Source organism: Arachis ipaensis, chromosome B6, assembly GCF_059453495.1.
Source record: "Arachis ipaensis isolate K30076 ecotype BB chromosome B6, ASM5945349v1, whole genome shotgun sequence".
NCBI classification, from domain to species: domain Eukaryota; kingdom Viridiplantae; phylum Streptophyta; class Magnoliopsida; order Fabales; family Fabaceae; genus Arachis; species Arachis ipaensis.
Genome location: NC_142441.1, coordinates 140,770,754 through 140,829,369, shown reverse-complemented (window position 1 = coordinate 140,829,369; position 58,616 = coordinate 140,770,754). Strand labels below are relative to the sequence as shown.

The 58,616-nt window shown below is 36.5% G+C and overlaps 2 long non-coding RNA genes and 1 pseudogene across 2 annotated transcripts; 1 reads left to right on the top strand and 2 right to left on the bottom strand.

Annotated features, from left to right (window-relative positions):
- The first annotated feature begins 23,127 nt into the window (after window positions 1-23,127).
- On the top strand, window positions 23,128-23,754 carry LOC148562969 (uncharacterized; annotated as a pseudogene).
- A 10,893-nt stretch (window positions 23,755-34,647) lies between these two features.
- Window positions 34,648-35,547, bottom strand: LOC148562968 (uncharacterized). The gene is made up of 3 exons (XR_015885883.1): window positions 35,414-35,547; window positions 35,034-35,205; window positions 34,648-34,765 (listed from the first exon to the last, which is right to left on the bottom strand). It is a non-coding gene; the product is annotated as an uncharacterized LOC148562968 (long non-coding RNA).
- Window positions 35,548-35,817: 270 nt separating this feature from the next.
- On the bottom strand, window positions 35,818-37,100 carry LOC107605290 (uncharacterized). The gene is made up of 3 exons (XR_015885799.1): window positions 37,015-37,100; window positions 36,136-36,185; window positions 35,818-35,998 (listed from the first exon to the last, which is right to left on the bottom strand). It is a non-coding gene; the product is annotated as an uncharacterized LOC107605290 (long non-coding RNA).
- Window positions 37,101-58,616: the final 21,516 nt, after the last annotated feature.

Genomic DNA, 58,616 nt, shown 5'->3' with positions numbered 1-58,616 from the left:
CTTAGTTTTCCCATACCCTCTTAAACTTAAACTATCACAGACCATTAATGGGTAAAATTTGATCTTTTCTAAGGAACACTCAAATATTTCTTTTCACACTAAAAAAATATTAGAAGCGATGAATTTCTAGGTGAAGATGATATTTTTAATGAAACAAGAGATCTCTTTGAGCTTCATAAACTGGAAGAAGCAAGAGTCATGAACTTCAAAACATTTAAATTTACATGCTCGAGTCATGTCTTTGCTTCTAGGCTCTGGTTAATTGATACAATGAAATGTAGACATAGACATAGATATAGATACATAGACATTAGAGATAGATGTAAATATTGTCTCTATATGGCAAAATTAATGAACAAAATATACAAATATTCAAAAAGATTATATTTTTTTTATTCAACCGTTAGCTCCACCACCAACAGCACTGTCACCGTTGCCAAAATTACTACCATTGATTTTTTTAAGAATCAATTCCATCAATTCTCATTCTATCTACTTGTTTCGTCACGGCTCAACTCTAGATTCTAGCAATCAACATGGTCATCAACTCATCTTCATTAAACTATAATTTCAACAACCGTCTAATCCTTAGATCACTATATAAACCACATGCAATCATGCAAACAATTATATATCGCCTTAAATATTGTAATTATTAGAATCGAATTGGTAATTAAATCGATCAAATTATTGGATAATTAGATTATTAGTTCAACATGTGAGTCACAATTGAACTGTTGACTCAGTCATCATTATGTAATTATATAAAATCTTTTTTTTTATTCTTCTCATAATACGTGTCTTTTTTAGTTTTATTTTTGTATCAAATTAATTGTTGTTTTTAAATTTTAATAATTCATCAATTAGTTTGTATTCTTATTATATTTTTCAAGTATTTAGTGAAAAGAGAATTAATAAAAGGGATATTCGTTTTCTTTTAAATTTTTATGTATTAATTTAATTTTGGTCATGTAATGTAATTTAAAGAAATATTTATACAAAATGCAGTTTAGCTTGATGGTTGGTGATGCGCTGTTTCCATGATGATGATGTGGGTTTGAACCCCATTGCCTACCATTTTGCAACATATAACATAATAAAACAGGCCCTGAACGCGCTGACTCATGTGACCCGCGATTCAATTGGTCCAGGTCTGATCAGTATTACTGAATTTGACCGATTATAATCGGCTAAAGGTTCGATTTACCAATTTTTTTAGCGGATAGGCTGGAGGTAGGGCTGGCAATGGGTAGGGTAGGATAGGGTTTGGACCCTACCCTAACCCTACCCGCGGGTTGAGAATCTCTCAACCCTAACCCTGCCCGCATCCTAAAATTCGAAACCCTATCCTACTCGCAAAAATATCAAATTTTTTCAAAGTAAATATAAAATTCAATCATTTCGAATTTTATACATATTAATAACATAAAAAATAAAAAACTAATGCTCTAAATTACTAAATTAACTAACTAGTTTTAGTGGTTGTTCATTTATTGTAAGTCATTACATAAAGGAGGTTGTGGGTTCAACTTTCACTTCCTTCACTATATACCTAATTTTTATAAAGTATGTATTACATATGAGGTGCGGGTAGGGTAGGATAGGGTACACCCTAAACCCGTACCCTACCCTACCCGCAGACATACCCGGACCGTACCCTACCCTACCCGAACGAGTTGGACCGGGTTGGGTACCCGCGAGTAGGGTATGAATTGCCAGCCCTAGCTGGAGGTCTGGTTTATTGGTTTTTGATAAAATCGGCTGGTCTGATCCAAGTTTAATGACACTGCTAAACATTACATGCATTTATTTATAATTAATTAATATAGAGAATCCGACTTGTCTATGAGGCAAATATGAACTTTGTTGATAGAGATGGTGGTGGGCTGGTGGCTCGGTGGTGTAGTAGCAACGGCAATAGCAACAATTCCTCTTCATTTTCTTCCTTATGATGGTCACTGAGAAGTGGTGGTGTTGGTGAAATCGGAGAGTTTCTCTCATTCCTTTGTATATTTATAGCCAAATGTGAGTGGAAGGTTTGACATGTATTACCAAGTGCCCTTCACTTATCTTACACTGTTTTTTTTTTACTATTTCACACGTTTTTTGGTAAAAAAAAATTAACATTTCATTTTGATCTATTAGCTATAACCTGACTCAATTATATATATATAAACTGAAATATGAGCAAAATAAAATAAACATGTGCCTAGTTAAAAGGAACAAACTTCCTTTTCTAACGAAATTCATCCGCACAGAGTCAAATACCACTCAAAAGCAGTTACCACAAAATCAGGCCGATATACTTAACGGTTAGCTGGATACGAATAACCATCTATAGTACAATAACTTTAAATAAGAAAATCTAAATAAAAAAAATGTACGCTATTCACTCTGAACATTTGGCGAGTTATACATTGGGACCGGCTATCTACACAGGAACATTTGGCGTCCACCGTGGGGTTCGATTTACTTAACACCACTTTCATTTTTTCTGTCCGATTATTTACCCTCTTTTGTAGGACGTAACTTATGGCAGACGAACCAAGCAATCTCCCTCCTTCCCCTCTCAAGTTGAACTATTGGCCATCAACGAATCCCTGCGAGTAGAGAATAAAAAAATGGCCGATCTATTATGTCAGAAGCAAAACAACCAAAGTAAGGGGAGGAGAGCACAAGAACACTGAGAACAAAGATGACCAAGACGAACACTCGTCGGAAGCCAAGCCTATAATAACAACCTCCACGGAGCCAACGGTGAAGAGGACCAACCCTTTTTCAAAAGACATCATGAGCTTTCAGATGCCCAAAAACTTTACCTTACCAATGACACTAAAACCTTATGAATGAATTGACGATCCCAACATACATGTCACCAAATTTTACATAATGATATTCATGAACGATGCATCCGATCCAATACTCTGCTGCACATTCCCTACCTTTTTAGATGGTGCTACCTTGATCTGGTTTTTAATTTGCCTGCAGGTCTATATCAAGTTTTGACGAGCTGGACGATCTCTTCGTCAACAATTTTGCCGCATCAAAGATCTATGTGCATGACTCAGACTACCTCAACACTATAAAGCAAGGAAATATGAAAGCCTTAAAGACTACATGACGAGGTTCGCCAAGGCAACTATGGAGGTACCCAACCTCAACCCTGAAGTCCACTTGCATGCCCTGAAAAGTGGACCCCGCCCTGGAAAATTCCAGGAAATCATAATTGTAATGAAACTGAAGACATTGGCCGAGTTTTGGGAAAAGGCAACAAGTCAGATCGAAATAGAAGAGCTCCAACAAATCTAGAAAGCAAAGAGGCCTAACCCTAACAGAGAGAAGGAAAAGCGAAACAAGTACCCGAACAATAAAATATATCAAAAGCCCTTCAAACTAATGCTAAAATTTGATATGTACACCCCTTTCAACACCAAGAAAGAAGAAATTATCAAAGGCATCTTACATTTAAAGTTGATCAAACCCCCAAACAAAGCAGGGACATACCAAGATCAGCGATAGTGGACAAGTCCAAATATTGCACCTTTAATAAAAGATATGGACATAACATAGACGACTGCGTTATAGCAAAGGACCTCCTCGAAAAGCTAGCTCGCCAAGGCCTGTTAAACAAATACATTGACAGCCGAGGACACTGACAAAATGCAAAAGACCTCGTCTAACACTCCAAATCGAATGACAATCAAGAGACAAATGAAAAAAGGAAGATAAAAACTCTAACCCACCTTGCAGAATTATTAACTGTATTTCTGGTGGTTTCGCAGGTGGGAGATGTAGCAACTCGGCCAGAAAAAGGTCCTATAGGACCATGATGTCAATCACCAACTCTGCACCGACCTATACTACCCACATGGATGTCCAGACGTCACATTTAGTCTTTCATATTGCAAAATAATAGACAAGAACCTGGACGACCCCGTGGTTATCTCACTTCAAGTCGACGAGCCATTGGTAAAAAAAAGTCCTTATAGACCCAGGCAGCAGCGCCGACGTATTGTTTTATTCTATATACCAAAAAATGAAGCTAAGTGGCAAAGCTCTGTAACCATCTACAGGGGAACTGGTAGGTTTTTCAGGTGAGCGCGTTCCAATCCGAGGTTATACATGGTTACAAACAACACTAGGCAATTATCCTGATTGTAAAACTCTAGACATTCAATACTTGGTCGTGGACTACAAAAGCCCATACAATATCAGTCTAGGTAGACCTTTTTTAAATGCTTTTCATGCTATTGTTTCCACTGTACACTTGTGTGTCAAGGTTTTTTTCACAGGATAACAAAGTCATCACCATCCATGCCGACCAGAAGGAGGCCAGACAATATTATAACGCCAACCTAAAAGAAAACCCTTTGAGACAGGTCGATTAGCAGTATGTACAAGCAGTCTATAACTCGGAGAGTCTGCCTGCCTTGACAGACTTGGATCCTCGGACAAACCAGCAAGACCGCCCTATGCCTACAAACACCTTAACAAAAATAAAATTAACAACTGATGAAGACAAACACACCTATATTGGAGATGCTTTACAAGGGCAAGCAAAGGAACACCTTATCAAACTACTGCAGCAAAACATCAACCTGTTTGCCTGGACTCCGGCAGACATGCCAAGCATTGACCCAAATGTCATTTGCCACAAACTTACCATCAATCCGACCTATAGCCCAGAAAAAGCATCACCTTGGTACCGACAAGAAGGAAGCCTCCTTAGAAGAAACCCAGAAACTACTCAATGCTGGATTCATAATGGAACTCAGATTCACAAGCTGGTTAGCAAATGTAGTCATGGTTAAAAAACACAATGGTAAGTGGAGGATGTGCGTGAACTACACTGATCTCAACAAGGTATGCCCAAAAGACGCATATCCTCTACATTGTATTGACAAATTAGTTGATAGCTCATCTAGTTTTTATTATTTAAGTTTTATGGATGTATATTCTGGCTATAACCAAATACTTATGTATATGGTTGACCAAGATAAAATAGCTTTCATTATTGACCATGGTAATTTTTATTATAAGATTATGCCATTTGGGTTTAAAAATGCAGGTGCAACTTATCAAAGGGTAATGGACAAAATCTTTGCTAACCAAATCAAACAAAATATAGAGGTATATGTAGAGGATATGGTAGCAAAGACCGAATCCACTAATGATCATATCAACGATCTAAAGAAAATATTTCAACAACTCCGAATATACAACATGAAACTAAACCCAGAAAAGTGTGCTATTGGAGTTCACAGCGGCAAATTCCTTAGTTTCATGCTAACCTGCCGAGGTATAGAGGCTAATCTAGAAAAATGCTAAGTTATATTGGAAATGAGGAGCCCCAAATCAATTAAGGAAGTCCAACAACTCACTGACCGATTGGCAGCACTGTCACGATTCCTACCTAGGATTGCACACTGTTCACACCATTTCTTCAAAACATTAAGAAAACAAAAAGAATTCATCTGGTCAGACGAATGCGAACAGGCGTTCACTGAGCTAAAGGACATACTATCCTCACCACTTATACTCCAAAAACCAGAGCATGGTAAACCTCTCTACCTATATTTATTTGTTACTAATCATACTATTAGTTCTGTTTTGGTAACAGAAACAGATAAGAGTAACCACCAATATACTTCGTCAGCAAATTTCTGCATAACGCCGAATTAAGGTACTCAAAGCTAGAAAAACTAAGCCTGGCTCTTGTCACAACAGCAAGACATCTACGACACTATTTTCAAAGCCACACTATCATATTCCGGATAGAATACCCCCTTAGACAAATCCTAACACGACCTAAACTCGCCAGAAGACTAATCAAATGGTCTATAGAGCTCTCAGAGTACGATATCCAATACTAAGCACGAGGAGCCATCAAGTCTCAAGCACTGTCCAATTTCATGGCTGAACTTATACTCGATGAATCCCTTTCACATGACGAGATATGAACATTATACGTCGATAGGGGGCTTCAAACATGCAAGGCTTTAGAGCTGGGATATTACTCAAAAATGGCAAAGGAATGACTATAGAACAATCTCTATAATTCAGTTTTCACGCCAGTAATAACCAAGCAGAATATGAAGCACTTATAGTCTAAAATTAGCTAATACCCTTGGAATAACACACCTCAATGTCAAATGTGATTTTCTATTGGTCGTTGATAAACCACTATTTATGATTTACCTTGTACTCAATTGAGTGGATTTTATCAATCTTTCATACACTTGTTCATACTAATTGCATGGTTTTACTTTTTCCTTCCGGATTTTGTGCTATGATTGAAAACATGCTTCTTTGGCCTTAAATTTCCTATGTTTAATCCTCTCTTATTACTATTCGATGCCATGATATGTGTGTTAAGTGATTTCAGAGTTTATAGGGCAGGAATGACTTAGAGGATGGAAAGAAAGCATGCAAAAGTGGAAGGAATACAAGAAACTGAAGGAACTGCTAAAGTTGTCCAGCCTGACCTCCTGGTACTAAATTGACCATAACTTGAGCTACAGAGGTCCAAATAATGCGGTTCTAGTTGTGTTGGAAAGCTAACATCCCGAGCTTCGCAACAATATATAATTTGCCATAGCTGCTCCAAATCTAGGCGACGCACACGCATGAATCACGCGAACGCATGACCTGGCAAAAACCCAATCCGCGCGAACGCGTGGACGACGCTTCCGCGTCACTTTGCTGCGACCTGTACGTATCAGAAATCACTGGGGGTAATTTCTGGGCTGTTTTTGACCCAGTTTTCGGCCTAGAAAATACAGATTAGAGGCTATAAAGTGGGGGAACGCATCCATTCATCAAGCAACAACAGATCATACATTCATAATACATAATTTTAGGTTTTAGATGTAGTTTTAGAGAGAGAAAGGCTCTCTCCTCTCTCTTAGGATTTAGGATTAGGATTAGGATTTAGGATTTCTATTATGATTAGGCTACTTCTCTTCAATCACAGGTTCAATGTCCTTTTAATTTATGTTTCTCTTCTACCTTTATTTATTCTAATGCTTTTACTTGTATCTGATTTATGTTGCCAAATTGGCTTATGAACTTTTCATGTTAGATTTGAATATTCTATTTAATATAATTTGAGGTATTTCAGATTTATGATTGTTTTATTCTATTTATAATGCTTTCAATTTAATTTAAGATTTATTCCCTTTTTGCTTTGGTTAAGTAATTGGTGAAACTTGAGTTATCAAACTCAGCAGTTGATTGGAAATTGGGATTGCTGATTGATTCGGATCCCTCTAAAGCTAGTCTCTCCATAGGAGTTGACTAGGACTTGAGGATTCAAGTTAATTAGTCCACTTGACTTTCCTCTATTCAGTAAGGGTTAACTAAGTGGGGACAAAATCCAATTCTCATCACACCTGATAAGGATAACTAGGATAGGATTTCCAGTTCTCATACCTTGCCAAGAGTTTTTCTAATTATTAATTTATATTTCTTGTCATTTAAATTACTTGTTCCTTATTTTAAAAATCCAAAACAAAATATACTTTTTCCATAACCAATAATAAATCATACCTCCCTGCAATTCCTTGAGAAGACGACCCGAGGTTTAAATACTTCGGTTACAAATTTTATTGGGTTTTGTTACTTGTGACAACCAAATTTTTGTACGAAAGGATTCTCTGTTGGTTTAGAAACTATACTTACGACGCGATTATTCTCATAAAATTCTAAATTGGCAAAAATCCTAATCGTTAGTCGTGCAACAAGTAACAGGTAATTTCCAGGTAAGAGATACATTATTAAAAAAATATAACTCTATTGTCAACAATCTTATCACTTGTTTTCTAAAATTTGAAATATCCCACATACCTCGAAAGCAAAACTACCGTACTGATATTCTATCCAAACTAGCCACTGTTAGAAGCCTAACTCATCAGCCGAGCTTATCATAACTAACATTGGATGAGTCCAGTGTCCTATTAACAAGTGTGTTGAGTATTTCACAGGAAGAATATTGACAAAAACTATTTATATAATATCTACAAACAGGAATGATACGAGAGAATATCCAAGACAAAAGATAATTCAAAAGGATATCCAACTTCTTTACAATGGTGGGAGCCGAGTTATACAAACGAGGTTTCACAAGACCTTTATTAAAATGCCTAAACAAAGAAGACGCCAACCTTGCCATGGACGAAGTCCATGAAGGTGTATGTGGCACACACGTAAGAGGAAGGAGCTTGGTTTCCAAAATACTAAGAGCTGGGTACTGTTGGCCTACACTACAAAGAGATTGTATGAACAAGGTCAAACACTGCGACCATTGCCAGCATCACGCACCAATCATTCACAACCTGGCCGAGCAATTACACACATCAGAGGTAAGCTGGCTCTACAGTAAGTGGGGGCTAGATATCCTCAGCCCTTTTCCACAAGCACCAGGTCAGGTTAAATTCGTAATTGTTGCTATATATTACTTTACAAAATGGATAGAAGCTATACCTTTAGCAAAAATCAATTCTGAAAATGATATCTTTTATGTGGAACATCATATGTAGATTTGGTATACCTCAGTCTATTACCACAGATAACGGCAGACAATTTATAGACCACAAATTCACAACTTTTTTACAAAACTTTAGAATCATTTATCAATTTTCATTTGTAGAACACCCTCAAACTAATGGTCTAGCTAAAGCTGCCAATAAATTCATATTGTAGGCACTTAGGAAAAAGCTGGACAAGTCTAAAGGACAATGGGTCGAGCTCATTCCAGAAATTATGTGGAGCTATAACACAACAGAACAATCATCAACTAAAGAGACTCCCTTCAGACTCATCTATGGTTGTGATGCCATGATACTAGTTAAAGTATCACACCAATCCAGCCGAACACAAGGAATCACCGACAATGCAAACGCTGAGCTAAGAGTGACCGAGCTCGACCTAGTAGACGAATTCCGAGATAAAGCACTAATTCAACAACGCGCAACCTAACTTGCTATAGCTCAAAAGTACAATAAGAAAATTAAGCCAAGGTCATTCCATGAAGGAAACCTCATGCTAAGAAAAACAGAAGAAGCACAAAGACCACAAGGTCACGGGAAACTAAGCACCAATTAGAAAGGACCTTTCCGTATATCCAAGGTAATTGGAAAAGGAGCATACAAACTGCAAACTTTAGAAGGCATCGATCTCCCAAGTACATGGAATATATCGTCTTTAAAATTCTACTATTATTAGGTCTATAAGTCGGGCCAGGTGATGTACTCTTTTTCCTACTACCAGATTTTATCCCTAAGTTGGGTTTTGCTGGAGAGATTTTAATGAGGCACACCCCTCGCACCTTCAAATCATAAAGGTCTTATCATCATTCAATAACATAATTCTTTACTCACTACAATTCCATGTACAATTACAATTCATAACACAGCTCTATCCGCCGAGCAACAACAATAAACATCTACTATTTATGTACATCAATCTGATACCTGCGGACATAAACAAACCATGTATATCACATTCTAAATTTTTGCAATGTAACTCTAGACAGCAATATACTATCATACCTGTATAGCAACGTCATACACACATTCATACATAAATGTCTTATAACTATAATCATTCACGCCAATATGTCACAAAACATACAAAACTCAGAAGCAAAAAGATGCTTTTACCAAATACTAGTCAAATTTACAAAAACCAACAATAAAGCAGTACTTGGCTGAGTTGCACTTAACTCATCAGTTCTCCAACATATAAATACACGCAAATTAAAAGCAAACCTAATTTACTACTAATTCAATTTTTTCACAAACTGATTTCATGGTGCACCAGGATTCTCGCCTTCTCCTTATTGATCTTGGTCTTCATCCTCTATCAATTCTCCACCAACTATGACCTAGCACGGGTCCATTGCAGTCAAGTCCATGTTCGGAGACTGGAATTTCACTTGCTCTACAACTCTTTTGAATCTAGCAACAAACATCTCTAGACCATGATATTTTTTCCTATTCTCCAATTCCTTCTTTTCAACACCCAATACCACTAACCTAGCATCCAGATTCACCTTCTTTTTTCCCAATTTCTTCACTGTTTCCTCAACTGAACCTACCTTCTCCTCCAATACCTTAACTTTCTCTAATACTTCTCGAAGCTTGTTACCTTTCTCTACATTATCTTGAATCACCTGCTCCATGCTGGCTTTGTAAAAAACATCCCTTGCATGCTTCAACTCCTGAGTATGACCAATAAACATCAACCGCGATCCCATAACCTACAAAACAAACACAAAAACATATAATAAACACAAAAATTGACAAAAATACAAGTGTCTATAAATATTTCTATCTTAACCTGCAAATATTGCGCAACGCCAACATCACCAACATCATGGATGTAACCATCCTACCCCACGAGGTCTGTGATTCCTCATTCTTTACAACGTTAGCTGACGCGTATAGGTTTAAATATATATATATATATATATATATAACGAATTAGAATTAAAACGCGTAGCGCTAAAACTTTTTTTTAGTGCTCCCAAATGACGAGTTTTGTTAATTAGATAATTACGCTATAGTTAATTTATTTCTTTTAAAATTAACTACCTCTTAATAATTCTTAAGTAACGAATTAGTAGAGAAATTACCCTAGATGCATTACCAACTACTAACCCAGTTTTTTCTTCCTCCCTTTCAAAGTCACGATTTTCTTTTCTTTCTCCCGATTCAACCAAACCAAGCTTCTCCTAATTAAACCAAACTCAAGGGAACTCTGATTAAACCCATCTTCTCTTCTTCTCTCACCACCGAACGCTACTCCAGGAGGAACCATGGTCACCGCTTCATACAATGAATGCTGTGAAGTGCTGTTGCAAGGGGAGGAAGCCACGAAGTATTGACTCACCAGCTCATCCTTCTCCATCTTCTATACATATATATAGCAGAGCCAAGCCTTTCAATTCCTCCAGAAACCACACGAAGAGGAGAAAGGAAGCAAAAGTGGCGCTGGATCAAGGAAGGGAAGGAGGAGGACGTCAACAGCGTATATCACCATCAAGGAGAAAGAAGAAGATCATCGAAGGAACGGAAACCTAAAGCCAAAGAAGAAACCTACCCTTTCTTCTTTTTGATTCCCTTGGGATTTTTCTCATTAGGTAAGAATCAGTAACTGTGCCTTGTTGTTCTTCCTAATTCAAAGATTTTATCCTTTGTTAAGCTTCAATTTCTATAAATGAGGACCAACCCAATCCAATTCATCCTATCACAAAAGTAAGCCTCCTTCTCTTGCTCCATGTGCAGCTCAACCATTTGGCCTTGTGAACTGACAAAATTCTCTAATTTCGTTTGTTAGGGTTTTCTGAATTAAGGTAGCTAAGGACAGACCTTGGTTTGTGAATTCTCGAAGAAAGGTAAGGATTAGAATTGCATATTAGATATGGGTGATTGTTTAGACATAATTTTTTATGGATGATGATGAGTTAGTATGATTGATGTTGCTGAAATTTTCTTAATTGGTTGAATTGTTGTTGTTAGATGTAGTGCAGATTTTTAATGTTGTGAAAGTGTGATTATATGATGTACATTATGTAAATTTCTTATATATATAAAACTGAGGCTTTTGGACTGAGTTATGATATAATTTATGTAGATATGGTAATGAGTAATGAGAATTATTGATTGGTATAAGTTGGAAGCTTAGAGGACTAAATTTGGTTGTTGAAAGTTAGGGGGCCTTGCTGTAGAAATTTTGAAATAGATTGGACATCAACTTAAAATAAATTTTGGGCGCAATCTGTCCTGTTTTTAGGAGTAAGACTATTTTTCTAGTAAACTTCAAGAGGTTAAGATTCCTCCATAAAAATTTCAGAGAATTTGGCCTAGTGGTTTGGAAGATGTGAATTTTTAAAATTTAGTGTTTGCTGCAGAATTTTCTAATTTTCTAGTTCTGCAGTATCATCTTCCAGCTGCTAGAACTTTTGATTTATTTGGTATTTTGAGTTTCTTCCAAAGGGATTTTAAATATCTATAAGAATATTTTAAGTGAGTACACATTTTGTGTCCATAGCTATTTTGTATAGTTAGTTATGTCTACTGGAAGTTGGGCTGTTCGCAGGAAATTCAGAACCAATTTAAAGAAACAGGGCAGCACTTCCAACTGACATTTAATTGACCAAATGAGGTGCTATGGATCTGAAACTTGTTTGTCCTAAAACTTAGGGGTGTTAAGTGTATTCTGACCAAAATCTAAAAGTATTGGATTAGAATTGGATTTATCATAGATTTATCAAAAACAGAACTGCTTGCTGTATTTTTCCAAAATTCTCTTTAGTGCAGCAGCAGATTTTATTAAATTGGTTATTGATGAGCGGATATTTTATACGCTTTTTGGGGATAATTTCATATAGTTTTGAGTATGTTCTAGTTAGTTTTTAGTTTATTTCCAGTAGTTTTTAGGAAAAATTCATATTTCTGGACTTTACTATGAGTTGTGTGTTTTTCTGTAATTTCAGGTATTTTTCTGGCTGAAATTGAAGGAGCTGAGCAAAAATCTGATTCAGGCTGAAAAAGGACTGCTGATGCTGTTGGATTCTGACCTCCCTGCACTCAAATTGGATTTTCTGGAGCTACAGAACTCGAAATGGCATGCTTCCAATTGCATTGGAAAGTAGACATCTAGGGATTTCCAACAATATATAATAGTCCATACTTTGCACAAGGATAGACGACGTAAACTGGCGTTCAACGCCAGTCCTCTGCCCAATTCTGGCGTCCAGCGCCAGAAAAGGATAAAAAACTGGAGTTGAACGCCCAAACTGGCACAAAAACTGGCGTTCAACTCCACAAATGGCCTCTGCACGTGAATTGCTTAAAGTCTCAGCCCCAGCACACACCAAGTGGGCCCCAGCACACCAAGTGGGCCCCAGAAGTGGATCTCTGCATCATCCATCATAGTCCACTCATATTTTGTAACCCTAGGCTACTGGTTTAGTATTTAAACAACTTTTAGAGACTTATTTTGTATCTCATGACATTTCAGATCTAAACTTTGTATTCTCTGACGGCATGAGTCTCTAAACCCCATTGTTGGGGGTGAGGAGCTCTGCTGTGGCTCGATGAATTAATGCAAGTATTTCTGTTTTCTATTCAAACACGCTTGTTCCTATCTAAGATGTTCATTCGCGCTTAACTGTGATGAAGGTGATGATCAGTGACATTCATCACCTTCCTCAACCCATGAACGTGTGCCTGACAACCACCTCCGTTCTATATCCGATTGAATGAGTATCTCTGAGATCTATTAATCAGAATCTCCGTGGTATAAGCTAGAACTGATGGCAGCATTCATGAGAATCCGGAAGGTCTAAACCTTGTCTGTGGTATTCCGAGTAGGATTCAAGGATTGAATGACTGTGACGAGCTTCAAACTCCTGAAGGATGGGCGTTAGTGACAGATGCAAAAGGATAGTAAATCCTATTCCAACCGGATCGAGAACCAACCGGTGATTAGCCGTGCTGTGACAGAGCGCGTGAGCGTAGTTTTCACTGGAAGGATGGAAGGTAGCCATTGACAACGGTGATCCACCAACACACAGCTTGCCATAGGAGGACGTGCGTGCGTGAATCAGAAGACAGAGGAAAGCAGAGAATCAGAAGACAAAGCATCTCCAAAACTCCAACATATTCTCCATTACTGCATAACAAGTAACCTTTAATTTATGCTCTCTCAGTCATTCACAATTCAACTGATAAACATAATTGACTTCCTGACTAAGATTTACAAGATAACCATAGATTGCTTCAAACCAACAATCTCCGTGGGATTCGACCCTTACTCATGTAAGGTATTACTTGGACGACCCAGTGCACTTGCTGGTTAGTGGTACGCGTTGTGAAAAGTGTGATTCACAATTCGTGCACCAGTTATCAAATTCAATTCTAATCCAAACATGGTAAAACTTGATTTATACCCAAAGGTTACGTCCAAATTTTGGCAGAATGTATGAACTTAGTTAATCAAAGGTTTGTAAGTTGTCCCTAGAAAAATTTTAAATATCAACAGGTGATGCGGAGGTACGTTTAGCTACTTAGTGATGCGGAGGTATGTTTAGCTACTTGGTGATGCGGAAGTATGCCTAAACTGTAAGGTGATGTGGAGGTATACAGAAAAGAAAAGAAAATGAGAAACAATGAATGATATAAAAAGTTGAAAATTGTATGTTGAATGGGCCTTGTGCCAAATTGTTAATGCAAAAGTGTCTGCCTAACTGATAGCCTGAGATTGCTAATGCGAAAATGTTTGCCTAACTGATAGCCTGTTTCTTACCGTGATGCCAATATATCTTGACTGAAATGGGTTCACCCATGATGATAATTGTGCCTGACTGACACGGTAAAAAAACCATATTTAGGGTTCGCCCCGAGTAACATCGGGTTGCGGGTAGACAACCGATGCATGAGCTCATGACTGCGCTAGGATCAAGCATGCATCATCTTGTTTGTGCATATGAACTTTGTGTGAATTATTTATTGCTATTTACTAAATGTTTATGCTATTTACTTGTTGTATGTAAATTTGTGGCTTGTATTTTTGTGTGTTGCTCTTTTCGTTCTCACGACAACTTAGAGACAAAGACCTTAGGTCCCCTTCTTTACCTTGTTGAGAACTCTAGGTTCTCATCTTTCTTTTCTTTTTTTCTCCCTCCCCAGATGGGATCGGCAGAGGAGTCCTTTGAGTTTCAGGTTTCTGTACCTCACCCACGTTTCAATCCTGGCGTGCCGTACGTGTTTCCTCTAGCTGGAGACCATTCCGGAGATTGACCTAGCTGACTTTTACCCTTTTTAAGATCATTAATATTACTTTTCCTTGCTTTAGTAGTTCTTTTTAGAGTGATAGGATCTTTCAATAGAGCAGTTCCAGTTTAGGGAACCCGTGTGAGGGTTGGAACTATCTTTCTTTTTTTTTTTCTATATATATGTATATAACCTAGTGTAGTACTTGGTCTTTTTTATGGATGATATGTATCTCCAAGTTTAACTCATATGTATATTTGTGAATATGTATATATGTATATATTTTCTGCTACCAAGTTTTTATTTGCAATATAACTTTAAGTATTAACCTTGTGATCAGCTGAATGATTTTTCATGATAAATAAGTTAATTACGCTAAATCGATAAAGGCTTATAACATTTGCTTATGAAATCCGAGTCTAGAGCCAAGTAGTTCCTTACGACAAGTAACACCTAAACGATTGACATTGGTCATAAAGTGTCAAAAGTTGGGGTGTTACAATGGACAACCTTCACATCGGCTGGACTCTACCCATATTCATCAGACACTAACATGAATGGGAAGTGACCACTCCATAACGACGTAAGATCTTCGTCACCCTTATACCTGTACAACATCTTCTGGTTCTCAGTAAACCTCTCCACCTGATCCAGATATATTTCTTTCTCAGTGAACTTGTTCTCGGTCAAATCCACAACTTTACTCTTACTGACATCGACCTTTTTCCTTTTTTGATTCACCCTTTTCATCGGAGAGGGCTGATTCACCTCGACCCCCCTTTGTAACACCCTACCACACAGAATCTTATGCTTAAGTCATAAGACAGAGGTGGTGAGGTATTACGACCACTAAAAGTAAAATTATATATATAAATATAGTTGAAAAGAAGTTTTATGTAGGAGCCTTTGAAGAAAAGTTAAAGCAAAGGCGTTAGATCGAAAAGCGCAACACTCACGTCAACGTTAGCGGTAAACGTAAACTGAGAAGGATGCGAATAAACTAAGCAAAGATATATAAATATGCACAAGAGAGTTCCAAGATATGTATAACAAAGCTTCTGACTCAGCTCACGAAGATAAACCGGCCAGAGCACATAGGTATATATACATATATATATACAAGAGAACCCAAAATAAGCCCAAAATATAGTTTACAGAACCTGTTTCTCCAAAATCACTTATAAGAGGCATAAAACATCATATACACAAGTTGTGGAGATAATAAGTAGTTTATGCAATCAGTTAGGCATTCCAAATAAAGCACACCAAACAAACATATAGATGCATATGATGCATGCCTGTCCTACTCATCTGTCGGTTATAAAGCCAACTCGACAAGTCCTGGTAGCTAACCACTGGACTGTCCCTCTGTCGTGCATCCCCAAAACTCAAGTAATTCTCAATCATGATCATATAACACACACACACACACACACACACACACCAGTATTTATCCACGGGGGCAAGCTCATCCAAAAATTTCATAGTGTCCGACCACACTTACGACATAGGGTTAGTAGAGTATCGAGTCTCAACTCAGAGCACGTGGTGGCAAGTCACTGCTTTCAACCAGGAAAACTCGTATCACAGATATTTGGAAGTGCAACAACCACATTATCAATCAATAATCATACAATCATAATCAGCCATAATTCATTATCAAATATTCGGCTCATAACATAAACAACACTCCCACCACCATCATCAGTAAAATCATATAATCATTATCATCCATAATTTATCATTAATTCACTTCTTTCTTCATCGACATGTTACCTTCCTCACGGCCCTAATTACACTTCACCACTCAATTTCCACCTACCAGGCTTTTAACAAGAGTAAAAATGGTTTTAAAAGCTGGAGGAAAGCATTTAGAATAAAAAATTAAAGTTTTGGAATAAACAGGGGCTCGTGTACGCGACACCTACTCGCGTATGCGAGGAGCGTAATCCGTAGTGCATGATCGCGTCACGTGTCAACTTTCGCATACGCGCCCTGGAAAAATTGGACCTCTCACGTACACGGCACTGGTTCGCATATGCAAGCTGCTCAACCCGAGAGCATTGCTTGCGTCGCGTGCCATGTGGTTGCGTATGCAAGCAAAGAAAAATGCACGTCCACATACAGGATACATATCTCACATACGTGAGCCCTCTGGACAGTGTCCAATGGTTGCGTCGCGTGTGTTCCTCGCGTACGCATGCATAGCAGAAGTTTCAAAAAGCTGCTATGTAAACCCCGCTAAAATCGGTAAATAATTAGTTAATAAATTGAATTTCAATTTGGAAAGCTAAAAATGCAAAACTAATATCGAAATAGGATAGAGCTCGTCGAAACGAGAATTTTGATACCAATTTCAAAAATTTGGCCCAAAATCGGACCGAAAGGGCCGAACCGGTTGAATCGGGGCCCAAACCGGGCCCGTGTGTCCAACCGGACCCAAACATTTAAAGAAAACAGCAGCTCCTTCTTCCCCATTGCATGCAATGAACACAAATAGAATTGGGGAAGGGAGGAGGAGCTCTCAAACCCTCACCACCTTTGATCCACCATAACTCCTCCGTCCGGTCTCCGCCACACCGTTCGCGGCCACGGGCTCAGCGCGTCGAGCTCCACCTTTCTATCAGATCAATTTCACTGGTAAGCCTCATATTTGATTCAGAATCTCTATTCTCCTTTCTTTGGTGAAATTGAAATCCTATAGTAAAATCTTGTCCAATTTTGTGTTTTAGGCTCAAGTTAGCTTCCGGGACTTATGGGCTCAAGCTATTGAGCATATGGGTATGGTAAGGACACCCTAACCCTAGCTCAATCTTGCATTTATAGTGAGAAAACTGAAAACTGAAATTTGTAGAGAGAGTGTGCTAACGAACCTTCGTGACTCGATCTAATCCTTCTTTTGAAACCTATATTGACATTCTATCCAGAGCTCTTCCTAAATGGCTTGATTACCTTTCTAACTTTACTCTTTATGCGCATGAAATTTTTTTCTTCCAGGATGAGTCTAAACTTGTCTTGGTATAAACGCGTAATCCTTGAATCTTGTATGCTCGTTATGACTAAAGTTTCCCTTATTCGCAAACCATGTTCTTCAGAATCAGCTGAGACTTTTTTGACTCTATATTCTATGTTCTTTCTATCAAAGGTCTTTAATTTGAACTCTTTTTTTGAGATGCACCTAGGTTCCTCTCCTTGTGCATTCCATCATTTCGGTATAATCCTGATTAACCGTATACAAGATTTTCTTTCTGACTTATTACGAACACCGTTTGTATTGCTCATTCATTTTTCGAGCTTAATGTCCTTTTGAAAATTAACTCAAGCCTATATTAGTATAACGTATAAATTATAGTTGCAACTGTTGAGATGTTGATTCCTTAAGAGCAGGACTTTTGGACTCGGAAGATGAAGCATGTAAGCGTGCGCCGTCAAAAAGAGTTTTGGAGCTTTAAATTCTTGCCGACCACAAAGCCTATGATTAGTTTAACGCGCTAGAAATATACCGGTTATATGGATACCCGAATATGAAGAGAGCTTTCGAACTCTAAGAGAAGGATTAACCCCAAATCCAGTAATCAGGATACCCGAACTTATTTAACAACTCAGAATAGGTGCAATACATTACCAGAGGGGTTTAGGATGCGTGTAAATACAACATCGTGAAGTGGCAACGGATGCCCTGAGTAAGAAGTTTTTGGGGAAATGCTTGAATATAAATTTCAGAGTGAGGAAGGATAGGTAAGTTGGAACTTTAAAATTGGATATCAAGGATATAGCTAAAGGAGTCAAATTAAACCTATTACAGTCTTAAAACGTAGCAAGGACGAAATGCAGGAAGCATAAGAAGACGATAAAGATCTACCGAGGCTGTTGAAGTCTAGTAAACAAGAGGGAACTAAGAAGAGATTTATAAGCCTAATGCCGAAATAGAGATCGTAGAGTCAAGGACTTTAGGAGTGCGATAACAGCGATAAGGAGCTACTAAAAGTGCTGAAGCCGGTTGAATCAAGAAGATACCAAGAGAGGATTTTCGAATTTACCTTAAGATTTCTAAAACCTACCATAAATCCAAGAAGATATTTTAAGCAAGCCAAAAGTGAAGAACGAAGGAGAAATCTATATGATCACAAGTTTGACGTATGAGAAAGAAATGAGAGACCACCGGAAGCCGTTCGAAATGCCACAACCGTCAAAGGTTCTACATTAAAGGTAAAAGGGAATAGCTATCGATTTCGTAATAGATTGCCAAGGTCTAGGACAAAAGGTGATACTCTTAGGAACTCGTGGATCAAGTGATCAAGTCCGTTTTGCCCATCGGAGCAGACTACTTATTGGGGATATCAACGAGACTATGCATCAGAGAGAAGGTGAGACTCTACAGTACGCTAAACACCTCTGAATTAATTGGAAACTGGAACATCAGACGTCTTAATTTCTAAATTTGATAGTCGAGACAACAGAGAAAAAGTTACTCAAAATTGACCTAGGATTCTCATTGTGGAAGCCGACAAAAGAGATAGGCAGATCTAGGAAGAAGACTTCTCAAGTTGGAAGGAAGAAGATACCTATTTCTGAGTATTACTTCAATAAACTAGAATCGGACGAGCAATCAAAAAATAAGAAGTTAAACCCCGCTAAGTTATCCCATTTCAATTATTGGAGAGTATTGATGGTCAATGACGTGCCAAATAGTTTTTCTTCTGTACCTTTCGAACCTATCCAACGGACACTCCACACTTCGTAACTCCTGAAACACGCTTCTAAAATAAATTCATGCCTTACAATCTAATCCTGTCTAAGTGAAAGGAGATGGATGTTTCAAGTATCGAGGTCGGCTTTAAGAAACTCGGGATATGCCGAAGGACTATCCACACCTCTTTTCAGATAACTAACTTTGAATTTTGAGGACAACATTCTTAATTAGCTGGGTAGGATGTAAATCCTGCTAAAATCAGTAAATAATTAGTTAATAAATTAAATTTTAATTAGGAAATCTAAAAATGAAAAACTAATATCGAAATAGGATAGAACTCATCGAAACGAGAATTTTGATACCAATTTCAAAAATTTGGCCCAAAATCGGATCGGAAGGGCCGAACCGGTTTAATCAGGGCCCAAACCGAGCCCGTGGGTCCAACCGGACCCAAACATTTAAAGAAAACAGCAGCTCCTTCTTCCCCATTGCATGCAACGAACACAAACAGAATTGGGGAAGGGAGGAGGAGCTCTCAAACCCTCACCACCTTTGATCCACCATAACTCCTCTGTCCGAGCTCCGATCACCGCACCGTTCGTGGCCACGCGCTCAGCGCGTCGAGCTCTATCTTTCTATCTGATCAATTTTACTGGTAAGTCTCATATTTGATTCAGAATCTCTATTTCCCTTTCTTTGGTGAAATTAAAATCCTATAGTGAAATCTTGTCCAATTTTATGTTTTAGGCTCAAGTTAGCTTCTGGGACTTATGGGCTCAAGCTATTGAGCATATGGGTATGGTAAGGACACCCTAACCCTAGCTCAATCTTGCATTTATAGTGAGAAAACTAAAATTGGAACATGTATATGAATTAGGTGTAGCTTAAGTGGGTATATATGCATTGGAATTGAATTGGGAGTATTTGGAGGCTTATTGGTGATCAAGGCTTGGTTTGTGGCTGTTTTAATTGAGCTTGGAGGGGCTGTGTTTTGTGTTGTGAGGCTGCCTTGGGTGATGCAAAGTGATCGGCCAAGGTATGGTTTAAGTTTCGCACGTTTAATATTTACGGTGTTGTGAAAACTTAGGTTAGAGGAACCATAGGATAAGTTGAATTGGTTGATTGCATTTAATGATTAGTCTTGTAACGTTGTTGGGATAAATTGTTGGTGAATATGTGTTGGAATTATGAGGTATTGAAGTTATTAATGGTATGCTCTTGGATTTATTTATGATAGGTTGTGTTGATGTTGATATATATTGATGGAATATGGTTGGTGTTGGTTAATAAAGAGTTGTTATATGAGTTGATATGTGTTAATGAAGGGTTGATTTGTTAATGGCATTTAATTGTTATATGTTGATAGAAGGTTGATAAATATATGATGAAGGGTGGTATAAGTGAAGAGTTGATATAAATAAATGAGGGGTTATTGATGTATGAGGAAAATGTTGATAATTATTGTTGATCAAGGTTTGTTGAATTTGTTAAAGGTAACATGGATAATGGTTGTTAATGAAATAGGCTGATATGGTATTAAAATGCAAGTTGTAATGGTAAGGAGCATGAGTTGATGAAAATGAGGTTTGGAAGTATTTTGTAAAAAGTGATTTTGATGAACTTTGGACGTCCATAATTTACTCCACAAATTTTAGATTGAGTTGTGATTTGTTGCAAATGAAAGACGGTTCTATGAGCTTTTGATTGATATCAATTTTGTGAAAAACGGAGGTTCATAGAGAAAGTTATGGACGTTGAAAGTTTGGTGTATAAATCTGTGTTACAGGTTGGCAAAACTAGGTGCAGCAAGCTTTCTGGGCATTGTGCCCATTTTTGAGAAAACGTCCATCCACGCGTACGCGTGGCGTGGAATTTTGGCAATGAATGCACGAGAAACATGTGTACGCGTGTGTGCATATTCACACGTACGCATGACTCACGCATACGCGTGGATGCTGGCTGCTGCAAAAGACTGGTTTTTGACTGTTTTAAACCAATTTTCCACTTCTAAACCTCCATTTTCTTCCCTTTAAGGCTTAAAGTATGGTTTTAGGTCTAGTGGATAAAAGGAGCTAGGAAAACAAGATAACTTGAGGGTGACGTAAGATATAAATGGTGGCTTTTATGAAGAAAATAAGAGTGTTAATGAAGTTTAACGCTAAGGCTTGATAATTGATGATGTATTGATAACGAAATTAAAATGGCTTTTGAATAATGATATTTGAGATACGAGTTTCCCTCGGTAAAAATCGTGGCTCGCCACCACGTGTTCCAGGTTGAATCTCGACACTCTGTTGACCCTACATCGTAAGGGTAACCGGGCACGTATAAATTCCCAGGTATGTATAGCCCCCATTGAGCGATTACTTGATGTTGAATGTGAAACCTATGCATAGGCTCTTGGGGCTGCGCGACGGGGGACAGTCTAAGGTTACTTGTTAGGTTGGCTGGATAACTGACAGATGGGCCCCATTAGCCATATATAGAACAAGCATGCATCATATGCATTTGTTTGTTTTGATCGCTATGCATTTCCTGGGTTTGCCTAATCGATATATACCACCTGCTACATGTCGTACTTGCTACTTGTACTATCTGCTCATTACTTGTTCGTGAACTTGTTTGGCTGCTTGTTTCCGTTGCATTATGAATGATGGAGGGATGGAGGAAATGGAGAAACGGTTTGGTGTTAGGTTAGGATTGAAATTGAGTAGTTAGGTAGATTTAGAATACCTACCCCTGTTTATAGTTTCTGTTTAGTAATTAAGTTGGATAACTAAATAACGGAGTTCTAGGATTGCCTATGGCATTCTCAGGACCTTATTTATTATACGCGTGACACTTTTACCATGCTGAGAACCTTTGGTTCTCATTCCGTACTGTGTTGCTATTTTTCAGATGTAGGTCGAGAGGCTCCTTGCTAGGCGGCTGGATCCTTGAAGCGAAGTAGTTCTCGGGTGTATTTTGGATTTCTGTTTGTAAATATGTACATATGTGTCTAGCTTACTCTCCAAGTAACTTGTATATGCTGCTCCTCTTAGAGGTTGAGGGAGAGATAGGAGTTTATTCTGGTATTTTGGTGTACTTTGGGGATACTTGTGTATATTTATATGTATATATATATATATATATATCCTCTCGCCAGCCTTAGCTTCGCAGGCTGAGTCAGGGGCTAGTTATGCTGTTTTCTTGGCTTTTCTTTATTGTTTTGCTTATCTTTATCTTTTTCCGATTAGGTTACTTAGCACGCAAGTAATCCCTTCTTTTGAGCGTTGCGCTTTTCGTTTTTACGATTTTTGCTTACTCATTTTTGTTTCAAGGCTCCTAGTATATTATCCTCTTCTCTATTATGTATTTATTTTGCTGTTTAGAGGTCTGTAACACCACACTACCTCTGTTCTACAACTTAAGCATAAAACTTTGTGTAGTAGGTTGTTACATTATGGTATCAGAGCAATTCGTTCTTATAGAGCCTAAGGGACGAACTGATTATGCCTCTGGGCATACTCTGGGTGTCTATACATGCTATTTAGGATATCTTACTGATATATGTGGCATGAATGCTCATGAGCATGCATTTGGGACTTTGAAATAGTGGACTTGAGATATTGAGACTGATCACCTTGATATCACTTGTTTGGTATGAACAGGAACCAAATGGCGTCTCGTGGGTGCGGTCGTGAGCGTAATCGAGGTCGAGAATAGAGAGCTAATGAGGTGACCATACTGGTAGGTAGTTTGACCGATATCATGACCGCAATGACAAGTGTTGTTGCTGCCATTGGTGTTGTGGCTGCTGCGACCATCCGAGTGATGGATGGGATGGAACCACAAGCTGGAACTGGTAACGATGGTGGTAATGAATATGAAGGTGGACATAATGATCTGAATACAGGAGTATCAGTGGGTTATCCGGAGCAAGTTAACACGGGTCAAGCAATGAGAGAAAGCTCAAGGAGAACTGAAGTAGCAAGGAATAATCGCCGGGAACCCTTCACAAAGAAAAAAGGGACATATTACACCTAGGTACCAAAATTTCAAAAAGAATCGTTTTGTCGCTTCACATTCCCAGCGCCGGAACAATGACCAAAGGAACAACAACTGTTCGGATCCGAATTCAGAAGGGCAAACTAGTGCTTAACCGGATGACTTAAGGTGCTCAAGATGTAAGAAGTACCATCCAAACAGACCATGCAGGGCCGGATTAGGCGTATGTTACAAGTGCGGGAGACCAGAACATATGTCTTGAAAATGCTCATACAGAGAAAGCCGGAATGCAACTGAATCCGATTTTTAGACCCGAGGTAATTATGAACCAGTAGTTGAATTTTTAACTTCCTTGCATACCACTGATATGTAATATTCGTTCGTGACGCATGACAAGTTTCAGTAATCATGAGGTCTAAGTCGATGATTAGTCAAAAACTATTGGTTGTTGAGACATAGTGATACTTAGCTAACTTAGAGGAGTGGTTAGGCTCTTGAAGGTTAAGGATTACGTGACGTAGTGGAAGCAGGTTAGACCATATCTAAGGAATCAGGAGTGTTGAGGGCTACGCGGAGTTATTGTTCGGAATCCAGTGACGGTGAAACTTTGAGGAAGAGGAATAGAGCGAATTCAACATTTAGCTATTAATTGTTAAGAGGTAAGTGAAGATGAAACCAAATCCCCATACGAGAGAGTTTCTAAGACAATTCTTGAAGGTGTGTTAGAACTTCCATTTCAGAGAGAAAGCGAGTTTGCGATAGGCTTAGTACCAGAAGCCAGATTAACTTCAATCGCACCACAAGCAAAGACATTATTATAATCGGTAGATTTTGGAATGAGTGGAAGCGAGTACTAGAAGAGGGAATCATCTAACCAACTATTTCTTTGTGGGAGGCGCCGGTTATGCCGGAGAAGAAGGAAGAGAATGACAGGAAGCCTTATGAAGAGAGAGTGTGCTAATGAACCTTCGCGACTCGATCTAATCCTTCTTTTGAAACCTATATTAACATTCTATCCGGAGCTCTTCCTAAATGGCTTGATTACCTTTCTAACTTTATTCCTTATGCGCATGAATTTTGTTTCTTTCAGGATGAGTCTGAGCTCGTCTTAGTATAAACGCGTAATCCTTGAATCTTGTATGCTCGCTCTGACTAGAGTTGCCCTTATTCGCAAACCATGTTCTTCAGAATCAGCTGAGATTTCTTTGACTCTATATGCTCTGTTCTTTCTACCAAAGGAATTTAATTTGAACTCTTTTTTTGAGATGCACCTAGGTTCTTCTCCTTGTGCATTCCATCATTTTGGTATAATCCTGATTAACCGTATACAAGATTTTCTTTCTGACTTATTACGAACACCGTTTGTATTGCTCATTCATTTTTTGAGCTTAATGTCCTTTTGAAAATTAACTCGAGCCTATATTAGTATAACGTGTAAATTATAGTTGCAACTGTTAAGATGTTGATTCCTTAAGAGCAGGACTTTTGGACATGGAAGATGAAGCATGTAAGCGTGCGCCGTCAAAAAGAGTTTTGGAGCTTTAAATTCTTGCCAACCACAAAGCCTATGATTAGTTTAACGCGCTAGAAATATACCGGTTATATGGATACCCGAATATGAAGAGAGCTTCCGAACTCCAAGAGAAGGATTAACCCCAAATCCAGTAATCAGGATACCCGAACTTATTTAACAACTCAGAATTAGTGCGATACATTACCAGAGGGGTTTAGGATACATGTAAATACAACATCGTGAAGTGGTAACGGACGCCCTGAGTAAGAAGTTTCTGGGGAAATGCTTGAATATAAATTTCGGAGGGAGGAAGGCTAGGTAAGTTGGAACTTTAAAATTGGATATCAAGGGTATAGCTAAAGGTGTCAAACTAAACCTATTACAGTCTTAAAACGTAGCAAGGACGAAATGCAGGAAGGGTAAGAAGACGATAAAGATCTACCGAGGATGTCGAAGTCTAGTAAACAAGAGGGAACTAAGAAGAGATTTATATGCCTAATGCCGAAATAAAGATCGTAGAGTCAAGGACTTAAGAAGTGCAATAACATCGATAAGGAGCTACTAAAAGTGCTGAAGCCGGTTGAATCAAGAAGATACCAAGAGAGGATTTTCAAATTTACCTTAAGATTTCTAAAACCTACCACAAATCCAAGAAGATATTTTGAGCAAGCCAGAAGTGAAGAACGAAGGGGAAATCTATATGATCACAAGTTTGACGTATGAGAAAGAAATGAGAGACCACCAGAAGCCGTTCGAAATGCTACAACCGTCGAAGGTTCTACATTAAAAGTAAAAGGGAATAGCTATCGATTTCGTAATAGATTGCCAAGGTCTAGGACAAAAGGTGATGTTGTTAGGAACTCGTGGATCAAGTGATCAAGTCCGTTTTGCCCATCGGAGCAAACTACTTATTGGGGATATCAACGAGACTATACATCAGGGAGAAGGTGAGACTCCACAGTATGCTAAACACCTCTGAATTAATTGGAAACTGGAACATCGAACGTCTTAATTCCTGAATTTGATAGTCGAGACAACAGAGAAAAAGTTATTCAAAATTGTGATAGGATTCTCATTGTGGAAGCCGACAAAAGAGATAGGCAGATCTAGGAAGAAGACTTCTCAAGTTGGAAGGAAGAAGATACCTATTTCCGAGTATTACTTCAATAAACTAGAATCGGACGAGCAATCAAAAACTAAGAAGTTAAACCCCGCTAAGTTATCCCATTTCAATTATTGGAGAGTATTGATGGTCAATGACGTGCCAAATAGTTTTTCTTCCGTACCTTTCGAACCTATCCAACAGAAACTCCACACTTCGTAACTCCTGAAACACGCTTCTAAAATAAATTCATGCCTTACAATATAAGCCTGTCTAAATTAAAGGAGATGGATGTTTCAAGTATCGAGGTCAGCTTCAAGAAACTCGGGATATGCCGAAGGACTACCCACACCTCTTTTCAGATAACTAACTCTGAATTTTGAGGACAAAATTCTTAATTAGGTGGGTAGGATGTAAACGGGGCTAAAATCGGTAAATAATTAGTTAATAAATTGAATTTTAATTAGAAAAGCTAAAAATGCAAAACTAATATCGAAATAGGATAGAGCTCGTCGAAACGAGAATTTTGATACCAATTTCGAAAATTTGGCCCAAAATTGGACCAGAAGGGCCGAACCGGTTGAATCGGGGCCCAAACCGGACCCAAACATTTAAAGAAAACAGCAGCTCCTTCTTCTCCATTGCATGCAACGAACACAAACAGAATTGGGGAAGGGAGGAGGAGCTCTCAAACCCTCACCACCTTTGATCCACCATAACTCCTTTGTCCGGGCTCCGATCTCCGCACCGTTCGCGGCCATGCGCTCAGCGCATCGAGCTCTACCTTTCTATCCGATCAATTTCACTGGTAAGCCTTATATTTGATTCAAAATCTCTATTCCCCTTTCTTTGGTGAAATTGAAATCCTATAGTGAAATCTTGTCCAATTTTGTGTTTTAGGCTCAAGTTAGCTTCCAGGACTTATGGGCTCAAGCTATTGAGCATATGGGTATGGTAAGGACACCCTAACCCTAGCTCAATTCTGCATTTATAGTGAGAAAACTGAAATTGGAACATGTATATGAATTAGGTGTAGCTTAAGTGGGTATATATGCATTGGAATTGAATTGGGAGTATTTGGAGGCTTATTGGTGATCAAGGCTTGGTTTGTGGCTGTTTTAATTGAGCTTGGAGGGGCTGTGTTTTGTGTTGTGAGGCTGCCTTGGTGAAGCAAAGTGATCGGCCAAGGTATGGTTTAAGTTTCACACGTTTAATTTTTACGGTGTTGTGAAAACTTAGGTTAGAGGAACCATATGATAAGTTGAATTGGTTTATTGTATTTAATAATTAGTCTTGTAATGTTGTTGGAATAAATTGTTGGTGAATATGTGTTGGAATTATGAGGTATTGAAGTTATTAATGGTATGCTCTTGGATTTATTTATGATGGATTGTGTTGATGTTGATATATATTGATGGAATATGGTTGGTGTTGGTTAATAAAGAGTTGTTATATGAGTTGATATGTGTTAATGAAGGGTTGATTTGTTAATGGCATTTAATTGTTATATGTTGATAGAAGGTTGATAAATATATGATGAAGGGCGGTATAAGTGAAGAGTTGATATAAATAAATGAGGGGTTATTGATGTATGAGGAAAATGTTGATAATTATTGTTGATCAAGGTTTGTTGAATTGGTTAAAAGTAATATGGACAATGGTTGTTAATGAAATAGGCTGATAGGGTATTAAAATGCAAGTTATAATGGTAAGTAGGGGTGCACAAGACCCGGTCCGGCCCGAAAACCCAGACCGGGTCCGGCGACTTTGGGGCTAATTTGGCCCAGCTTCGTTATGGCCCGGTCAGACCCGAGGTTTCAATAGATAGCCCCGGTTATTTATTAAATCGGGTTCGGGCCAAGGCTCAAGTCACCTGGCCCCGGCTCGTTGGACCCGTGTAGGTGTTAGTTAAAAAAAAAAAATATGCATTCTGTTTGGCTTTCAGGCTTTGTGTTCAATACTTCAATTATTCAATGTTCACTCCACACTTCACACTTTCACAATCCACAACGCTCAGGTGCTAGGGCCTACAACCCAGTAACCCACACTCTCTCTCACTCAAACTCTTTTCCCTGAGGCGTAGCGCCGCAACCCCAACGGTCAGTGGAGAGCTCCTCCTTCACACTTCCATGCTATTTCTGCTTCTTAATCTTACCTCACTCTCTCCTTCTCACCACCAATCGTCTTTAATTTTTCGCTGTCCCTTTTTCACCTTCTTCCTCTTTCTGCACCACGTTAGATCAACCACCACAGCAACTCACCATCAACCACCGCGCGTGCCAGCAACTCACCGTCAACCTCCTCTCAGAGACTCAGAGTTCTCACCGACGCAGTGTTCATTGCAAGACATAGAGCAGGTAATTTTTTTTTGTTAAAAATCATTGATTTTCATTTTTTTCCTGTAACTACTGGCCTACTGGGTGCTAAATAGTAAATACTTCACCTATTTTGTTTGCTTTGTTATTTTTTGGGAGAGAACTGATAAAATTGTTGATATTGTTTTTGCCATAATTAGTTTAATTTTGGGGAAAACTAACAAAAATGATTTTTTTTGTTTAATTTTTTGGTTTGTATTTTGAATACTTCAATGATGAGAGTTACGAGTTAGACGAAAGTAGGAAAAAGTTGTTGATGATTAGAAATAGCAATTAGAAAATAAGAGGAATTGGGATATATTGTAAATTTCTGTTTAGGAAGTAGGAACAATAATTTGATTTTTATAATTTACACCACCAATAATTATAATTGATTCCTTCAATTTCAAATTTGATGTTATTTAAAAATCAAATTTCTTGATTTGTGCACTTTATGTTATTGTGAGTAAATGCCAATAAACATTTCTGATTCATGCCAATATCAGAAAATATAGTAAATACACCCTGTTTAGCAATGAAATATTCCACTAAGGATTAGGCTAGTGATATAATCAATACTAAGATAATCAAAGGGATTTATCCTGTATTATATTGTCCTTTTTAGAATAAAAGTTAAGTAAAAAAGAGTATACAAGCTTTCCTTTTAAGTTTTATAATATGGTTAGGAGATAGGAAAATAATGAGAAAGGATAGTAAAGCGAATTAATTCCTTTGTTTCAGAGTTTGAATACAGCTAGCAAGTAAAAGGAACTCAAGGGTGATAACTTGGCCAAAGCTTACCTAGACCATTTCTTAATTAAGACGTCATAACAGGGGAAAATATAGTAAATGTATAGTGATGATCCAAATGCTATGACTTATGAATTTTTCTTATTTGTTAAAATTTAAATGATGAGACTGAACAGTTGTTTAAGTATGTTTGGCGTTATTTAGATATATTGTATTTATGTTCAGTTATTTAAGTATGCTCAGCTTTTTTAGAGTTATTGTTAAATGAACTTTTTTATGTTTAGATAAACACAAATGGAAGGAGGAGATCCTAGTTTTATTGCAGTCCAAAGTAATGAAGACAACAAAGCTATGGACATAGAGCATGAGGTTGCTACTGCTCCTATCCCAACTCCTGTTGCACCTCCCATCTCAGAAAATATTAATGAGGAAAAGAAGGTTGAAAATAACGAGGGACAGCAGGCTACTCGCAAGGGGAAAAAGTCTTATGTTTGGACGCATTTTAAACAGCTTCCATTTAGTGAGACTAATGGAGAGCACAAGGCCAAATGTAATCACTGTCGAAAAGTATATCTATGTCACCCAACTAGACATGGCACAAATTCTATGAATAAACACTTGAAAGTTTCTCACAAGTGGATATTTACAAAAGTAGGAAAAAATGGGACACTTCATGGCTATATGCCTAAGGTTGGTGAAGAAGGTGAAGCCGGCAAAACTTGCACCAAAGTCAATGGCTATAGCTTGGAAGATTGTAGAAAGGCAATGGCTGAGTTTATTATCCTTGATGAACACCCTTTTAAAGTGGTCAAAGGGATTGGATTTCGCAAAATGATTAATCGATTTGAGCCAAGATTCACTGTATCATCTAGGATGACAATGTCAAGAGATTGCTTTCAGCTTTATTTAGATGAGAAAAAAAACTTAAAGCTTGGTTGGCAAAGTCATGTGCTAGAGTTTGTTTGACATCAGATTGTTGGACATCAAATCAAAATTTTAGCTACATGAGCCTAACTACACATTTCGTTGATGACGAATGGAAGCTACAAAAGAGAATTCTCAACTTTTGCTTGATTGAGAACCACAAGGGCGAAACAATAGGAAGGGAAATCGAGACATGTTTGAGGGAGTGGGGAATTGAAAAAGTCTTCACAATCACATTAGACAATGCATCTTCAAATGACGGGGCTATCACTTACCTTTAAAGGAAATTAGCTGCAAGGGGTGGATTGGTGTGCGGAGGAAAATATTTGCAAATGAGGTGTTGTGCTCATGTTCTCAACTTGATAGTGAATGATGGGATTAAAGAGCAACATGCCTCCATTGAAAGCATTCGGAATGCTGTTAGGTATATTAGATCTTCTCCCCAAAGAATTAAAAAATTTAAAGAATGCATTGAGGCTGAGTTGATAGAGTCTAAAAGTCTTGTTTGTTTAGATGTTCCAACTAGATGGAATTCCACCTATCTAATGTTGGAACATGCTGAAAATTTTGAAAAAGCTTTTGATAGACTTTATGATCAAGAAACTGATTTCTTTAGATGGTTTGGAGAGGATTGTGGGGGTAAAAAGAAAGTTGGTCCACCCACGGCACTTGATTGGCAACATGCTAGGCTATTGATTTATTTTTTGAGAATTTTCTATGAGATTACTTTGTGTTTCTCATGTTCTTTACATGTTACTTCAAACAAATGCTTTCATGAAATTACATCTATACATTCTCAACTAACATCTTGGAGCCATAACAATTCTGAATTATTGGGAACTATGGCATGCTCTATGAAGGCTAAATACGATAAATATTGGGGACCAGTTGACAAGTTTAATCCTTTGATACTTGTTGCCATTGTTTTAGATCCTCGATACAAACTTGATTATCTTTCATGGTGTTTGGAGGATATATATGATAAGGAAGTGGCTACTAGTATGACTAGTTTTGTGAAATTTACATTGGAGACATTGTATAAATTTTATTCAAAAGAAATTGTAGATGATAAAGTTCTTAATGATGTTGGCGGTCCCTCTAGAGATATTTTGGATGATAAAGATACTAGTCAGTCTAGTGCTAAGGGTGTTGCTGCAAATAGAGTGAATTTGTGAAAAAAACAAAAGAAGGAAAAAGCTAATGCAGACAGCAAATCAGATGTTGAGAAATATTTGGCCGAAGATCCTGTAGACGTGGAAGATGAGAATTTTGATATATTGGCTTGGTGGAAATTAAATGGATCAAAATATAGAATTCTTTCTCTCATAGCTCGTGATGTCTTTGGTATTCCAGTTTCAACTGTCGCATCTGAGTCATGCTTTAGTACCGGTGGTCGTGTGGTTGATCTTTACCGTAGCTCTTTGTCACCAAAAATGGCAGAAGCTTTAATCTGCACTCAAAGTTGGTTGTATCCATCTAAGTAGATATTTAAAGAGCTTGAGTTTGATCAATTTGACAGTAGTGACAAGATTGTTAATGGTATATTTACTTTATGATATTTTTATTCCTTCTTTATTACTTAATTTAATTCAAATAATAATCTTGAGAGACTAATTTCTATGTTTTGCAGATGTTACTAAAACATCCACACAACAAGAATCAAGTTCACAACCTTGAGAGCAAGCTATGAATCAAATGAATTTTGTTATGTAGTTGTTTGCTACTTAATATTTTGTTGTTATTAGTTAGTATGACACTATAAATTATTATCATTATGTTAATCTTGTGTTGGTTGTTAACTTTGTTTTAATTGTCTTTTGAACTTTGAATGTTTAGTGTGTAATTGACATAATTATTATTATGAAACTTTAAATTATTATTATTAGACTATAAATTATTATTATGTGAATGTTGTGATGTTATGAAATAATTATTTTCCAAAATTTAGAGGTTTAAGAGATGTAGAATCCAACTTTTGGTGATGTCGTGATAAAGTTGATCAAGACCCAGGCTTTACCCGGTATAGACCCGGCTTTAGTGTGGCCCGAAAGTAACACAATTTTATAGTGATCCCTGTAACAACAGCTACACAACTTTTGGCTATCTATAATTAACAGCTACGCATTATCACATTGACAAACATAATCTATTTACTCATTCATGAATTTTTCATTTTATATTTTCAGAAAAAATATCATTACAGAAAATTTAACCAAGTTATTTGTCAAAAAAACACAGTTAACACTAATCACAGTAAAAGCTCAGCTATTAAAATCATCTATAAAGAGAAACTGGTACATAAAGAAGTGGTAGCCTTCACTAACTTGGATGTACTTTCACAATGCACCCAATCCATTTGAGCATCAAATAGAGCATAAATCAATGGCCTGTAAACCCCAACTAAGAGAAGACACAAAAATAACATTGAACCCAAACGTAAAATGCTTGCGTTACTAACCTTTTTGGGAGAAACGGTAGTGCGCATGTTCTTCTTCCTACTCCTAGCAAACGGGAACGCGTGCAATGAGCTTTGTCGATGACCTACACTAGCAAGGATATTGATCTTCCACAGTATGGTGCATGCAAGAGATTGAAGAAGAAGAAGAAGAAGAGTTTCCTATTTGAGTGGTTTGATCATTGGTGAAGCGTTGTTGAATTTTAACTCCAAAATGGCTAAAACGATATCGTTTGAAGAGAGATTACACACCAAGAAAGAAACAACGTCATTTAATAAGGCTAGGTGTCAGGCCCACGTGTCACTTAACGTTCCAGGTAAGAATGCCATTAATGGACATTAACAGAAGGGCTAACGTGAGTCACTTATTAAAATTGGAGGTTCAAATTGAGTCAATTAAAATTTCAGGGACCAAATTGAGTCTACCCCCAAATTTCAAAGGTCATTTTGAGTATTTACTCGTGTATCTTCTGCGAGTGAACAAACTAAAAAGTATTAGTTCAAAGATTTATTAGTTTTATCGGGTTAAGTAGTGGTTTAATCAGAATAAAATAAAACATGTATTATTAATTGAGTTTAATTTTGATGCACTGACAATGTAAAATATTTTATATAGTCTTGTAATTACATTTGTTCGTTTGGATCACTATTCACGCAGTTAATATAAAAAATAATTATTTTAACATTATATAATTAGATGCATATATAAAACAACATTACACTATTAATTATAATTATTTTGCACATATGCTTGACTAAGTTATATACAATAAATAACATTAATGAAGCTTATCAAAGATCAAATATTTATTAAATATTTTCTTTTAGTTTAATAAGATAAGAACAATGTAGCCATATTTAGCAATAGAAATTAACATTAAATTATTTTTATAAATTATGGACTATTTAATTTAAAAAATGTTAGGGAGTGAACGGTTTATTTATTTTGTGTTGGGTAAAAACTAGTTTAATCAGTCATTTTCGTTCTCGATTTTAGAGAACATTTTCAAAAATTTTTAAAATCTTAAAAATAAAAAAAAATATTTTCAATTTTAAAAAATATAACATAATTTTTTTAGAATAAATATTTTATTTACAGATATAAGTAATTTAGTTTAAAATGTTTAAATGTTTTAAATGGTTACGTTTAGTTTTGATAATAAAATAAGATAAAACACTAAGAGGACATAAAAATTAGTGTTTTTATATTTTATTTGGTGGTAAGCTAAATATAAAATAGAACAAGTAATAAAAAAATTAATTTATCTTCATTTTTTCACACAAAAATTAAATAAAAATAAAATAATAAAAATATGTAAATTCTATCCAACCCACCAAATTTTAGAGGATAAATTATCCTTAACACTACAAAAAATTTGGGTAAAAATGGCAGTTTTTTTGGGTAATTACGGCGGTTTGAACCGCCATTATTACCAAGTACGGCGGTTTTGAAAAATGCCATAATTCAGAGCGCCATTTTGGTTATTACGGCGGTTTTCTAAAAATCGCCACAATTTCCTGAGGTTAAAATGGCGGTTTTCTGCTGGGTTAAAACGGCGGTTCAAACCGCCATTATTTCCAGGTTAAAATGGTGGTTTTTTACTGGGTTAAAACAGCAGTTCTAACCGCCGTTATTTCCAGGTTAAAACGGCGGTTTAAGGGTTGGTTAAAATGGCAATTTAAACCGCCATTATTACCCTCACAGAATGGCATTTTAGTCGGTTAAAATGGCATTTTTGAACCGCCGTTTTTACCCTAATAGTGGCATTTAAGTTAGTTAAAACGGCATTTTTGAACCGCCGTTTTTACCCTTACAGAGTGACTTTTGATTGGTTAAAATGTCATTTTTGAACCGCCGTTTTAACCCTAACAGTGACACTTTTTTATCGTTTAAAAATGCAATTTTTACCCTCGTTTTTATCGTGTTAAACAAATAACATTTATTATTAGAAATCATAATCCATAAACAAAATATATATAACTCAGAAATAAAGTATTAAACATAGTATACGATTTTTTAGTATTAGAAATCAAAAGTAATAACTCCTATACAAAGTATCAAACATAACATAATTTTTCAACTATAAATGTCATAACATGTAACTCTTAATACATAAAATCTCCATATTTCATGCTGCTCTATTGCTTTTTCCAGAAGACCTACTTTTTAACTATTTTGGCGATGAAATCTCACTCTCTTGATTCAATTCCTACAACAAAAATATAATTTGAAAACATAATAAACAAAATATTAAAGAGAAATAGTAAAGCCAATGGAAAAAGAAACACATAAACCAAGATAATAATATTATTATTTGTCAGGATTGTGCAGTAAAAAAGCATTATACAGCAGTTGATCTTTCCCTTCCACTTATGCATGCAATTTCAATTTTCATTCGTTTCTTAGCATTTTTAAAGTATATATTCCATGTTTATAAAATGTAGCTAAATAGAGAAAAAGAAATAATCAAATATTACCAGATACAAGCCTTCTGGCTCTGGGAACAAGAAGACTCCAGTCTATAGCATAGCCTTCATATTTGTGTTTATGTTTATAAAGCGGGGCCTGATTAAAAACCGCAGCAGCTCCTTGGGCACCCTCTGTTTCTGACTCTGCTAGAGTATTCAGATGAGAGCTTAAGTCCCTAACCTACAAATCAACAAGTATATTATTGTCACAACAAAATGGTCAATGACTTTAGAAAATAACAACAAAATGGAAAGTTTATGAGGACTGGACGTGTCCTTGGAATTGCTATGATAAATGTTTTGTAGTGAAGGGAATATATCAGAAATGTTTCTCATTTTATGAACTGCTATATTCTTTAAAACTTATGGGGTTACTATTGAAGTAATACCTTATCATGTCACATCTCAATACTTCAACACAGATCATGTAAGGAGCCTTCTCCCTAGAATTCAAGAGAACAACTTCATCTTCAGGAATATAAAGCACACGGTACATGCCCTTTCCCAAAGAAAAACAAACTCCTAGGAATAAGGAAAGCAAGATTCATAGATAAATAAGAACCAAGTGAACCCATAAATAAAAGAATGCATACACACAAATTACACACAAAAAATGTGAGTTTAAAAGCAAAGAACTAACAACAGCCAACAATTCCTTGAGTGCACAAATGAAAAGTTGATTAACAGTACCACTAAAAAAATGGCCCCCTCAATAAACATCAGAATGGAAGTTTCTAAACATGCAAAGCAAGGCAACTAAAGAAGTATGAAAATTGGTGCCATTACCACAAGGAGAATTTCTCAGATTAGATTTTGGGAATAAGATGCCATTTGATTCTGTTTGGACAAAACACATGACAAATAGTAAATCCTTTCAGCATCAAAGAACAATATTAACATCATATCATTCACAGTTAAGAAGTACCTCCAGTATTCTGTGCCTCTGTCAAATATAAATTGATCTCTGCTAGAGACTTAAAAGTTAAAACACAGAAACAGCAACAAATAGATGTCAGAAGCCAATGATGGAACAGGTTCAAATAAGTAAATATATACATACATATTATCATTAAAAATATAATAAATAAGTACAATCAAATTAGCAATGAACCTCTTAGGAAGATAATGATCTAGAATCACAATAACCAATAAATCTGGAATCTGCATTAAAAATAAATAAATAAATAAATAAATAACCAAAGTTGAAGAAATGTATATATAGAAGTTAAAGAAAGAGATTAATTATTACCTAATAAGAGAGAAAGAAGAAGAGATTGACATGTGTTGAGGAATTGAAAATATTTTAAGTCTTCTTGTGATGTAATCAATGAAAGAGAGGCATGTTGGTGGATTCATCTTCCACTCAAGAGTTGAAAGTACCAAATTTAAAAATTATTTAGAAGATTCATTCAACTAATTTATAGTATAAGCATACTTCAATATCTATTGTACTTAATACAACTTTTTCTGAAACCTGCTAAATTGATATAATTAAACTAACATATTATAAACAAAAGATCACATTATAAAATGGAGTGTAAACTCTCATTTGTTATATAATCCACGTTTTATCTTATCTCTTATGATCATTTTATCACGAGTAGCATTAAGAAAAAGTAAAATTAATTAAAATGCATTATATAGATTTCTATATATAACTTCTCCTCCTACAATAACTCATTTTTCCTTGGGAATAATAATAAGAACGATGAGAGGCACAAATTAAAGCCATATATACGACCATAGCAAGAAGCTAAGAAAGTTTTCATTGGACTAATATAGGGTGGCTAAGAAGATTACATGGTAAAAGTAAATTGGCGAAATTAAAAGAACTCATATTCATATAACCTTAATGCTAATACTTAAACACAAAGTAGACAAGTAATAAGTAGATAATTAATTAAAGATATATATTTTATAATGTTATATACCATTATAAACAATTAAAGCCCGCAATGTTATATACCATTATAAACCGTTACCAATTTACCTTGATGAGGGACGAGATCTCTTGCCATTGTTCTTCTGAAGGATCTACTCCAGTAGGATTGTGAGCACAAGCATGAAGCAGAAAGAATGAACCATCTGGTGCATTCTGTATAAGAAGTAACAATTCTAAGAGGTTAAAAGTATAAATTACTAGCAACATTTGATCTAAAAGTTGACCTACAAAGAAAAATCTGAAGAATGAAGGTATTATACCTTTATGATAACAAAATATTTTATCCTGAGAGAGACCTAAAATATCAGACCTACAATGGAATTTAAACTTATCAAGACCATACTACCTCACACATATAATGCAAATCCTTCAATACTACTAAAGCAATCCAAGTGACTTTGTAGTACAAATTGATCACATACGCACATTATTGTTTACTTTGATGAATCTTGAATCATGCATATCATCTATTATAATTCTTCTAATAATCAAGATAGATGCATAAAATTAAGACATGTATGTGTTATTGATCTGAATTCTTCTAAAGTTATAGCTATATATATATATGATGTCTGTGTGTGCGCCTAAAGTTATTAATGAGAATTCATATCAAGATATATAAGGAAGCAAACATTAGTTTGTGTTTGGGTCCACAGCATTCAGATCAGAGATACAACAAAGGAAATACCAAATTAAATCTGTATTCATTCATATATAAATATTACACAAATTCACTATGGACTAATACCACTGGCAGAAGAGGTAGTTCCATGTGACATATTACTATATTATATTATAATATTAAATAGAAGCTTAGAAATGAGACCAGGGAGAAAGAAATTAAAAGGGCTGGTTCCGTGAGATATAATAATCTCTTCATGCCCAAGTTTGATCTTCAAATTATTAGCTTCTTTGGATAGAGAGCAATCTTCACCTGAGAAGGTGCACCGTGAAAGTGACCCCCCAAGGCTAAATTCTCTAGATTACACATAATTTGGTTATTTCTGTATTTTTCAAGTCCTATATTACAGAACAGTGGGGACAGATAAGGGAAATATACAGATCAATGAATATTACCTGCTGTTGCTTCCTGAGCGATTTTTGTTTTCTTTTTCAACAGCTCACCTTTAGCATTATAGTCAGAGAGGCTGAAGTAAGCTTATCATTTAATGTTTTCAAGTCTTTCTCCAATTCTTCTTTATCAGATAGAAGAGCCTGTACCTAAAACACATAACGAGAAAAAAGGTAAAAGTAGAACAAACCAAAGGTACCCGTTATTTCATTTTACATCAGGTAATAAAGCAAACATTAAGTTTCACTTAGTTATGGGCACAAATCATTATTACCAAAACAATTCAGCTCAAGCTATAATTGCCAAACCGGCATTCTTTTCTTTTTCTTTTGGTGGTGAACAAAGTCTAGTAAGATTCAGCATCAGTCAGCACACCAAGGACAAGACATGCCTCTAGGCTCAAAAGAGCACTTACGCGTAATAAGAAAGTCTCTTTTTCCCAATTAAACATTTATATATCAATGAGATTAAAAAAGAACAAAAGGAGTAATAAGACAAGACAAGTATGTCACGAAGAATTTTGCTATAAACATTAGTCTAGAGTTACAAGTTTTGAAGGGCTTACCTTTTTTTTCATGGACTTATATATTCATCACAGATTTTCCTAGGAACTTATTTGGTACCCGTTTTTTTAACTTTAGGATTTCTAAGTCTATTGTAAAACTCTTCAAACACCTACTTGTTTACTTTAAAGAAAGTAAAAAGGTATATACTATTCGATATAAGATTCCTAGTGTAGAATTCTCAAGAATGTCCTACATTCTACAACTGCACACTGCCTACAGATAAAGCTAATCAAGGGTATATACTATTTCCATGAACAAAAATTAAAACAGAAAAGAACATTTATATTAACTGGACATTACCAACACATTATTATTAATAGTTCATATCTAAACTTTCAATAACAATAAGAAGAAGAAATCATTTACAATGCGAAAGTTCTGAGCTTCAAATTCTACTTTGATCAAATGCATTTCATTCTAAAAGTACTAAAGTTCTCACCTGCCACAGAATGCAGCCCAATGAAGAGCAGTCCATCCATTTACAATGCGAAAGTTCACATTTACACCAGAAATCATTGTGGGTTGTAAGGCCCAATCATAGCCAAGAGCAGCTGCAAGATGAAGTACTCCTTGGCCACCCTCGTCCAATACATGGGATTTAAACAAGTACTTTTCATTCAATCCTTTTTACAAGATAATTAACAAAATAAACAACAAGAAGATTCTTTAAACAATTAGGTATTCAATTTACTAGGCAGAGTATATCTTTCTTTAGACAACTTAGCATATAAACAAGTCAACTGCAAACTAAAATGCAGTAAATGTAGTTTGATTTTCCCACCATAAAATGTGAGCATTCAAGTCATGACATTGATGAAAAAAGAAAACAAAGAAGGCATGTCCTTGTTGGATTTAAATTGGGAGCTAAGCTAGTTTTGAATTTCAAAAATGCATAATGATGAACATGCAGTAGTTATAATAATAAGCACCAAAGAATCATCTATCTATATCAGAAAACAAGTTCCACTCTTTTCCATCTCTCTCAGGAAATTCATCAACCACATGGCAAGCATAACAATACTACTAGAAAACAAGCAATTGAGAATGAACAGAAACACACTACAAGCAATGTTGAGTGGATCGAAGAAAAAGAGAATGCGGAAGTGAGAACGTACCGGCGCTGCTGGCGGAGGAGACACATTAATGGAAGAGGTGCTTGGCTCAATCTCATAAGCTATGGCATAGTGACCAGATTTGGAAACGCGTCGATAGAGGAGGCGCCTTCACTCGAGTGCAGAAGGTTGATGGAAGCGGGAGAAATGAGATGAATGCTGGTGACCATGGCGGCGACAAGCTTTAGGGTTTCAGATCAACTCACTCTCATTCCCCTTTCCCTCTTCCTCCGATGTGCGATCTCAAATTATACCTAAAAGGAAAAAGAAAATCAACCAAGAGAATTATACTTAGAGAGCTATAGAGACGAAAGCTTCACAAAACTCAGATTCAACCAAGCAGGACCATCATTGAAGGGGAAAAGAAAATAAAGACTCTGTAAAAGCTTAACCAAATTAGAATTAAGAAAATTCAGGATCAACTAAGATGCACAACACCAGATAGCAGAAGCTCCATCGAAGACAGCAATGATGGCGTTGCTTGTGGTGACGAGGAGATGAGGGCGGCGCAACAAACCCTCAAATCGAAGCTAGAAAACCTAATCAAAGAAGAGCGCTCCTTCGAAGGCAGCAACAACCGCATTGTATACGGCGGCAAGAGATGAACGCCGATAACGAGGGAGATCAAAAAATTAGGGTTCGTCATATTCAGATCCCTCTCGCTAACTCTCTCACATTCAACAAGACTGAATAGTGATTATTCTCATATGCAAATACACCACCTCAGCTTTAAATGTGTTTCCTTTTTTTAATGATAATGGCATTTTAACCTGCCACAATCAGTGAAAATCGCCGCGAAGAACATGATCATTATGGCAGACGATAAAACCGCCGAAATTAGCAACAATTGTGGCGGTTATATAAACTTGCCATAATATTAGTGCCATTTTAATCAGATTTTTTTGTAGTGTAATTACATGTCCCAGTATTATTAGTTGAAATAGGTTGATTTATCATTGTTAAATTTAACTTTTTGTTTAATCTAAATTTTGACAATCCAACTAATTAACTATAAAGTATAATTCATTTTGTAATTTATAAAAATCATTAAAAAAATCTTATTTTGTAATTTATTTTTTCTCAAACCACATATTTATTAATCATTTCTAACAAAAAAAAATCTCAAATATATATATATATATATATATATAAAGATAATTCAAAAGATATTAAAAATTTTCAAAACACTATATTTTGATAATTCTCTCTTGCTTCCTTCATATTTTTCAAAAAATTTTCTTTATATATAGTATATTTGGTAGTTACTAAAAATCCTCCATCACAATAAAATTTATTTTTAACTACAATTTAATTAGAACCATGCATGTTAAATAAATTTACTGAATAAATAAACTGAGATATATACAAGTACGTAAAATTATAGAAAATTTTGAGATAATAACATATTTTATAAAATAAACCTCTTTAATTTTCATACAATTGAATTTAAATTTCAAATTGGGTACAGATTGCATAGTTTTTTTTCTTTTATTTTTTTCCTCTTGTTATCAGCAACAACCCCGAGTTTAACTGCTTTTATCTCAAATTGTCTGTTTTTGTGCGAAAAAGTTGTATGAAGAATGAATTTTTTTTTGAAAAATAAGAAGGAAGCAAGAGAGAACTATCAAGATATAGTATTTTGAGAATTTTTAATGTCACTTGAATTTTTTTATTTTTTTGTCTTTTGAGATTTTTTTGGTTGAAAATGATTAATAAATACGTGGTTTGAAAAAAATAAACTACAAAATGAGATTTTTTTAAAATAATTTTTATAAATTACAAAAAGAATTATACCATAGTAAGTTAGTTGGATTATGAAAACTTAGATTAAATAAAAGGTTAAATCTAACTATGATAAGCTAACTTATTTCAACTAAGAATACTGTGACATGTAACAAGGGACAACTTACCCTTTAAAATTGAGAGGGTTTGGTGGAATTTACCTAAAAAATATAATTATAAAAATTTGATAGTGATAATAAAAGAAAAATAAAATATAAATTATATCTCTGTTCAATGTCTTTGTATCCTTCCTGTCACAAAAGATAAATAATACACTAATTCAATATCCCAATATACAATATTTATATCCATGTCGCACCTACCAAACATGATTTTGCGTCTCTGTGTCCATATATCAGTGTCTTGTCCTTATAAACAAACACAATCTTACTTATCTTCGTTACCTGTAAACAATTTGATTGTGAAATAAGATATGACATAGAATTTAAACACGTAAGACGGGTGCACCCGTGATACGTAAAAAATTACATGCTAAACGTATCTCGTAAACAAGATACATGTAAAAAGAAATCGGGCACAGTAATGTGATATGACCACAATTAAATCGTTTACACTGTAAACAAGATAAAGTACAACAAATTCAAATTAACTATATAAGGAGTTGCAAGTGTTAGCATTTCTCACACAATATATCAATCCTTCTTCTCCATTTTTTCAACAAGTTTAGTATATCTAATGGTAAATACATTTTTATGAGTGTATATCCTAATTGACACATAATAAGCAGTGATGATGGGGTTATATTTGAGTATGATAATCATATCTTTTTACGCCCAGTCATCTATCTGAGTTAAAGAGTCTAATCTTGACAAGCATGGATGCTAATGGGACAAAGAAATTTGAAAGAGTTGGGTATAGGTTGTTAACATTGATAAATAGAGTTTTTTGTTTTCATATTTTTTGACTCGATGGTGATGAGCATGCGTGCCTTATATTTGATGTCTACGGGAGAATCATGACCCAACAAGGGATGGAATTTTCTACAGAAGTTGGTGATGTCGGTGGTAGTGGTATTAGACATTCAAATTTTGTCCAAGATGACCCACTTCTTGCATCACTCTCTCTGCACTGTGTTAGTCTAGTGGATAATATGGACGTGGATATTGATGAGCCGAATGAAGAATACATCGCGGACAGTAATGAAAGTAGTTCTACTGAGGATGAGGAGCAGTTCGTACTTGAGACTCCGGTAGGTAGATCAGTTTAATATCTTTTGCCTATCTCATAACTAGTTCCGAAGTTGTCAACTGTAGCTAGACACTATCGCACGTTGAATCTCGATGCGATGCATGAGGAAACTATATTTCCATTATGGAAAGAGATGATTACAACACAGTCGACAACGCATTGGTCATAGATTTAAGAGTAGGGAGACTGTCACGCTAAGTTTAAAGAACTATATCATTAGAAGGAGTACCGAGTATAGGGTTCAGAGTATGATCAAGTAAAGTATCATGTGTACTGTAGACAATCTGCAAATGAATGTCCTTGAAGTCTCTGGATTACACTCCGATAGAATCTTGGATATTGATAAGCTACATTTTGATGTCTCAAATAAGTTTATTGTTGTTTATCATGATGATTGACAAATAACATATAACAATCTCATTTTAATCCCATAGGGAGGTGCGTAAGTTTGGTGGACCACACATTTGTCAACCTCCTACCATGTCTGAGGACCAACGGCAGTTGGATAGCAACCTCAAAGGATCATTCTGATCTATCCAAGCTCACAGGTTGGCCCGTTTAAGCTCGCATTATTCACGGACCATAATTTTTCATTTCGGGCTATTTATGGCTAGCTCGATGGGTAAAATAGGTTGGGCTGTTTACTCTTTTATTTTAATTTTTAAAAGATATTTTGGTTGTAACACCCTACTACACAGAGCTTTACGCTTAAGCTGTAAAACAGAGGTGGTGTGGTATTACGACCTCTACAATAAAATATATACATATAATAGCAGAAAGAATATAATAAACTAGGAGCCTTGAAAAACAGGTGAAACAAAAATTGCAGAAATAAAAGCGCAACGCTCAGAAATGAGATTACTTGTGTGCGAAGAAAACTAAGGTTCGTAAGTATTAATAAACAGAAAGTGGGAATAGAGGGCCAAAACTACAAGATAACAAGCTCCTAACTCAGCCTGCGAAGCTAAGGCTGGCCGGAGAATATTTATATATATATATACCTCTAAGAGGAGCAAAATAAACAAGTTAGTCAGAGAGAAAGTTAAGTACATATATACATAACTATACATTAAAATGAAACCCAGAAACCACTCTGCTTCAGAAGTCCAGACGCCTAGCGAGGTGCCTCTCGACCTACATATGAAAAACAACAACACAGTATGGGATGAGAACCGGAGGTTCTCAGCATAGTAAACATGCCATGCATATAAGATATAAGGTCTTGGAAATGCCAGAGGCAATCCTAGAACTCTGATACTTAGATTACAAAGATTAAAGTACTAAACAGAAACCATGAAAAGGGTAGTTATCTAGGGAAATCTAAACTCAGCTTAAACTTAATCTTAACACTAAACATGTCCCCCTTTCCTCCGTTCCTCTATCTCCGGTGAGTTCGCAAAGACAGACAAACAGACAATTTGCAAGCACAAGTAGGAGACAAGTAGTGCAAGTAGCAAATATAGCAGTTAACATAATATATTCAGTTAGGCATTCCCAAGTAATGCATAGCAAACAAACAAACAAAATGCACATGATGTATGTCTGTCCTATGGCTTATGAGGCTCATCTGTCAGTTATCAAGCCAACCCAACAAGTTCGAAACCCTTGGACTATCCCCCGTCGCGCATTCCCATGAGTCTATGCATAGCTTTTTCTCATTTCATTCATAATTCATACATTCATATATAACTTTACTCAATGGGGGTTACCATTCCCAGGAATTTAAACGTGCCCGGTCACCCTTACGACGTAGGGTCAACAGAGTATCGAGTCTCAACCTGGAACACGTGGTGGCAAGCCATGGTACTTTACCCAAGAAAACTCATATCTCAGATAATCATTTCACATTCATTTATTAACATCTCATAATCATTCATTATGGCTGTAAAATCACTTTATACACCATATGTTTGCAAGTGGGGCGAAACCACAATCCTTGCGTCTACCCGGGGAGCCTCTATACTAACCAACCTGGAGCAAGTGAGGCGAAACCTCAACCCTTGCGTCTACCCAGGAGGTACGTTCTCATATGCCCAGGAGGAACAAAGGAGGGGATCCTAACATCCCACCATCTCGTTGGGGGCAATTTTACAATACCAGGAGGAACATGGAAGGGGATCCTCACCTTCCACCATCTCCTGGGGTCGCACTTTCGAGAAAGAGTACTCAGATGCAACATTCATTCTTTTCTTTAGCCAGATTCATAATTTATATATATATATATACATACATACATATATTTATGCCACCTATATTCTCATACCTAAAACATCATTTTTCCAACCTTACTTCATCCCCAAGTTACCACCTATTCCTAGCTTCATCTCATTACTAGGCTTACTAACAAAATCTAGGACCAAAGGAATAAAAATAGAGGTTTAGAAGTTTGAAATTAGGTTTAAAATTCAAAAACCCTAATTTGCTTAAAATAGGGGCCACGCGGACGCGTGGGCATGAAAATCCTTACTCGCGTACGCGAGCCGGAGGCTGGCGTACGCGTGAATCCCAACCTGAAAGGGTTGGTTGCATTGTGAGCAACTGGACGAGTACGCAAATCCCAGGTCACACATACGCGTGGGCCATGCGTATGCGTAGAAGTACGTTTTTTCAAAAATTTTGCTAAAACTGAAAAAAGCTGCAGAATTTCATATAAAACAAATTTGAAATCATTTTGGAGTCTGGAAGCCAAGTTATGCTTCACCCAAGTTCGACCAAAAATCAGTTTTACTCAAAAGCTTCCAACCTCAATTTTCATTAAACCAAACACAAGTCATACTTCCAGTACATACATTCAATATAGCCACATACCATTTGCTTTACCAAAGTCATCCATAACCTGCTTCAATCAATTATACATCAATATGTACATAATCTCATACCTAAATTTCATAACTTTAGTCACAACATTCACAACACACCACCACAACTCATATTCATTTCTTTTCCCAATTTACAAGCATCAATAATTCATCATTCAGCAATCCAACATTCAAACTCCAATATCAACAAATAAGCCAAAACTCAAACATTTATCATTAAGCACTAATCAATTTGCATGCTCATGCATTCATTCCTATCTTAAAGTCAACTAGCCTAAGTCTTCACAGAATATTATATATTACATACGTGAAAGCTAAACCATACCTTGGCCGATTTCTACGTATTCCCCAAGGCACCCACTTAATCGGAGAGCAATCCCTCAACACCAAAATTCAGCAACTAGATCTCACTCCAAGCTTCCAATTAAGCTTCCAACATGTCCAATGGCCTCATATGACATATATACATACACCTAACATATTTATCACAACATATCCCCAAAATTCAATACTCAAAATACTAAATTGAGGAATTAGCTAGGGTTCTAGAATTCTCACCTTACACAAGCACCAACGAAGCAAGATTGTTATGGGCTTTGTAGAGCTCGTCATTGCAAACACGTTGCTGCAAACGATGCGGCGATCGGAGTTCGGAGCGAGAAATTACAAGGATTTGAAGATTGAGTGAGGGTTTGGCTTTTGAAGGGTGTTCTTCCCCTTTCTTCTGGCTTCTAGCGCGTCTTGCATGCAGAAATTGGAAGGAAGGAGCTGATGCTCATTTATTTAATGGGTCGATTGGGCCCACAGGCCCGGTTTGGCCTGGTTCGACCAGTTCGGTTCGTTCGGTTCAATCTTGGGCCGAATTCTTTGAAATTAGTGTCAAAATTCTCGTTTTAATTAGCTCTATCCTATTTTACCATAAAATTTATATTTCTAATTTCTTTTATTAAAAAATTAATTTATTGATCAATTATTCGCTAATTTTGCACGGTTTACATTGGTATATGAATTTTTACGTTTTCTATTCTGAAAAAAGATTGCTTGGCATGTTAATGTAGAGTCAGCTGATGCATGATATAAAAGGCCTTGGATGTTCAAGTTAAGTTGTTAATTATTGAATTAGATTTGTAGATGGGTAATTTGATGACCATTGTTTATCATCACAGAGGCAGCTTTGTTACAAAGAATGATGGCAGTGTAGTTTAGGAAGGAGACAATACAAATGAATTAACTGGACTAGATGAAGATAGATTGGATTTATTTTCACTAAAGGATTACTACAAGGAGCTTGGTTATATTGACATTGTTGAATGTTGGTGGCTTATTCCTGGTAGACCTTTAAAGAGTGGACTGAGAGCATTTTCACATGACAAGAAATTGTTAGGGATGTGCTATCTTGCAAGAATGAACCAAGGAAGAGTCCACTTATATTTTGAGCATGGAATTTCCCAACCTCATGATGATGAAGTACCTGAGTAAATAGAGCTTACTTTCATTGCTCCTGAAGAAGACAAGGATGCACTTATCACCACACCAAATCCAATAAGAAGCCCAAATGATGTCTCAGCTACGAAGCCCAATGAAGAATCAGCAGCCCAAACCCAACTTGAAGCACTAGCCCAGGCCCAACCCAAATTATCAACCCAGGCTTAACTTATCTAAACCCAAGCCCACCTCAACCAAATCCACCACCACTAACATGAAACCCAAATCCAAACCCAAACTCACTACATCCAAGATTGCCAAGGCCAACAACACATCATTTAAATCTGCAACCAAACCCAAACCCAAGAACAAACCCTCATCATCTAAAGTCACAACCACTAAGCCTACAAACAATCCCCAACCCAAACCCACTTCAGTTAATTCTGCCAAGACCAAAGCTATTACCAGATTATCTGCTAGATCAGCAAGTAAAATAATAGAAAGTCAAGATGGTGGAGACTAAACCAACAGTAGTAGTGACTCATATGATTCTGTAGAAGACAACCTATATAAGCTTGACCCATTTAAAGGCTCAAGTGACTCTAATATTGATGGTGGAATTTCTGAAGCAAAGAAGAGGAATTTGAAGTTTAAGCATGCACCGGGGTCTGTCTGGAAAAAGGGGAAAGAGAAAGTGTTAGTGGAAGATGATGGAATTATAGTAGAGAATTCTGATGAGGAGGTGGACTGGTTACAAGTGTTAGGGAACAACGATGGTTCACATTATGATGCATATGATCCAATGCATGATGACTCTGATGGAAAAGACTCTTAGCAATCAGAAGAGTTAAATCCCCCCCCCCTCAGATTTTGAAGATGAACTAAGTGACGAAATAAGTGATGACATCTTTCCAATATTCTCACAAGGTGCTCGGTTTGGATAGCTGATGCTCCAAGTTGGAATGAAAATAAAATTCAGAAGAAATGAAAGCTACATGATGAGGGCAGTTTACAAGTGGAAGAATGAAGAAGTTAAATGTCCATGAGTTGCATATGCATCTAAGGACCATGAGGAGACATGCTGGCAGTTAAAGACATCCAACAATGAACATGTTTTAGGATGAACAAAAACAGGGCAGCAAATAAGAAGTGGCTTGCTCAGAACTTAGTTAAGAAGTTGAGGAAATACCTTAACTTGAAGCATTGTGTGGCAACGGCTTATTTCAAGAGGAGATGTGACCTGAATTTGAACAAGTCCTCCTTGATTAGAGCTTTAACAGATGCAAGGAATGCGGTGCATGGTGATGTAGCCGCACAGTATGGTTGACTTAGAGACTATGGTGAGACATTGCTTAAGAGCATCTATGGTCAACAGTCAAAATTGGAGTGATTCCACAGGTTAAAGGCGACCCAATATTTCCAAGAATGTATATTTGTCTAGATGGTTGCAAAAAGGGGTTCAAGGATGGATGTCGACTATTGATTGGTTTAGATGGAGCTTTCTTAAAGACGCAGTTCGAGGGACAAATACTTTTAGCTGTGGGGCAAGATGCCAGCACTCATATATATCCGATTGCTTGGGCGATTGTAGATATCGAGAATAAGGAGAACTGGAGGTGGTTTCTGGAATTGCTTCTTGAAGACCTTGGTGACTATGAACAAGATAAACGGAGCTTTATATCGGACATGCAAAAGGTACGTAACTTGAGCTTCATAATAATAATAATTTCTTCAATGATACACTGGTAGAATACTTAAGGAGTAAATTATACAACTTATTTACAAATTCAATTGTTTCAATTATAACTAGTAGAGTACTTAAGGAGTAAATTATACAACAAGTAAATTATACAACTTGTTTACAAATTCAACTTGTTTCAATTATACACTGGTAGAGTATCTAAGGAGTAAATTATACAACTTGTTTACAAATTGTTATACAACTTGTTTACTAATTACACATTGTTATAGACCTGGAATACAAAGAACATGATATTTTTTTTTGTGGGGTTCAATAATAGTTCATTAAAATTATTTTAAGGATCAGTTTGAGTTCATGAATTGTATTTCGGGGGCCAATATGAGGCACAATATTGAAATTATTCTTACTGTTTGGTTTAGGGGTTGATACCAGCTATCAAGGAATTGCTGCCTACGGTTCACCACAGGTTTTGCGTATGGCATTTATGGAAGAATTTCAATAAACAATGAAAGGAGTTGGAGTTGAGAGGCATGTTGTGGGACTGTGCTAGGGAAATTACCCGCCACGGGTTTGAACAGAAGATGCTTAGGCGAGGAGAAATGAAGAAACATGGGCATACTTGGACAAGTGGCCTAAAGAGTCATGGACAAGAGCATTTTTCAGTCATGAACCAAAGATAGACAAAATTTGTAACAATGGCTGTGAGGTATTTAACTCAAGAATTAAGGAATTCAGAGCGAAGCCAATTATAACACTACTAGAGGAGGTTCGGATGTTTGCAATGAGGTCAATTGCCAAAAACAAAGTGAAATTATCTCACCATATTGGCAAGCTGCCCCCAATCCAACAAAACCGGCTGCAGAAGATCAGGAAAGACTCACAAAAATGGCACCTATATGGTGTGGAGATGATGCCTATCAAAGGTTTGAAATTCACGGATGGCCTACTAACATGGCGGTTGATTTAAGCAAAAGCATCTGCACTTGTAGATTCTGGTAGATAACAAGTCCAACATGATTTCTTAGTTAACATTTTTAACTTGTGCATTTAAGAGTTTTAGATTATGACTAATTAAAATTTGAATCTGTAGGCATGCCGTGTGTCCATGCATGTGCAACAATTTCAAGGATAAACAAAAACCCTAAGGACTTTTGTCATCATTGGTTACTACAACACAACTGACATTTTGTGGCGGTTCTGGGGCCATATTGCAGCGATTAAACCAAACGCTGGAAGATAGGTCGAGGGTAAACAGTTAGCGTCGATTTTAGCTAACCGCTGGAATAATCGCCGCATAATAAAAATGGTTTCGCGGTAGTTACAAACCGCCGCTAAATGCCGGGAAACGTACAATATGCTTATTTTGCGGTGGTTAGAAACAGCTGCCAAATTCAGGATTTTCATTAAAATCCTAGGTTTTTTAATTATTTTGCCTCTTTTAAAATAGTATGTTTATGCAACTTTAATTTATTAGTTACCGATTAATTTAAAGAACTTCCAACCAAATAAAACAACTAAATAACATAACAAACCAAATTATATATGTGCAAACATAACTTATATAATGAGATTATCATAAGTGCATGATTCAATATAAAGTAAAATTTCATAATTTGAAGAAAATAAACAAAAAGCACTAAACCAACTTAAATTTAATAGTGTCTAATAACGTTGATTGGAAGTCAAAATTTTTGTTGTGGGTCATGGTTGCCAGATGAAGATGGCCCTGTGCGTGACGAGGTCGGCGTACTGCCCAAATAATCCAGCGCTGCAGCAACGTCAGCTGGCAAATTACCTCCTTGCTGTTGGATTATATAACCTAAAACCTTCTCTATCGAATGTCTCTTTGCCTGCTCTTCTTCTATCTTAGCAGTTAATTCTGCAATCCTCCTCTCATACTCTTCATTTGGCTCACCAAAACCTGACAGTTGTCCAACAGCGTTACCAAATACTTGGATGGAGTTTTCTGGTTGGTTTGATGGTGGGAGCTGCAGAGTGGTTCTGTGTTGAGAAGGATTTGAATGAGAGATGAGATTGTGGCTTAGGTTGTGTATATGTGAATATTGGAGCTTGATTGGTGATTTTGGAAAGCTTGAAAGAGGGTTTTGTGTGATAAAAATCTGTTCTTGGAGGTGTTGATACCTTGAGAGCTTGTGGACAAGTAGTTTGGAAGTGCTCCGGTTGAGCTTGGGAAATCGGCTAAGGTATGGTTTCGGTTTCCCGTATCTAATATGTAATGTGGTAGGAAATACTTAGGCTAGAGGCCCTAAGATAGACATTGGATTGTTGATGTTGTTGAATGGTTGAGATATATGATGTGTTCATATATGTGATTATGAATATTGATGCCTTGATTGTGTGATATATGAGAAATGCATGTTGTGATATATGCTTGATGAATGATTAAGGTTGAATTGGTGGGTGGTACCATGTTGATGGTGAGTATGATGTTGATTATGTATAGTGATTGTTGATTGGAAATGGTATTATTGGAAATTGGGATGAGGAAGGATGTATGACATGATATTGTGTTTGTCCTTTAGCCGTTTGATTGAGAAGTGTTAAAATGGTTGGATGTGGTTTTGGAAATTTTGGTAAAATATCAATATGTGAGTTGAGGATGGCTTGTTGTTGATTTTGGTACATTTTGAATTATTTCAAAGAGAAGGGTTGAAATTGGCATGTTTTGATTGATTTTGAAAAGAGTTGAAAGTGGCTTGTTTTGAAAATGGCACTTTGTGGTTTTGTATGAAAACATGGTTTTTGGGCATACTTTGATGGGACATAACTTGGACTACGGATCTCTGATTTGTGCCAAATCTGTTTAGAAATGAAATTGGATCCGGGATGTCCATGCCGTTTGAAGAACGGGTGAAAAACGATTTAAAATGAGTAAGTTATGTCCGTCGGAAGATTGGGGGTTGAATCTGTGAATTCTGCAGTTTTTAACTTAGAAAATTTTTAGCAGAATGACCCCCCGCGCGTAGGCGCACTTGGCGCGTACGCGCCGTTCTTCCAGGAAGCGCCATCCACGCATGCGCGTGATGTGCGTGGGCGCGCCGAATGTGCTGCACCCAATGCCCAGCCATTTTCCAGAGAGTTGTGCCAGAGTTGTGCCAGTTTTGTGCCTGGGGCGCAAGAGTACCCACGCGTACGCGTGGCTGACGCGTGCGCGTCGTTTTGCTAATTTTCAATCCATGCGTTCGCGCGTATGACGCTTGCGTGTCGATGAAGTTTTAAGGCCATCCACGCGTGCGCGTGGAGTGCGCGTACGCGTGGACCTGTTTTCATCCCAAAGTTGATTTTTGAGTTTTAAAAGCCAAATTTCATACTTCTAAGCCTCCGATCTCACCACGTATGTCTTAAATCATTATGATATGCCTAGCATGAGAAAAAGGGCTAGTGAATGTGGTAACTTGCGAGTGAAGCAAGGGGAAAAATGAATGATCATTGAGGATCAAAGATGATTATGTGAGATGCGGAGGATGGCGGTGGAAGTGCTTGTTGTGCCATGGGCCGAAGGGCCGTAATTGTTAATGAATTGGCTGGTTATGGATTTAACCGTGAGCCGGATGGCTAGATTATTACCGTGTTACGGCGGAGCCATGATTATGGCTAAGTATAAATGCATATATGCTGTTGAATGAATTGTGAATGTTTGCACTTCCACCATCGGAGATGAGGGTTTCCCTGGGTAGTAGCAGTGGCTAGCCACCACGTGCTCCAGGTTGAGACTCGAAGCTCTGTTAACCCAATGTCGTAAGTGTGGCCGGGCACTGTGAAAGGCCCGGATGAGCTCGCCCCCGTAAATATTCACCAGTGATGGTGATGGATAAATATTCACCAGTGAGGGTGATGGATATGGATCATGATTATGATCATGTTTATGACGAGTATAACTCGAGTTGGGGATGCGCGACAGAGGGTCAGTCCAATGGTTAGCTACCAGGACTTGTCGGGTTGGCTCTATAACCGACAGATGATATCATCAGCTACTAGGGACAGGCATGCATCATAAGCATACTACATGAATTGTTTGAGATTGCCTATTTGACTGCATATTACTTGCTATTTGTCTAAATGTCTTAATTGTTCTTATTTGTAAATCTCTTGTCTGATATAACTGTGTTTGCTATATTATACTCCTGCTGGTGGTTGGGAGGTCTGAAGGAATTGGAAAGGGAAGTATTAGTTAGAATGAAGAATCTTTAGTCAGTTGCCACTTACGGTTTAGCTTGTTTATAAGCTTTGATATTATCTGGAGGAAGTTCTAGGATTGCCTTCGGCTTTCCTCTATTATTATGTATTATATATGTGGAAGCTGTTACCGTGCTGGGGACCTCTGGTTCTCACCCATGCGGATTTTGTGGTTTTCAGATGCAGGACGCGAGGCTTCTCGTTGAGGCATGCTGGAGACTTCTGGATTAGCGAAGATCCTTTGTTCTCGGGACTCTGTTTTGGGATATATATTTTGTTTAGATACTTTTATCTCCACTAAATAATACAAACTGTGATGACTCCTTCTAGAGGGGGATTTTGGAGATTAGATTTCTGTATTTGTGTCCCTTTGGGTTTCCTTTGGGGTTTCCCTTATTTTATTATATGTATATATTGCTATGCTCGAACCGGTTATCTTCGCCGCCGGATTTTGAGTCTTGATATTCCTGTTTTTGATACTCTTTATATATACGATCTTGCGTTAGCTTATCCTTTGCTCGTTGTGTTAGTGATCGGAGTGTTGCGCTTTCGAGTTGCGGTTTTTGTCTACCCCTTTTTCTACAAGGCTCCTAGTTATAATCAATCATTCATACTACTATACGTACTAAATTTTTGTTTTAGAGGTCGTAATACCTTGCCATCTCTGAATTATGACTTAAGCATAAGTCTCTGTATGGTAGGGTGTTACAAAATGCTCTATAAAGATGTTACTTCAAAGTAAGAAAACCTGATAACAACTATTAACCTGCAAGATTACACATTATCATTAGCATATTATTTCTCAAGCATTACAGACTTATCTAATGCTGAATCTGTTGTGCCCTTCTCCAAAGAGTATTTATAATTAACTTTAATATATTTTTTTTATTTTATATCCTTACCTTTAAGGTTAATTTTTTAATTCAATTATATGCACCTCCAATGTACCTCGGTGCTGCATTCTTTTGTTGTGGTTTATGAGTTAATTCTTTAAAAGAATTTTTTTTAGTCCCACACCCTGAAGTTTTTTGTTTTGTTATCAGGTACTTGAAGGCCTCATTTTCCACACCAAACACTTCATAACAAGACACATATTTATATCTATAAGGTGTTGACCACAATAGGTTGAATAGATCTTCGACCAGGTTAACCTAAATTTTATCTCATCCTCATATATATTTTTGACAGTCCATTTTATAGTTGTTTCCTTTTTGTATTTGATCTTTTTATATATTTTGTTAATTTATTAATTCATAAAACGTTAATCAATTTTTAAATACCAACACAAAACGTATACATACGTAGATAGTTTCTAAAAACGCATTTAAATTACAGACCACATATGCACATAAAATCATACTTAATAAAAAAATGAATTTATATAATTTAAAATTTTTTTAACCACTTGTACCCAAGACTTAACAATTTATGAAAATTTTATGAATTTATTAATATTATAATAAATCGGTATTGTATATGTCTTATAATTAAATATACATATTAAAATGCCTTCATGTATCGTTTATTTTATACTTTTTTCCAATAACATTCAAACCAAATTAAATATTGCGTACCAAAAGTTAGAAAAAAAAAGGCCTAAGTATAAAAAAAATTATAAAACAACTTATATATAAGTATAAAAAAATATACACATTCTGATATAACTTATAAAAAATACACCTTAAAAGTATAATTCCAATAAAAATTTTATAATATACTATAAATACAACGCATCAGTTAAATTTAAAAAAACAAATATCAGAGGCCAAAGTTTAATAACGAGTAAAATTTATAAAATTATCTGAATTATAAGAATATCTCACTTAACAATCTCAGATTCATTAACTAAACCAATAGCTACTTATCCGGACAATTGAGCTTTTTCAATTCATGTAATCTTTCTTTGAAATTAAAGATGCATAATTTATTTCTTCTCTAAACAATTTTTTGGCAAAAGTTAATCCCAAAAAGAATTGGGAGTACACTAAAAATAAACGAACCTTAATCAATACCAAGAATTTCCCACCAATTTATAGAAGAAAAAGTGGGTAAGATGGTTAAATCAAAACTAACAACAAGAGACACCTTCAAACTTACCAGAATCAAGCATTAATTAGGATTTTATAATATTTCAACTTATATAATACCTTCAGGAACCAATTTCAGAACACAACCTGAGCTCATAATTTTTAAAATTCACTAGAAAATAAACATGCAACTGAAGAAGAAGTGGCTTGATGAGTCCATATTTTACGATATTCTTTTGTTTGATTTGAGTGGATTTCATCACATAAACCCACATTTATTCATCTAAATAGCATGCTTTTGAGATTTCTTCCTAAATTGTGCTTGAGAGTGAAGACATGCTCTTTTGTGCTTAATTTAGTCAATTTTAATTCACTTTAATCCCATGTGGTGCCTTGATATATTTTTTAAGTGATTTTATATTTCCAAGGCAATTTTATATTTCCAAGGCAAGTATGGGTTGAAGAAGTGAAGAAAGAGCATCCAAAAGGGGAGAAATCATGAAGAAAATGAGATTTGGAAAGCTGCCAGCCCTGACCTCTCTATACTAAATTGGTCATAGCTTGAGCTACAGAGGTCCAAATGAGGCGGTTCCAGCGGCATTGGAAAGCTAACGTCTGGGGCTTCAAAATGATATACAATTTGCTATAGTGGACGTAAGTCTATGTATGCATACGCACAAGTCAGAATTCAGCATGTGTGCGGAGTCCGCACAGGTCCCTGCACGTGAGCTCATTAATGCAAATCGCTGGGGGCGAATTCTGGGCCTCCAAAACCTAATCCAACTCATTTTCTGAAGCTATTTAAGGCCGAAGTGAAGAGGAATGAAGGGGGGCAATTATATTTAGTTTTTATTATGTTTTCTCTTAGTTTCTAAAGAGAGAAGCTCCCCCCTCTCTCTAGAATTAGGTTAGGTTTAGTTTAATTTCCTTTAATTTCTGTCTTTAATTATTGTTTTAATGTAGTTTCATTTATGTTTCTTTACTTTATTGTCTTACTTCTCTTAGTTCTTCTTCTTAATTTCTCTTTTATGTCATTTTCTATTTTATGAACACTTTTGTTATTTTTATTATAATTAATGCAAATTTATGTTTTAGGTTCATTTATGGCTTTCTTTAGTTGTTGTTGTTATTTTCTTCCTTTGGTAGCTTTAGAATTTATTTTAATATATTTTAATATTATTTTATTTTCATGCACACCAAGTGTTTGATAAAATGCTTGGCTTAGTTTTTACATAGTTTTTATTCCCTCTTGGCTTGAATTTGTTGGCTTTGGTGATCCTTGAGTCATTGATGTCCATTCCGCTTTGTGTGAGAATAGCTAATTGATTTGGTTTCCATTAACGCTAGTCTTTCACTAAGTAATTAGTGAGTTGACTAGGACTTATGGATTGAGATCAATTACACTTTTGCTAATTCTCAAGGAGGATTGACTAGTTTAAATTGATTCCACACAATTGCCATGTTTGTGGTCAATGACTAGTATAGATAGCCTTAACTCTCAATTACTTGCCAAGAGGTTTCTTGCACTTTAATTTTCCTTGCTTTGCATTTAATTGCTTTGACTTTTACTTGCTTTCATTTAATTGCTTTTGACTTCTATTGCTTTGATGTTTAATTTCTTGCATGTTTAGTTTTCACACTCTTGGTTGAGAAATTGGATGTTTGGGTGGAACTGAGTTGTGGATGTCCATTCTGCATTGTGTGGGAATAATTAATTGATTTGGTTTCCATTGACGGTAGTCTTTCACTAAGCAATTAGTGAGTAGACTAGGACTTATGGATTGAAATCAATTATGGCTTTTTGACTAATTCTCAAGGAGGATTGATTGATTTGGATTGATCCCACACAATTGCCATGTTTGTGGTCCACAACTAGGATAGGAATCCTAAACTCCCCAATTCTTACCAAGAGTCCTTTAATTGCTTTCCTTTAATTTCTTGCATGATCATTTACTTCCTTGCTATTTACATTTCTTGCCTTTCTTGCTTTCCATTTACTTTCTTGCTATTTACATTTCTTGCTTGCTCTTGCTTTCATTCCCAATCCCCATGTTTCCATGCTCTTGCTCTCTCATAGCCAATAACATTACATTTCATTGCAACTCCTAGGGAAGACGACCCGAGAGCTAAATACTCTCGGTTTATATTTTATATTGAATTTATTATTTGATCTTGAGAATTCATTGTTGGTTTGGACTATGCTACCAACGAATTGATTCTAGTTTTGATTGATTCCGAACCATGCAAGAATTCTCTTGTCAAATTTGGCGCCGTTGCCAGGGAGTTGCAATGGTGTATGTTTTTTGCTATTGTAAATATGTTAATATGTAAACTAGCTTGCTTGTTGGTTGTCTTGTTTATGGTTAGGATTGGGATCCCGGAGGACATTGGACATTCTGGCATTGGTGGGAAAGTAAAGCACAAGCCACCATAGCAAGGGCTCTCCCAATTATCTAACTTAAAGACATTAAATAAAAGTGTTTGGTAACATTGTTCTAACTCTTCTCTTTTTGTATATATTTTGACTTATTTGCTTTTTATTATGCTTGGTTAGCTTAGAATTAGTTTAATTTTGAGTGTAGATATGTTAATTTTGGTTTGGATCATGATATTATGGGTTCTTGCATATTTTAGTGTTTGATTTGATTGAACTAAGGCTTGGTACCTTGGATTTTGAAAGAAAATTTTTTTTGCAAAACAGGGCACCTGTGTGTACGCACGTACCTGTGCGTGCGCACAGAACTTCTATTTTCTGTGACCTGTGCGTGCGCACCAACTTGTATGCACGCACACGTATCATTTTGTCCTCTGTTCGCAGCGCCAGCACGCCTTGTGCGTGCGCTCAGCTGCTTTCTGCGACCTGTGCGTACGCACCTAATCGTGCGTACGCACACATACCCTTTTTCGTGCTTTTTGTGCGGCCGCACAGACGTGTGCATTGTGCACGAAATTGTGATCCCTGGTGATGGCTCCAAAAACTTGGTGCTCTAATCTTAATTCATTATTTGTCACAACTTCGATACAACTAACCAGCAAGTGCACTGGGTCGTCCAAGTAATAAAACCTTACGTGAGTAAGGGTCGATCCCACGGAGATTGTTGGTATGAAGCAAGCTATGGTCATCTTGTAAATCTCAGTCAGGCGGGTATCAAATGGTTATGGAGTTTTCGAATAATAATAATAAATAAACAGAAAATAAAGATAGAAATACTTATGTAAATCATTAGTGAGAATTTCAGATAAGCATATAGAGATGCTTTCGTTCCTCTGAACCTCTGCTTTCCTGCTGTCTTCATCCAATCATTCCTACTCCTTTTCATGGCAAGCTTTATATAGGGCATCACCGTTGTCAATGGCTACATCCCATCCTCTGTGAAAAAGGTCCAAATGCTCTGTCACGGCACGGCTAATCATCTAGAGGTTCTCGATCATACTGGAATAGGATTCACCCTCCTTTTGCGTCTGTCACTACGCCCAGCACTCGCGAGTTTGAAGTTCGTCACAGTCATCCCTTCTCAGATCCTACTCGGAATACCACAGACAAGGTTTAGACTTTTTGGATCTCAGGAATGGCCATCCATGGGTTCTAACTTATACCACGAAGACACTAATAACTCAGACTCGGTCCCCTGTATTAGATATCCAAGAGATATCCATTCAATCTAAGGTAGAACGGAAGTGGTTGTCAGGCACGCGTTCATGGGGGAATGATGATGACTGTCACGATCATCACATTCAT